Below are 54,380 nucleotides of genomic sequence, written 5' to 3'. Positions count from 1 at the left end.
CACTCTGATATGCACTGCCTTTAGTAAAGGGGTTGTTCTGTGATGATGGCCCCAAAGCCCAATATGATGACAAGTCCTAACAACTGTCTTTCTTGGGGGGGGGGGGACCTCCTGGTGAGGCCAGGTCAATAACAATCATCTAGGCAGGTGTCCAATGCTTCTTTGGTCTAATGAGGCTAAGCAGTTTCCACAGTTACACATAGTGGAAGGGCATCAAGTTTAGTCTGTTATTCAGCCTCAGACACAGGGATCTGGATTGCTGGGTCTTCCAACAACATTGTAACCCAAAGCATACATTTAGATTAGTTCAGAGGTTCTTCAAGGACACTAAAACCATGATATTGGAATCACCCACTCATAGTCCAGTCCTCAATCCCACTGAGAGTCTGTGGTTAATGTCTATGCTCAGCATCCATGTGATTTGAACCAGCTAGAACACTTTACAGTGAAAAAATGGGCCAAAATCCCTAGTGGGGCATGTGCCAACCTAGGTAGCAACTTATCAGAGCCTGTTGTCAGTTTTGGTTCATAAATAGCGCCATATTGACTATTAATGATCAGGGGGCTAATAATTTTGTCCTTGTCATTTTTGCCCTTTTTTGTTTAAACTCATCGTAACAATAGAAAAATCCAAATTCAACTCATTGAACATTATCTCCATCAGTGTATTTGTTTCCAGAATAACAGAAACGGTTAATAATGGTCATTCTTACTGAGAAATCAAGAGGAATGTCTAATTTCAGGAGGGGGGCTAATAATATCGTCCTCAACTGTACATTTCAATGTCTATTACAGCGTGCCTCAGGAGGTACGGCGCGCATTAAGGGGCTACAGACTGTTTTTTTCCCCCAGCTAAAAACACCCTTTTTTTCATTTTCTGGCCGTGCAGAAGAAGACATCGGGAAATCTTGTTGTTGTGTGACTGTTGTGAGAATCTCAAGTCCAGGGATGTATGGTAATCATGGTAACATAACCTGGCTGAGTTGGCCTACAGATAGAGGTAAGCCTGCTAATAGATAGCTTGCACATGCCATTTAGTAAAGAAATGCGGTCTCCGGACTCCGGATGATTTACCTCCTCCACAAGGTTCATTTAACCTGGTTTACTACTGAACCAGCTGCTTGGTACACCCCCCAGAGCTGTTTTAATATTATGCACTGTGTTTACATGCCACTTCATTTTTAATTTTTCTAAAAGAAATATATTCAGCATATTATATAAAATATTAGAACTATATACAATATATTGGGAATATTAGCCTACTACTCTATGTCATGCCTACTGTTTGTCGATTATATATTTTTTATATTTTATATATTTTTAGTTTCTGTAAAACCAATTAAATCTTTTGTTCTGTCTCCTAAGAACTACTCTTAATTCTCAGGTTATATCAGGTCAGAATGTAACTGTTCATGGCAGTATTCCATATTATTTTTGTTTTGTGTCTGTTTGGTTTTAGACTTCCGTGCCTTCTGTTGCATGGTTGAGCTATGTTGCCCGGCTCTTGTCCGACCTGTAGTTACGCGCAACTTCGTGAGCTGAGCTCCACTAGGTCTGAGAGACTGTAGCAGGATTCCATTTCTCCAGTGAAAAATAAGCATTTATTGCTTCGATATCAACAAATTCCTTCAAAAACGTTCTTTTGTTGACGTCTAAAGCGTCAATATACATGGGTTCTGAATGTTTGTAAACACGATGTTATGAGGAGGGGCAAGACACTGGCAGCCAACCACGTGCGCTATTTTTTTGACCGACAGCGGTTTGCAACAATCAGAGGTTGAGTTGTGCGGAGATAGTTTATATAGTTTACAGGTTATAAACAAAATTTGGAAACCATGTATTGAATATGTCCTGTGACTCCTCAATGTGAGCTGCCCTTTATATTGAAACAATAAATGCTCTGATTATTCTCCCAGACCTCCGTATGTGTTGGAGCACCATCAGAGGGCTCCAGTGCTACACACACACACAGAGGTCTGGTGGTAGGAACCAGGCTAGAGCTACTGTATGTACAGTATATGAGGAAAGCCAGTCAGACTTCAATTTAAACTTAACTCAAAGGTCTTTTAATGAAGATAGTTAAGATATGGGCATTAAAGGTGCGTCATGTAGCCTAATGTTTTTAGTAGTTCATTTCCAGAATTAAATTTTACCTTTTAAACAATACTTACCACCACCATCAAATTTTAAGTATGACTGGGAAAATTGCACTTTTCATACATGAAAAGGGGGATCTTATCCATGGTCTGCCATTTTGAATAGACATTTTTAGCTGCAAAACCTTCTGTGTTTTAGTCATACTAGTAAATACTAGTTTATTACTTGGTAAATATTCATGAAAAGGTCAAATTTGGCAATAGGCAGCACAATTTCAATGAGAAGCATAGTTGCAATAGCCTACCTCTTCTGGCCACAATCTTAGTGCACCGTTAATGTTACTTAGGGAAAATGATGTATACCTTGAAATGTTAATGTGCTACGACAGCCACTGTATGTGTGAAGTGTGCGTATGTGTGTTAAATACTGAAAAGCTGTCTGGAGAGGTTTTCCGTAGATGTCATATTTAAAGTTTGTGTGGGCACACTGGTAAATTTCACAGCAAAATGCCCTGTTTGGATAATATTTTTGGATTGTTTTTTTGTTGTTGTTTTTTTCAAGTTTGTCGGATCAAATTCTACTTTGAAGACATGTTGTCCTTTTCCCTGTCTAGTAAGCTCCTACCAGTGCCAAAAGCTGTTTCTCAATTATTGTGCCATTTGAAGCAGCGTTTCCATTTTTGTATACATAGAAAACTAGCGTGCCTTCCTTTTACATCCTACAATTGTGACTACTTTCGGAGACCACTGGATTTTTGTATATCCTTTTTTTACCCATCTGTTAGTGCCAGCCATTGTTACAGAAACTTGTGCTTGTTGGAACGATCCAGGTAATTTTCTGGTCTGGACACCTTTTGACAACATCGACATGTTTTCACCTTTCTTTTGACTGCAGTTTTAAGACGCCATTACCTCGCATTGCAGTCTTGTGAATAAAAAGTTCTCCCTGTACCGAACAGTGACACCAGAGTTTGCATGTCTGTTTCTAATGTGTCATAGATGTTTTTAGTCTTCGATCGGTATTGAAAAACTGGCAAATATGCAATGTGGAAAAAACTTCCTGTGTTGCATTATGGAGACATGTTAATCCGCTTGTAGCAGATTCAAACTTCATTATATGGAATTCTGCTGACTTACTTTACATGAAGGAATTGTTGACAGGTATATTGTCAAAAAAATATGTTAAAATATGCTGTACGACAGGTGTCACCAACATAGTGCCCGTGGGTGCCAGGTAGCCCTCTAGGAGCTTCTGAGGTGCCCACCAAGGATGTTAATAAACAGTGACGACTACCAGATTTTAGTCAGTTAATGCTTTTCTTAATTTAAATATGATATATTTATTCTTTATAACCTATAAGCAAATTATCATTCAATCATAGTGTTATTTGGGAATGATATCAAGACATCAGTAGAGGATTTTGAACAAACTTTGCCCTTGAGTAGCCCACTGTAGCCCTTGGTAGCCCTGAGACCCAAAAAGGTTGGGGATCCCTGCTGTACGATATCAGGCAACCCCGCAAACTAACTGCCAAGGTCATAATAAGGACATCCCACCATCAATCACCAATACTGGAGGGCCCTGGGGCCTGCACTCAACACCGCCCAAATGTCCCCACTCCTCCTCAAACATAGGATACTACATGTGTATATGTCTGCCCTCTTCTGTTCAAAGTTGGCTTTTTGAGATGGGCATCTTCCTTCACTTCCTCCCGCTTTCAACCCACCCATGATGCCATGTCGTCCTTGTCCAAAGTGCATACTTGTCTTTGAATCAGCATTCCTATTCCTGGACATGTGTAGAGCGGAGGCAGGGCCGGTTCTGGCTTATTTGGCGCCCTAGGCGAGTTTGAGTTCTGGCGCCCCCCCCCCCCCCCCCCTTTTTTTTTTTTTAATACCTTACAGAACACAAGAGTAATACTGGTAGTAAGCTTAACTAAATAGCATCAAGAACAATAACTGTTTTGCATCAAATGGATTTTGGACAGCCGACCAACACATCAGATTGAGTCGCATCAAAGTACCTTCACTGTGTGGTGTCTTGGATGTAATGGTGGTGGTGCCCCCAACCCCAGATGAGAGGGAGGTTATCAATGTGTTTGAATTGTAAAATGGAATTGAAATGCCAGGAGAGTGGTACAGTACATTTGCATGTCAAATGCATGTGTAGACAATAGGCCTACCAAGGAGGTCTGCATTGATAGCCTATCTACACTACCTACAGCATCACAAAGCATGGCAGCATAACAATTTTAATAAGCTACACATTTGTGCTGTCTATGATTCCAAACCAATTTCATTTCTGTAGCCTACTGGAAATAGTGGTGCATTTGTGAGTAGGAGAATGAGAAGGGGGCTATCTATGTGTTTGAACCGGAGGGACAGGGTGAGAGAAAGGGAGAAAAGCTGTCACGCTTTTGAATTTCATTATATACAAAATATAGTAAATAGCCTCACTTGTCTGCAATACTACATCACTCAGCATGAAGACATACATGGTTCTCTTACATGATTAATGTAGGCCTATATGTCATTCTGGTCTGCAAACAATGTTTTTTTTTTTTAAGCTTACAACAAGCAGGTAATTCATTCAAGTGGATGGAAGGAGATATGGCAGCTAAACTTGTTTTAAACATGGCACCAGTCTTATTTTACACTGCTGGTCAACCTAAGCAAGTATTATGATGTCAGGTGGGTGTTAGTGAGTAGGCTACTAGCTACTTTACTGGATTTCATTGCTTGGCATACTTGGCTAATGTTAGCATGCTAACTAGCGATTTCTCAGATCAAAAGCAAAGCTCTTTTTCCCTCTAATTCCAAACAGTAGCCTCATAACTATTAGGCTTTACATTACCACAAACGGTTTCTGATTAAACCACATACTTCCAAAACACCCTCTGCAACTCCTGCATCATGCAATGACTGGTTTAATGAGAACATAACAATTCTCCACCCAGCAGAGTAGCTTTGCTGTTCTCGCTTGCCCTCTGTCTCTCGAATGAGTCTCCAAATTCAAAATAGATCGAACGCTGTCACTCGTCCCGCCCCCTTTCTCAGGACTGTCTGTTTATTGGTTCACAGACTTCCCAGAGACAGTTGAAAGCGATATTACTATTGGCTGAGGGGCGCTTTGCCGTGAGGAGCGCTTTCGCCACGCTTTGTTGATTGCGACTTCATAAAAAAACCTCCATATCGCAAAATTACGCATCGGAGAGCGCCATTTCGGCGCCCCTTCTTCACATTGCGCTCTAGGCGACCGTCTAGCCGGCCTATGCTTATAACCGGCCCTGAGCGGAGGCCATCATGCAATTGCTGCTTTATCCTTTGGATTACTTATCATCTGTCTTGAGGTCACACCCTAGGCTTAGCTGTACCATCAGAGCAGTTAGTAGAGTAGAGTAACTTTATTAATCCCCAAAGGAAAATTAAGGGTATTCTTGCTGCTGCATGCTCAGGGTGGCGCACCCAGTTGCACACCATGGGCACTGAAGTGTGTGCCTGTGCCTCACCACCTCAGCGGCTCAGGCAAATTTGCACCTTGACAGCAGGTGACTCTTGTCATGGGAAGAGGATTGATTTTTCATAATATACAGTAGGTCCATGACTATGCTATTTCAGTGAAGGAGCCACGTCCATTATACTGAATATAAATGGAGACGGACGCTTTAAAAACAGCAAAAACAATACTAGGCCTACATAGTCACAGTAGTTTTGTGTTGTATAGGATGTGATTGTGGTTATGAAAACATATGGGTCTGGCTGCCAACATGAAGAGGAAGGAGAGAGAGAGAGAGAGAGAGAGAGAGAGAGAGAGAGAGAGAAGCAGGCAGGCTACTTGTTGAATGTGGATAGGCCTAGTTGCTGGTCTGTTGATAATTTATTCCACAGCCTACTATTGTTTCGATTAACAGACTCTTCTAAACTGTAGGCGTATGCAACTGACTTAAACAGCAATGCTGTAGCCTAGTAGTCAACGAGAGCATTGCGTGTAAATGCTCCTGTCAAGATTCCTTTGGGCGTAGCCGCTTTGTATTACATTACGCAAAAAGCGTCATCCCCTTTCGCAAATCAACAGCAGAAGAACAAACGGGACAGCATGGCGTTGGTGGTCTACATTCTGGTGCTATTGGGGACTCTTCAGTCAGTTTCAGTTTCAGCCGGTAAGCATTTAATAGGCTACAGCATGTTTAAAATGTTCATCTACTTCTATCCATGCGGAATTGGAGCATGAAGGCGTAGCCTAGTTTTTTAGACAACGTTGCGTATCTCCCGCGAAGTTGGAAATGGGATAGGAAAGCTTCCTCAAGACTGACTGCCTGACTTTCTCTTTCGTCTGTCTTGGACTTATATGCTAATAACTTTGTTTTGCTTATGTGTGTGTGTTCATTCGGACACGGACAAATTGTGGCAATCGGGGATTTCTGGCTCACTCGCAGGTCAATCGTGAGTCTCGCATCAGCAGCCTTGGGCAGTGGTTCCCAAACTTCAACATGGCAAGACCCCCCATAGCCTATACCGATAGTCCAACCAAGCCCCCTACTACTAGTATTAGCAGGGCCTACCTAGTAGCCTACTGCTGGTAGTAGTAGGTCTACTGTATTGTCACTGTAGCCTAATTAGGCTACAGTGAGATGTTGTTTGGAAGCAACCCATAGATGCCCCCAAAAGTAAAGAGAGTTCAATTGTAGGCTATAAGTAATAGCCTATATGAAAAATAGGCCTATAGAAAATACAGGCCTAGAGATTAGATATCAAATACAATCAAGTGATTGTATTTCAAGTGCAGGGTTCAGTACATATGCAGGATTGGCAATGGCTCATTTTGAAAAGAAAGGCCTCACTGTGACTATCCTAGTAAAAAAAAAAGGAGAAATAAAAAAAGGATGCAAGTATTCAGAGCAGGTAGGCTAGTACAGCACAGGTAGATGAACACAATAGCCCACTGGACACACACACACACACAAACAATTTCACAGGATCCTATGGCAAAGTCCCCATGCATATCACAGTTTTAGACGGTCCTCAATTATTGACGTGAGGCAGGTAACGTATAGAGTTTAAAAGTCCGATGGTGGTGGCATAGAAACTGTCCTTCAGTCTTGTTGTGCGGGTGCGCAGTGTCCTCAAGCGTCTGCCAGATGGCAGCATGGTGAAGCGCTCGTGACCAGGGTGTGAGTGATCTTTAAGGATGTTAATTGCTCTGTTTGTGCAGCATGTATGATGGATCTCCTCAAGTGTGGGTAGTTGGCTACCAATGATCCTCTGTGCCGTTTTAATGACGCGCTGTAACATCTTGTTGTTGTAAGTGCAGTTGGTGTGCAAAGATGTAATTCTGTATGTAATCACTGATACAATGGTACACCGGTAGAAATTGGTGAGTAGATCTCGTGGTAGCTGGGCCTTCTTCAGAGTTTGCAGGAAGTATAGCCTTTTCGCCCACTTTTTGGCTATTGCCGAGGTGTTGGTGGTCCATGACAGGTCCTGGCTGATGTGTATTCCAACAATAATAAATAACTATAGATTACTGTATTATAATGCAGTTCTTAACTAGTGGGAATATTGTTACGCTTACTGTCTGTTTATTTTGGTGCACATTAGTTATGTAATTTACTCAAATGTTTTATTTTGTTTTGCTATACTTATCTTGCCAACCTGCCAAGAATCCCCTAGCACCCCCTTGCTGTCCTCCAGGAGTCCCCGGCCCCCACTTTGAAGCCCACTGGCGTAGGGGTTAGATTTGGCATGTGCCATTTGGCATGCAGAAGTGGCATGCCAAAGGACAGCTATGTTTTAGGTCGGTGGACACATATTATTCACTGACAGGTTAGGGTTAGAAATTGGTTTTGGTTTAGGGACAGTTCGACATGTTTATATGTTGGTGGAAGGCACAGCGTGATACCACTGAGATAAAAGACCAGTCCGATAACTTAGCGCTACGATACTATGTGTGGGTTCGAGAGGGAGGTTTAGTAACGTTCCACGCCACACTCTGCTAATTGGCCTACGTTAGACTCAACCCCCTAAACCTCACTCCCATCCGGGTCACGGCACCAGTGTAACTGAGTGTTCCTGCGCAGTCATCCACTTGGGGCTCGAACTCACCATTTCCTAGTCAACGCATCAGTTTGGGTATGGGAGGCACAGCACGATACTGCTGAGCTAAAGGACCAGTCCAATAGCTCCGCATTACCGATACTGTATGAGGCTTCGGGAGGGAGGTTTACCAACGTTCCACGTCACACTCTGCTAGTTGGACTCCGTTACATATACCCACTCCAAAAAAACCTAGAGACTACACCACTGACATGGGGTAATGACAAGTGATTTCACCTCATGACCAGCTTGCAATCAGCAGTCATATGTTTGCAAGAAAATCAAAACTGTTTGTAATCCTGGTCGCCCCTTGTGAGTGAATCGCACAGTTGGAGCAGTGCTACGACCCGATTTGACACCACATTGCACCCATGCAAGGCACAAATTGCCAGGACAGCTCTTGAGCGCATCCCGCAGGTGTGTGGCTCCCTGGCAACCATTTTGAAAATGGCCACCGAATATGGATTTTGTAATGAGAAAATTGATTTTAAACATTTTTATTTTTCATCCTTTAACCCCTTTTGCGCAGAGCCTATGTTTGTAACCTTACTGTCACCAAAATTGTACTGGACATGTCTTAATCTGTAACTTAAGGCTCTCGGTAATGTCATAGCAATGTTGTTATGATGTAGTTGAGTATGAGCAAATAGTGAATAGGCTAAATGGCGACACTATCTGCGCAAAGAGGCTACCTACTGACATGTCCTCTGAATTAAACCGTCTTTCAAATGAAAATATTGTAGATTAGAGCGCTTATTTTGCAGTATAGTTGTAATAGTTTAACTCAGGAAGAGTTAAGAAATCAATATTTGGTGGAATAATCCTGGATTTCACTATCCATGCATCATGACATGCTCTCCACCAGTCTTTCACATTGATCTTGGATGACTTAATTGTGTCTGGTGTAATCATTCAAGTTGCTGAGATTTGTGATCATGAATGTCCATCTTCCTCTTGATCACATTCCAGGGGTCTTCAATGGGGCTCAGGCCTGGAGATTGGGCTGGGAGTTTGGGGCAGTGTCTAAACATGGGAAACAGGTGTTGGTAGTCTACGAATTCATGTTTTGAATCGATTCAACCCGTCCATCCCCTATTTAAAACAAAATAACTGCTCCCTGTTAATAGATCAGCAACATATATATATTTATATGAAGTGCCTCAATAAACCTTAATTTGCATGCAACTGTATGGCATAGGGGATGAAAAAGAATCGTCAGACCCGGTTTTTCTGAAGATTTTTTTTTTGACGTGCCAATTCGATTCACGACTTGAATTGTTTTTTGCCCAGGTAAATTCTATTGGCGCCATTGGCGCGGGACGAAACCCGTTGGTGCGTGTGATGCAAATAAAACAAAGGACTTCATAGCAGAGTCCCTCCTTTTACTCTTATGCTCTAGATGCCTGCTTTCCATTAAAGAGCACCTGCAAAGCACAAGGCAGCGCTCCCTCATCTCTCTCTCTGAATTTAGCCTACAAACAGTTACATGCATCTCTACTGTGTATGTTCAAATTAATGGGATGACAGATTACTGGGCTGGTGGACTAATGACCTGGAACCCAGACCTCCACCAATGTCCTGGGCTCACAGTCTGTAATAGCTACTTGAACTGGTCACATTTTAAAGGCCTGAAATGGTCAGGATGGCTTTAGCTTTTTGTGCTAACTGGGCCAAGGATTGGAGGCTTTTAGGACTATACCTAATGTTGGACTAATGCTAACTGACAAAAAGACAACATTGTGACATTGCTCATAGTAAAGCCGGATATGACCATATGCATATGACCTTATTCCCTATGGTTACATGGGGTGGCACAATCTTGTTTATTTTGTGTTTGAATTTCCGGTTGTGCAGCTCAGTCATTGGCAGCAACCATTAATAGCAAAGTGTGACGTTGGTTAGTTCATCTCATTGTTACCTTTTATATACAGTAATTATACCATCCCTACTATAAACATCATCAGTTGTACCACAGCAACCCCACCCCTCCAGACGGGAAACTCCAACACAAAATGACAAGTTTGAAATGGTCAGGGTGGAATAAGGCCACTAGTATCCTGATAGTGAAATCATGACCAGATGGTTGAATTCATGCTAAAATGTCACTAAAGGTAAAGCAAAGCATGTCCATTCTAGACCAAAGATGTACTGTATGAGGACAGCCACTTTCTGTCAATTCGCTTGAGAGCATAGAAATAATGACTTCATGCAATTCTTTTATTTTTAACTTTACAGGTGAGGATTGTGAGCCGTTCTATAAAAATGGCCGGTATCAGTGGAAACAAAGTTGCCCCTCTAAAGAGCATTGCTGTGGCTCCTGCGACTACCGATTCTGCTGTTCCAGCCTTTTAAATTGGCTTTCTGAACATGAACAAGAAAGGTGCGACAACAACAATAACGACTTCAATAGTGATTTCGGCCGTGACCCTGGGTATGTACACATATCATCTTCTCTCAGAGTTTCTGAAACAAATCATGAAGGAGAAAACATTCAGACTGTAAACATGATAGACTTAATAACTAATATATTTGTTGCGGTTAAACAACAACAACATTCTTACGACATTACGTAAGAATAAAATGCAATTTCGTTGTGTGTAGCGTGCAGTGAACACTTGTGTGCTGTGGAGTGCTGTGTCACAATGACAATAGGAGTTGGAGTTTCAAAAAAAAAAAAAAAAAATAGTGTGGTGGAAGGTTTCATGGCTAAATTGGACCAGCCTGGTGGCCAAACTTCATTGCACATTGCAGAATGTGAACATAGCAGGGCAAGAGCAAATTTTTGCTCAAATATTGCAAAGCACACAACAATATGGGTGACGTACGAGTTCAAAAAAGGAGAAATTGTTGGGTTGTGTGTTGCTGGTGCTCTTTTGACCAAGACAGCAAGTCTTTGTGATCAGGGGCGGATCAAGAAATGATGGCCCCCTGGGCCAGACACTGGGCCTCATTTATAAAACTTTGCGGAAGAAATGCGCCAAAAGGTGGCGCACGCACGAAACTCAGGATGTGCGTGCGCAAGAAAATATTCAGATTTATAAAGCATGGCGCACGCACGTTCCACGTCGATTTCCCTTTATAAATCCCACCTGACTCTGAAGTTGCGGCATATGTGCGCACCTGTGGACACACCCATAATTATCTATGAATATTCAGTGAAACGCCCAAAATGAATATTTATATCTGTGGACGGCGTGCGGAAAGCAGACGAGATAGCCTATTTACCACATGTGGAGCAAAACCGTTGTATTAGATAGGCCTAGAGAACGTTGGGCAATGTGGGGCGGTTAAGTTTGGGAAGTGTACAAAAAAACAAAATCCCTCGAATTGCAGCATGTGGATGGTTATGTTCGCAAAACGCTATACCAGAAATAAAAATAAATAAAATAAGGATGGCATGGACATGAACCTGCCAAGTCATGGACATGTAGTAGGCCTACTAATTGAGTTGTGAACAAGGGGAAAAATAGCTGCGTCAAGGGAACATCTCACATGGCACGTCCCCATGTGAAATTCACTGGTAGAAAATCTATTCGCCGTCTCATGGCACCTCATATGCTACGGGTTTACCGTTGGTCACTGCGCGCAGCTGTCTGCTTTCAGTTCAAAGCGACGTCCCAACTGTCGATCGACACATCCACAGACAGCATGACATCTATGGGCATTTTCTAGTCTGTATTTATTTAATGTGTGTATTATAAACGTGCATTATCAGTCTATAAGGCCAGCAGTCTTAGAAATGCACACCTCTGCTCATTTGCTGACGAACCGCATGAAAAAGAAATGGCATGCAACAACAGAAACGAAGCTGTCCATCAGTATGGCACTTGGCTGTATGCTTGTCTGTATGCCGAATGGCTGAGAAAATCAACCATTATTTTTCTATTAGTACAGCTGCACGTGGGACTCGAGCAGATGATTCTGCAACTGGCTTAAATGTTGGCGTAATTCCTTGCAGAGTCGGAACGCACACACAATTATAGCCTACAGATATACTGGAAAGGTCCGTGAGTTATTTGGGTACTTCCAAATCGAATGTACCCTAAATATAAAATTTGAAGCGTCGGTTACTTCCTTACAAAACATGCATGTGACTATGGATAGGCCAGGTAGGCCTACTAATTATTTTCCACCATTACCAAGCAAACAACAAACAATCACGTTTTTCGTTGCGAACTGGATTCATGTTAAAGTGGCTATCGTGACACGTGACCTCCGCTTTTTCTCCTACCAATTTCTGGTCGTTCTTCCAGCTACCTCCCGAGGTCTCGCTTTCCGCGTTTGGTCTTTTGTTTAGGGCGTACGCATGGGTAAAACTTTGCGTGGAGCTGCGCATGTTTACCGCCAAGTTCTTTTTCTATAAATACCAAACCTTGCGGTGAACTTGCCGTGCGCAGTCTTTTGTGCGTACGCACCCGTTATAAATAAGGCCCACTGTCTTGTCCCCTCAACCACTGTCTCCCCCGCCCCCCCCAAAACCACCTTAACCCTGCTAATCGGAAATGGTAAGAGAACTATTTGTGCTCACAGCCAGCAGGTAGTTGGACTCTACAATACACACCAGTTTCTCCATGCTATTGAGTTGCGAAGGTGGTTTTGAAGGCCAGTGTGGGTTGTGGCCGCGAGGCCAAGTTGGCCTGGCCCCTTGGGGCCTCTGGTCCTGGGCCCGGTAGGCCGGTGCATTAATTCACCCCTGTTTGTGATGTTTCAAGAGCCACGATATCCAAGGTAATGTCTGCATACCACCAAGAGGGATGAACCACACTTTAACTGTGAACACTGGATTAACTGTGGATGCAAGAGGAAGCTGTCTGAAAGGGATATTTGGGTGAGTGGCCGTGTATTTTGACCCTGTGGAGCTCCCGATGGACCGTTTTGGTGGAATCAGGAGAGTTGAGGAGCACATTTAATTCTGCCGTGGTTTGGACAGCTGTGGTTTCATGTTTTTTTAATATAGTCCAGGTTAGCACCCAAACATCCCTTTCAGACAGTTTCCTCTTGCGGCCAGCCACAGTAAATGTTCGATGTGGTTCATCCTTCTTGGTGGTATGCAGACATACTTTGGATACTGTGGCTCTTGATAAATCACAAAGACTTGGTGTCTTGGTAACACGTACACCAAGAATTTCTACTTTTTTAACTCTGATATGTTACCCATATTGTTGTCTGAATTGCAATATTTGAGAAATTGTGGTTGTACATGTTAATATTTAATTTGTTTTTCACTGTTTCTATCTTCAAGGTTGCCAACCTTCTTCAAGATTCTCATCCCACTCTTTGTCATCTTTTTTGTGGTCATCCTGATCTATCTATGCTACAAAAAGTGCAACTCTCCTACACGTGAGTCCAACTGCATGAAAACCATTACCCATTTGAATGTGGAAATAAATGCCAGATATATTATTACCGTGCTCATAGCTCATTTGCATAATATTCGCTCAAGTCCAACTACAAACTGTCGCTCAAGTTGTTCAAATCGCCTCTAATTGGCCCTGCTGTGGGGCACTGGATTGCTGCGCCGACCACGCAGGTTCGATTCTGGCCTGGGTCATTTGCCAATCTTTCCCTGTCTCTCTCTCCGCACTCATTTCCTGTCTCTCCTCCACTGTCCTGTCAAAAATAAAGGCAAAAAAGCCCTAAAAAATATTCAAAAGCAAAAAAAACGTATCTCGCCAACTCAATACAAAGTCAATTCCTACCGACACAGTAAATTCCCCAAATTACTCACAAAAACTGTGAAAATGATATTCCGATTCTTTTAGGCACTGTTAACACACATGTAGAATTATGCAGAAGTAGTTTATGATGTATCGTATCAAGAATTACATGAAAGTACATGTTTTGAACAGGTTGAAATTTGTAGTTCACGTTTTTACCGTTTATTTGTCATTTTTGACCTTTATATCCTCATTATTCTGTCAAAGTTTATTACATCAAAATAAATTGTGCTTGGTTTCTAAAAATATATTTAAGTATGTTCTGAGTCTATTTTCAAATGTTAACCTTTCCTACTAAAACGAATCATAGGAACACAAAAAAGTGGCGTCACATCTTTCACCCAAAAACGTAGTCTTGTATCATAGAAGAATGGCTGAATACCTGTTAATATACGGCATGATTGGTAGGATTGGCTTTACAACATTACTTAATCACAAACAGAACACCCAATAACCCTGTCACCATCTTAGGCCGGGGGCATGCTTGCTTCATGCCTTGAATTGTGCATGTAATCCCATGTGACTGAGTGCATACTGTTACTGCTTCGGAATGACCGGAGCACTTTGCACGATACTGGAGGTATCGTCTAAGGGGCAGATAGCCAACAGGGCTCTCATAAATGTTTCCCACCATTGTTGGACTCTACTGCAACCTCAACATGGATGTTCTCTAGGCCTACATCCCCCCTCGCGGTTTTGTCAATATTGTACCGTACACAGTCTACACACACGCCTTGTGTCAGGTGTTCTCCCATGCGCAAAACTGACATAAAATATACATGGCAAGTAGCAACGCGTCTGTGCACGACCTGTAGGCCTACCGCTGGACACGTATCCTGCAGCAAGCATGTGTTCACACCCAGCCATGATGATGGCAAACAGAAACTGCAGTGGGAGGAAAGCTCCTTTTGGTGTTATTTATTTTGTGTGTTTTTATGATGGAATGTTTCTTATTCATTCTTTAGCTCTTATGTGTTTGTCTTATCTTACTGTAATGTGTTGTGTGGATGGCCAGGTGGCATTTACTTTGGGGATTAATAAAGTCTCTCCCTCGCTTTCTCTCTGAAAATTTCTGAGATTTCTGTCAAAATTGCTCATAAAACATGGTTGGATCTTCCCAAAAATGACAAACAAGAACTAAATTAATTGTATTATTTGTCATGCCTGGTCCCTATTTCTGCAGCGGTGGTGGCTACCACAACTCACACGACAGTGGTAGCTTCTACGCAGTACCCGTCGAACCCCACCACTGTCCATCAGCACCCTGGCTTCTACCCTGGCAACCAGCAGCCAGGCTACGGAACCCCTGCACCTTACGGAGGTCAGCCAATGCCCAGTGTGGAACCGCAGGGACCAGCCAACACAGCGTTTGGGCCCCCTCCTTCCTATCAGGATGTTGGTAAGTGGGCTTCACCCTCTGGAGTCTAAGGCCTTTCAGAGACTTTGAGGCAGTTTGCAACACCTTGACATTTTCAAGTATTTCAACTAGCTGTAAACATCTATGCAAAAGTGACACACAACACATCTATTAGGATAGATATTGCAATTGCTGCCAATTTGACATAGCAATATCTCTAAAACGGGACACATTTGGACCATAAGGTCACAACATAAAGGATATGAACCAAAAAAAGGAACTAAATATGTAGTCACTGCATGTACTGCCTTTGTTCTGTAGGACAGTATGGTTACCACCTGGTTAGTCCATGAGAAGGTTCTACACTTGTGGACAATATAGATAGCTATTATAGTAATAATAATAATAATAATAATAACAATAATAATAATAATAATAATAATATTGGTAATACTTTCAAATTGTAGAGTAGAGTAAAATATAATTTATTGATCCCAGGGGGAAATTAAGGATGTCATTTTGTTGATATTAACGGGGGAAAGCAAGTTTATTTGCTGAAGGACAATCCAAAGGAGCAACTCAAGCTCTACAGGAAGTGGGATGGCATAACTGTGGTAACAATAGTGGAAGTGGAACTAGTAGTAGAACTGAATTGTGACGGGGCTTCTTGTTGTGTGCAGCTGGAGCAGGAGGATACCCTGTCAACTACGGCGGTGCCGCCTTCCCACCGGGCCAGCAGTCCTACCCGGCCTCTGCGGACCTCAACGCCCAACCTGCCTACAACCCCGATTACGCCGCCCCACCACCTGCCAAATATTAAACATGTCCATGTGCCTGAACCCCAACTTGACACACATGGATGCCGTCTTTACCGTAAATCCCTGCACCACTCCACATGAAAGTACCCCTGCGTTGTACTGTCTGGAGCGCACGGTTTACGGACATTTTCTTTCTTCCCGTTTTCCAAAATTACTTCATTCAAACCATCTGCAAATGTGCATTAACATAGTCAAGAGCTATCATGAATATGTTAAGCCTGTGCACGGAAGTGTCTGTTTACATGTAAGTATGAAACCAAAGTTTTCAAAAATCAGAGAAAGAAATTGCCATTTGTGTGTAAAAGAAAGGGACAAATGAAGGGAAAGGTATGAGTGTGGAGCTTTTCCCCACACTAGTATATTAAAAGTACAAAAAAGAATTTCAAAAATAGAAATCCTTAATGCTGATCTTTTGAAGCAGGTATTAGAGACTGGTTATTTTTTTTTGCAGCTGGTCACATTTTAAAATGCATTTCATATATTTGTGTCCTGTTTGTAAAAGGCATTTCATTTTTGTCATTTTCTGCCTGTGCAGAAGGGAAATTTTGTCATTGTGTGACTGTTGTGAGAATCATCAAGTTCAGGGATGTATACAAAGAAGATGGTTAAGTGATTAACCGGTAACCCTTCATAATAATGGCAGACTTGGTAAATAATTAACTAATGATGAACAAAACATTAATTAATGTTTTTTTATAATTAACTTTATTTTATTCATGCTTTAGTTTAGGCCCATAATAATACAAATCTACAAATAATATGTTCAAGAGTTTTACAAAGCTCTGAACCGAGTATTTTTATTAATTTATTACATATGACTCGTAAATGTTTGATAAATATAAAAAATAACATTTCCCAGTCATTAACAAACATGTGTTTATTATGTACTAATTATTATTGTATATATATGTTATTAATGCTTTATAAGCAGACATTATATAAAGTGTTACCCATAAACCTGGCTGAGTTGACCTACAGAGAGTAGCTAATAAATGGCTTGCAGATGACATTCAGTGATGAAAATGAGGAGTCCAGGCTCTTCTCCTTCATGATTTACGACTACTTCAAGGTTAACTTAACCTGGTTAACTACTGAACCAGCTTCTTGATATTCCCCCCCCCCCCCCAAAAATATATTATGCACTGTGTTTACATGCCACTTTATTTCATTTTTTTTTTAATAAAATAAATACTGTATATGCAGCATGATGTATAGAATATTAGAAATATATACCATATATTAGAAATATTAGTCTACTACGGTGTGCCTTCGATTGTCTATTGTTTTTTTGTTTTTTTTAACTCTTTAACTCATAAACTCCAGGGTCCACATAAACTCCAAACCGTTCTCACTGCACGAATAGACCAGGCGCGATGCAATTCAAGCGACAAAGTGCAGCAGCAAGCGATACGATCGATTGAAGAGACTGTGGCTCAATTCGAAACAGGGAAGGCAGCTGTCCTTCCAGTGAGCTAACTGGACATCGAGTCATGAAGTGTGGATAGAAACGAAAAACTGTTTATTTCCCCCCTCGGCAGTTGACTGCATTTGTGGGCGTAACGGGGATATTTGAGGTCAGCATCAGATGCTGACTTCGCTGCCTTGGTACCCAACATGCTGTGCGCCACCTCCCTCTCAACCGTAAACCTGAAAAACAAACATGGCTACTACCCAAGCTACTACTTTATCATACTCTTTATTCTGACACTTATGTATGTAGATATTGAAAATCGAATGGATAAATCAACATTGTAGTATCTAAATATGTTGTCGCTAGATCTATTTATAGCCTATTCTACGATTCCGCCGTCTGACGATCATTCACCATTCAAATAGCATGCGTAAGCTAAGCGCTAACGTGATGAACGTAACTCCCGCTATAGAATCGCCGTAACATCAAATGCGCAAGGCAGCGCACTCGTTAGTGCCGTTCGTAACGGCTGCCTCATCAGCTAACTTCACGTATCTATCTGATCAGTGACCTGTTTATGTAGGAGAGTCATCGAGTCACTGCCTCCCGTTTCGAATTGAGCCTGTATGTCCGTAGAGGCAGAAAGCAAAGCATTCAAGCATTCCCATTGGCTGTGGTCACTGACCTCTATACAGTCATTGGCTGTCGCGTCTTGTCGCCGAACCGCGTCATAGAAAGTTGAAAGGATTTCAACTTCAAACTGTCGCGCTCGTCGCGCAAATCGCTCTAGTCTCCAGAATCGCTTTTGTCGCGCGACTCAATACAATGTCAATTACTTCCGTCGCTCGCCTCGCTCTTGTCGCGGTAGGTGTATTTCTGCGGTAACTCTTGATCCTCAGGTTATGTCAGGTCATAATGTAAATCTGTTCATGGCTTGTTCAGAATTCCATATTAGACATTCTAAGAGTATCCAGTCTTTCTGATATTAGTTTGGTCTTGTGTCTGTTTTGGAAGCAGACCTCCATGCCTTCTCCTTGCCTTCTTGCATACTACTTTGTACATGGTTGCAGCACTGTGGACATTTCTAGTCATTGTTTTTGTGTTTACTTTATCATATATCATGTTTTTTTGTGTTGCTTTGTTTCCTATTAGTCTATCTTTTTAACTATGTAGCCTACTGGTACTTGTCACTGCACTTTATCTGCACCTAGTCCCACCCATGGCATGTTTTTTTGTTATTTTTAATACTTCTGATCATCTTTTGTCATCAATTCCTGTCCAGGGACTACAGATGAAAATTAGCCTTGTGGCAATAATCTGGTTCAATGGTATGGTGTGCGCTATCCCTGTCAAATAAAAGTTACATGAAAGTAAGATTAAATTGAGCTATGTACAGTATATGAGGAACCAGCACAAACTAAAAGGACTGACTTCATTTGGAAAACCTTTTCAAAACAGTCTTTCGATGCAAGAAGATAGTTCAGATATGGGAGTTAATGTATGTATGCTGTATACCTTGAAATGTCCATGTGCAATGACAGCCATGGTACAGCATGTATAGGTGTGTGCATGTGTGGTAACACTGAAAAGCTTTCTTGTGGTATTAAATAGAATTAACTATCATGGTGTGGATAAAACAAGGCATCGAATGCCATCTAGACCCACAGAGGTTTCCACACAGATGTCATATTTAATGTCTGGATGTGCACACTGGTAGATCAGTGATAACAGTTATTGCATTGTTTTGTATGTATATTTTTAAGTTTGTCTGGTCAAATTCCACTTTGAAGACATGTTATCCTTTTCCCTGTCTAGTATACCAGTACCCAAAGCTGTTTCTCAAATGGCCATAATTACCGGTATTGTTGAATACCATTTTTCTATACATAGAAAAGCAGAGTGCCTTTTTTACATTATCACTATTGCTTCTACTAACGGAGGCCACTGGACGTTTTTCTTTCCTTTTGTACCCATCTGTTTTTGCCAGCTATTGTTACAGAAACTTTTTCTGGTCTGGACAACTTTTGACAACATCGACATGTTTTCACTTTTCTTTTCACTACAGTTTTAAGACGCATATACCTCGCATTGCAGTCTTGTGAATAAAAAGTTCTTCCTGTTCGTCCGAACAGTGACACCAGAGTTTGTATGTCTGTTTCTAATGTGTCATAGATGTTTTTCCAAGGTCTGAAATCGATATTGAAAAATTGGCAAATATGCAACGTGGAAAAAACTTCCTGCGTTGCATTATGGAGACATGTTAATCCGTTTGTAGCAGATTCAAACTTCATTATATGGAATTCTGCTGACTTTCGTTACATGAAGGAATTGTTGACTGGTGTATAGTCACTAAAACACATTAAAATGAAATGTGAAAAGTATTACAGTTTTTCTCGATTGCCTCCACACAAGTTCTGGTACTTCACACACAATTCTCGGAACATCTCACCCATTTCCCAACTCCCCTAACCAATGTCACTGAACACTAAACACAATTCCTACTTAACACTCAAATTCCAGATTTAAAACACACTCTTTTCACACCATTACACACAATTCTCTGGATTACACTCAATTTTCATAAAGAAAAACACTGGGTTTCTCATTGAACACACTGTCATTCACAACACTACAATCAACTGCCATACTATGTTCACTTCCTCATCACATGGGCAAACTCTCTTCATACCGGTTTACAATCTGAAATCATCACCCCATAAGGACACACATTGCATGTGATATTGATGAAAAATAAGTGGATGAAAGGAGAAAACACATTTAGTTTTTGAACTAAAAAATATGTTATACAAGACATCACTTTCATGTGGTTACCGAATATTTTACAATAAATTAGTGCAATTTTTTAAATGTCAGAAAAAAAACTGCTGTTGATGCCTTCTCTGGGTGGATGCGCCATGCAAGACGGTATTTCCCTTGCTGCCTGGCCAGGGAAACGATTGCATGTGATGTGGATGAGGTCCTGTGGCCAGACCACAATAGAAGGCAGGATGAAGCAGAGTAGATCTGAGTGTGTGCTTGTTTTTACCTTCGCCAAGACAAAGTCGGCGAAGGTTATGTTTTGACCGCTGTGTATTTATTTATTTATTTATTTATTACCTTCGCCAGAAGGTTATGTTTTGACCGCTGTGTATTTATTTATTTATTTATTTATTTGTGAATATGTTTGTTTGTACTTCGTATAACTCAGTCAGAACTGAGCCGATTTTTATGAAATTTGGTGGGATGATTGGTCATGACCCAAGGAACAATCGATTAGTTTTTGGGAGTGATTGGGTCAAAGGTCAAGGTCAAGGTCACGAAAAGGTCAAAAACGTAAATTCAGCCGATTTTTATGAAATTTACTGGGATGATTGGTCATGACCCAAGGAACAATAGATTACTTTTTGGGAGTGATTGGGTCAAAGGTCAAGGTCAAGGTCACGAAAAGGTCAAAAACGTTTTTCTTTGCCAAGCACTATATGCCAGAACAACGTGTGCATGCGGAATTGAATAAGCCAAAAATGCCAAAAATGTAATATTACGATATTCCGGTCCGATTTACATGAAACTAACACCAAAATTTGGAGAATGTTATGCCCCACACTCTGAAGATGGCCAGAAAAAAATAAGTGGCGTAGGCGAAGGTTTGCGCTCTACCGAGTGCCCATTCTAGTTTGTTAATATGTTTGTTTGTTTGTTTGTTTGTTTGTACTTCGTATAACTCAGACAGAACTGAGCCGATTTTTATGAAATTTGGTGGGATGATTGGTCATGACCCAAGGAACAATCGATTAGTTTTTGGGAGTGATTGGGTCAAAGGTCAAAGGTCAAGGTCAAAATGTTTGTTTGTACTTCGTATAACTCAGACAGAACTGAGCCGATTTTTATGAAATTTAGTGGGATGATTGGTCATGACCCAAGGAACAATCGATTAGTTTTTGGGAGTGATTGGGTCAAAGGTCAAGGTCAAGGTCAAAAACGTAAATTGAGCCGATTTTTATGAAATTTAGTGGGATGATTGGTCATGACCCAAGGAACAATCGATTACTTTTTGGGAGTGATTGGGTCAAAGGTCAAAGGTCAAGGTCACGAAAAGGTCTAAAACGTAAATTGAGCCGATTTATATGAAATTTACTGGGATGATTGGTCATGACCCAAGGAACAATCGATTACTTTTTGGGAGTGATTGGGTCAAATGTCAAAGGTCACGAAAAGGTCAAAAACGTAAATTCAGCCGATTTTTATGAAATTTACTGGCATGATTGGTCATGACCCAAGGAACAATCGATTACTTTTTGGGAGTGATTGGGTCAAAGGTCAAGGTCAAGGTCACGAAAAGGTCAAAAACATTTTTCTTTGCCAAGCACTATATGCCAGAACAACGTGTGCATATTGAATTGAATAAGAGGTCAAGACTGGGCCAAATATGTAAATGAAACTATATTCCGGTCCGATTGAAATGAAACTAACACCAAAATTTGGAGAATGTTACGCCCCACACTCTGAAGATGGCCAGAAAAAAATAAGTGGTGTAGGCGAAGGTTTGCGCTCTACCGAGTGCCCATTCTAGTTTTTGTTTTTTTTTCCATAGCAATAGGCTATACAGTAATGTAATAGGTTTTTTGTACTGCCAAATAGGCAGTGGGGTTTATCTTTGTGTTGTTTTTGTGAAAAATAAATAAAAATCTTTCTGTTTCTGTTTGTGTGTTGTGGGAATGAAGTTTTTCCAACTTATGTCACAGTATCCATGCAATCCAGAACAAAAAAAGCCCAAGTTAGTGGGAGAAATTAGTTTTACCCTGTGCCCAACAGTGTTTTAATGGGTCTGCAAATATGTATTGTAGTAACTGTCTGTGTGTGTCATTTGACGACAAAATGAGGTTTTTAGAAGAGAGTACATTGTTTTGAGACAAGACGTGCATTTTTCAGAGGTAGTGAAAAGTTTGGCCTGTTGTGTGTGAGGTTTGGAGATTTGTGTATAGAGTTTTGAGAATTCGAGGACCGATTCCGAAAATTGTGTGTAGGCAATCGAGAAAAACTGTAAGATCAGATGTAAGATTTCCTGTACAATTGTTTCAGATCTTTTTGTGTCAATTTGTCACATGCCACTTTTAGTCGACATATGAATGAATGGCAGTAACAAAACATATTAGTTTTGTCTTGCGTGTGCAGTTTGGTCATTTTTAACTTGTGTAGCTCTACTGTAGGTAAGCAATGAAGTGTGCCCCTTATGCCACATATTATAACACACAACTTAATAGAAAATATAGGAAATATATTAGGCCTCTCAGTTCCAGTGGCTTTGTTACAAATTCAAAGTATAGATTCTTCTGGACTTTGCAGTGAATAACAGCCCCTTTATTTCAACAGCATGGCTTATGTTGTGTACAGTGGAATGACCGCCTCCTGAGTATTCTTTATCTATAACAGGCTAAGCCCCTAGTTATACAACAGCATATCATTACACTAGTTTTCTATCAAAGTACACTGTAATGTGCAGTGTTAATTCATTCGGGTGCACATTAAACAGATTATATTTTATTCCCATATAAGTGTTGAATTAACACTACATAATTTACTGTGCAAGATGCCGAAAAGTTAGCCTACACATGTCCGTCTTGTATCATGGATCAGTTTGCGTACTAAGTACTTCAAGATGTCACATTGTCTTGTGCTGGTAGTGATACCCTTGCTGTTATAATTAGCACCCCAACTCCAGGGAGAAAACAACTATGGGGGCTGTGGGCCTGGGCCACCAGGCCTGCAAAGCACTGGTACAGCAAAGGTAGGCCTATCCGTTTGTGGCTGTGAAAAATGGCTATTGCCTTGTGCTGCAACCCTTGCTGTTTTAATTACACAGTGATGACCCCCCCCAAACTCACTAGTTGACATCACCATTTATGCGAGACCAAGGCCTACATTTAAAGTTATGGAGTGACCACCTGATCTTACATTTCAAAAGCCAAGTCCCTGGCAACCTTGTGCTTACATGTCAGTTACCTGCCAGTTTCAGTCACAAGCAACTTCTACAATTCTTGCTTGCTTGCCGAGAAAGGTGTGTGCGTGTGTGTGTGAAAAGCAGGGTCTACATGGGCGGTCAGAGGTCTTAGTCTCGCGTCCGTTCCATTCGGCTTTGCTATGTTTGACCCCTGGGTTGGACGTCAGACTTGTAGCCCAGAGGTTGCCGGTTCGAGTCCCAACCTGGAAGGTTGGTGGGGGGTTATTAACCAGCTCTCCCCTATCCTTCTCCATGACTGAGGTATCCTGAGAAAGGTACTCCCCCACAGGCTCCCTTGGGGCGCTATTGGGGGCTGCCCCCTTGCATGGGTGAGGGCGGCATTAATGCAGTTTCGTTGTGTGCATTGTGCTGTGGAGTGCTGTGTCACAAAATGACAATGGGAGAGGAGTTGAGATTTCCGAAGTGGGATTTCACATATTGCAGTGGAGTCGGCCTACCAAATCAGGGTTCCCAAGTCTCACTCTTCCGGGATGAGGAGCGGTGCGCACCACATGTGGAAGGAACCACAGCCCTTCCTAGAAAAAGAATCTGTGGTGGAACTACAGTTGTTCCGCATTTGTCTACTTTCGTTTTGATGAAAACGAAACGCCCCCTTCAGACACCAGACAACAGCAACCTGTAAAAAAAGAGAGAGAAAGAAAATAGCGGGGCGAAGAGATTAGAATGCAAGAGTAGCCTACAGCAGAGTGTTTTCCTACTTGTTGTCACTCAGGCTTGTCACTCAGACTCCGATAACGGGCGGGCCCAGGCTGTACTCTCGGTGCTCCTGTCAAGAGATGCGCCTTGGGGCATAGCCACGAGCGTGTGACTGTGATCTTCACTAGTTGCAACACAAAAAACGTCATCTTCATTTGCAAATCAAAGTCATAAGACAGCACGACCTCGAGGCATGGCTTTGGTGGTCTACGCTCTGGTGCTTTTGGGGACTTTCCAATCAATTTCAGCCGGTAAGATTTACATAAATCTAGTATTCATACATTTTCATCTGTCCATTTGAAATTGTTGTCCGGTGATGCGTAATTTGATTTGCTCGTCGCATTTTCGGCTACTTCCGCGAATTGGGGTAGAGCTAGACCAATAGGCTAATTTACTCTCTTTCTCTCCGTGGGCTACATCAGACAAGGCTACCACAGACCGCTGAAGGCCTTTAATACATAGTGACGTTTTGTCTATGTGTTTGTGTGTGTTTGGATTCAACGCGGAAAGCACCTTTCATTGTCCGTTTGAACTTTTCAAATAACAAGGGGTGTCTAGCCATAGCACCACTAGTAGGCAATGACAATAATGTTAACAACATAGTGTGTAGGCTATATAACCTGTGAAGATTTCCATAACTATGAAGAAGTGCAGACCCGAAGTGCGACTGATGTTGGAAGAGGGTATCATAGGGTGGTACAGCTGCGATCGGACGTGGCAGTAGCCTACAAGTCACGACATGGAACAGAGAACAGGTTGTTGTAGGTCGAATGCTTCACATCTGTGGATAGGCTACTAATTCCCACGTGTTTCAGTTTATGTAGCAGTCCACCCATGTACCCACGGAACCCTGACATGTGTGCGACTAAAATCCCTGAAGGATTTCTTGTGCGCACCTTAAACTTTCTCGTGCGCACCTGACACATTTCCAGTGCGCACGAACAACATTCTTATACAGGCACGTGCACAGCATAGTTGCCCACGGTGCCCGGGCAATGGCCCTTTTGCCCACATTGGCTGATATTGCCCTTCCAAGGGAGGGGAAAATAATATGGCAATTATAATTTCATATTTCAATATCATTTGATTTCTTTATAATTCATAATTTTGATTGAAGTTTTGTACAATAAAGACTTAAGTCAGTCATACAAATTCATCAGACCCGTCGAGAATGGGCACGAGCGATGTGAGGTAGCTACGCAACTACTCCGGTGGGGAGGGAGAATGGCACGCGACAGGCGCTTGAGCGCCTATAAGAGACACGGAAGATTTTGATGCCTGGGTGTCGGCTAGAGCCCTACACACAGTCTACATATTAGGGTACAAAATATGCTCACAATCAACCTCTCTAATACAATGTTGAGTTTAGAACTTTTAGTTATCATACATCTGACAGCCAGCCAGCGCCACGTTTAGGTAGCAAAAAAACCCGACAGCCAGCTGTAGATATGCCTCGGAAAAATAGGCTAAGATTTCATGTTTCAACTGATTTGCTTTGCAATTCGTATTTTTGATTGAAGCTTCCTAAATTAAGTTAAAGTTTTCAAATTCAGATTCACCTGCACCTCGAGAGATAGGCAAAGGTAGGGGCAGCATGCGCGTTGCGGGGGCACGCGCAGCTCTACATGGGAGGGAGGGGGGAGCAACCATGCATCCGACCAGGGCAGAGACGCAAAATATGTCGAAGATGTGGGAGTAGAGCGACTGCCCTGACGGCCTGAGGTGAGCTGGAAACATAGCAGACTACACAGTATTAAACTACATGATCACAATTAAAGTCGATCTCGAGTTTAGGACGTTTAGTGATTCTAAATAATCTGACAGCCGGTGTGCCACGTTCAGATATTGGGGGAAAACGACAGTCAGCTAGCTTGCAGTCAACGTTTTACATGGCTCAGGTTGTTTTGTGGAAGGCTAACACAACTAAGAAACATGCAGATGACATGTCGTTTTATCAAGCAAGAGAGAACTTAAGGGGGTAGGCTAGCTAAAGGAAGCACATCTCTGCAGAGTTGGCTGCGAAAAAAATGAACAGGTGCAGGTGAGGCAGAGAATCTTTTTCAGGATTGTAGAGGTTTGATCTTGGTGAGACCGCTAGGAAAGTGCTACTTCTTACGCTAATATTCTCCGACCCAAAGTTACTGTTTCCACTGTCAATGTCCATGTAATTGAAATAAATCCACTCCACATGATAACTGATGTTTACTGTTCTTCTCAAGACATAGGCCTACAAAATGTGCATGAACTAACTAAAATATCTGTAATGAAAATAAAAGGTTATAAAGTCTGCGAGAAGCTCGGAGCTTCAAAGCAACAGATAAGAACTGGTCGCTCCCACGCCACGGTTCTTTGCGATCTGAAATGAAAGCCGGCTCGTCAATTCTTAAAGCGACAGTACACATTTTTAATATAGGCTACAAAAGACCCAACAAATGACCTAAACCTGTGAATTCTTATTGTTTTAGCTTTCCTATATAATATTCATCATTTTAATCATGGAATATGCCTATTAATGAAATTTCAAATTCAAATTAAATGATCTTTTTAACCATTTTAAACTATTTCTATTTATTATAACTTAAAGTCTACTTTGGCTGCTACAAGGATTATAAAGATGACAGTGGGTTAATTGATTAAGCATCCTCATATTTAGCCTATTAATTTACTCATCATTTCATTTAATTTAAGATGAGGATGACTAAGAGCCACAGACCTCTGCACATAGGGCAGGTAGGCATAAGACTGATCATCTCTGTGACTGATACAGGTTTAAAAACTATCAAGGCTTTTTCTCACAATTTCATTTAATTTAGGGACAGCAACATACCACACATGAGGAAATGTGGATCAGGAGACATTTAGGGCAGGTGGGCATAAGGCTGATCATCTCTGATATGATTAATAGGTAGGCCTACATGTTTAAAAACTAGCATGTTATATCATATGGTATGCATATTCAAGATACTATACAATAAAATAATATTAATAATTATGACAATAATATACTACTTCTACTACTACTACTAAAAATAATAATACCCATGGTGCAGTTTCCTAAAAATTCTGAAGGCCGCTCATTGTTGATGGGTTTTTTTCTGTTTGTTTTTGTTTTTTTTGGGGGGGGGGGTGCCCTTTCTTCAGGTTAGAGCAACTGCCCTTTGAGATTCCTGTGCACGTCCCTGCTCTTATATGACATAAACGTTCTCTTCATGACATCATGCCCATATGAGAAACAGTTTGAGGTGTTTTCATCATACACTGTAAGGGGTCAACTGGGCCTGAAGCATAGGCTACTCAGTAAGGTTCATAAATACACTACAAAGAGTATTCACTCGCCCATCCAAATGATCAGAATAAGGTGTCGTCTGTAGCCTACTTGGCCTTGCCAAATGTGTATAAAATGAAGCACCTAGGCATGCAGACTGTTATTAAATACGTTTGTTTGGAATGGAACTCTGAATTTCAGCGTGGAACTGTCATAGGATGCCACTAAGGCTGTAACACCTAATTTGGGTCCTTTAGTCCAGCGGTATCATGCTGTGACTCATTGACGTGGTGGCGAGTTTGCGGCCCTGAGGTGCCGGACTGCTCAGTAATACGTCGAGTAACACTGGTGCCGTGACCCGCATGGGAGTGAGGTTTAGGGGGGTGAGTATAACGTAGGCCAATCAGGGAGACAGACTGCGCAGTAATATGTCGGCTTACACAAGCATTAATGGTGGAGCCCTTCACTCTATCCCCTCTGACAGTCTGGGCCTAAAACAAAAACAATTGAAAAACAAAATTATTGTCTTAGATTTTAAAAAGTAATTATGAAACCATCCAATAATGTAAGAAAACTTCACAGCACTTTCCTTTTAATATATGTATCATGCTGATTTGATAATTAGGCAAATAGGCATACGTTGGCATTAATGTACGCAATTATATATATTAAAAGTTAAATAAATACATACATACATACATACATAGATACATACATTATATACATTACATACATACATACACACACACAAACACACACACACACACACACACACACACACACACACACACACACACACACACACACACACACACACACACATACATACATACATACATACATACATACACATGGAGGAAGTTAGTCAGGGCCTCATCTGTCTGTGAGTAGCGGTCCATTGTAATGGCCGTCTTTATTTCTGTCACCATTGCAGAGTCAGAGCCAGTGTGCTTCTTTGCCATCATAATCCTGTCCTTCAGTGGTAGAATCATTGATGGTGTGGGGGTGGGTGTCTGTTCAGAGCTCATCAAGGTAGTGAGTGACTGTCTTCAGTGGTTTGAGCACCTGAACCACATCCTCTGCCAGCTTCACGTCTGCACCAGAAAGTGTGACAATTTCTGCATCTCAAATGGTGCACTTGTGTTTGCCTGGCTCTCACCCGACCTGTGTAGTTCCGCGGAGCTTAATGAGCTCCACTACTAGGTCTGGGAGAGCACGCATTGGCTTTGCCTTTAGAAGGCATGGCTTTATCTACCATTCTGCCGTCCTCACCACCAACAAATTCCTTCTAAAACGTTTTCTGTTAAACGCCGGTGTAGTCCATTATCTGTCCTGTGACTCCTCAATGCAACCTGCCATTAATGTTGAAGCAATAAATGCTTTGTCTATTTTCTGGTTCGACAACCGTATCTCACTCATTTCGTGAAGTATTCACGAAAAAAAATTTAAACTTCGTGGTGCATTCACGTTATTGCCCGCCTTTCGTAAAGTCTTCACGAAAATAATAGATTAATTTTCACGCTGCCTATTCACTTGAATTACCCGACTGTTGCCTAGCGACCCACTAGTTTGGTGCCCTTTCGGTAGCCTACCGTCAAATGGTAATCAAACATTTCAAACGTGAAGACTTTACGAAAGGCGGGCAATAACGTGAATGCACCACGAAAATTAATATTTTATTTTCGTGAAGACTTTACGAAAGGCGTGAGATAGGGCTCGGCTCAAGATGTGGAGGATTCCTGACGTGTTCCAGACATCCGTGTGTGTAGGTAGCTCCACCAGGGGGCTCCAGAGCTACACACACACTCATCGAGGTCTGAGAACCAGGGTAGCTCTTGTGCACTTCAGTGTTCATGTTTCAGTATGGGTATGGCGTATTAATTCATGTGTGGCAGTCATGGGTGAGCGTATAGGGCGTCAGACTTGCATCCCAGAGGTTGCCGGTTCGACTCCCGACCCGCCAGGTTGGTGGGGGGAGTAATCAACCAGTGCTCTCCCCCATCCTCCTCCATGACTGAGGTACCCTGAGCATGTTACCGTCCCACCGCACTGCTCCCCATGGGGCGCCACTGAGGGCTGCCCCCTTGCACGGGTGAGGCATAAATGCAATTTTGTTGTGTGCAGTGTGCAGTGTTCACTTGTGTGCTGTGGAGTGCTGTGTCACAATGACAATGGGAGTTGGAGTTTCCCAATGGGCTTTCACTTTCACTTTCACTTTAATTGAGCACTCAAGCACAGTGCCCGAAGTGCACAAGTGCACCATCTGAGACACAGCAAATGTCAGATTTTTTTTAGGCTTCCATCTGTGAATGCGGTGAACAGCAGCTTGTTGCTCAAGGTACCGTTCCAGCATGTCATGGCTGGAGTTCCACCTTGTGGTAACCTGTGGCACAAGTGTGTGCAATGGCAACTGAAACATTTTCTGTTTGTCATTCAACACAGCAGTACTCTTATGAAAGAAAGTGACAACTTCCCTGACTCTACCAAGCAGTCGGGACACCTGGTTCACTGCCATTACTCTCTGCGCAACTAGATTTACTGTGTGGAAAAAGCATCTGATATACGGGGGGAAATACGACCACCTCAACATCATTTGCGATATTCCTTGCATTGTCAGTCGTCACTGGAATGGGAATGCCTGGCCTGGCCAGACTTTCTGCCAGATGATCACTTGTGTAGCTCTCGTACACCAGTCGTGTCTGAAGTACAGGGTTTGCCAAAGTCCTGTAAGGTAGTGTGGTAGTATTAGGTAGCTGTCCGTGGCACAAGATGTCCATCCATCTTTGGTGATGCCGATACATTCCGCACATCTGTTCTTCCTCAATCCTAATTCTGGTTTAGGAACCACATTCTGTGAAAAATTAGGTCGATTTGGCAATGCGTATCTTGGTTCAGATTCAAAAGCTTTATTGAGATTCAAAAGCTTTATTGTCGAATATGTTGCCATATTAGACATTTGTCTTTGATTGAAGGCTTGTGTGTGTGTGTGTGTGTGTGTGTGTGTGTGCGTGTGTGTATGTGCGTGTGTGTGTGTGTGTGTGTGTGTGTGTGTGTGTCAGATGNTGTGAGATGACAGATGATAGTTCAGTTCTATGGAAGAGGCACGGTGACTAGATGTGAGAATCTTGAAGATGGACACGAGATCAGGATGTTGTAGAGACGGCATTATTGAAGTAGGCGGCCTATTAAAAAAAGTCACTTAAATCCAGTGTTAGGGAAGCCAATATATGACACAGACAGCACTTGTTGCATGAGCACCACAACTCACGAACTGCACAGCTCCCTGTCCGTCTCTCGTTCACCTTGCAAAGTCCACCTCCTCTGCTATCCTCCTCAGCTGTTCACAAATCCTCCTCCCAGTCCTCTTATCTTCCTCAAATATCCATCCCGTGTTGTTGTTGTTGCAGCAGCGGCCAGCGCGAATCAAGTAGGCTAGACTAATTGGGAATAACGTGAGAACAATAGCGCAAGCAACACTATTGTGCGTTGAGGCCACGTTCTTCAGGCTATTCAAATGTGCCTGATCACACCGTCTGCCAGCACGAACAGATTCTGCATTCCGTAGAATGAATCCTTAATAATAATGTTGATAAATACAATCCAATGTCGTTTTTAATCAGGAAACTGAAAGGATTTGGAGTAGCTAAGCTGCAAAATCGAGGAGAGGAATACAACATTTCTGTTCTGGTACGGCCACCTCACCCTACTCATTCTGTTTTTATTCAGTGAGACCAAAGGGAATTTTCATGCTGAAATGACAATAAATGTCTATTCTACTTTATTCTATTCTATTATATTCTATTCTATTCTATTTTATTATATTCTATTCTATGGCGTAATGTTAGACTAGATTCAAATGTATTGACACTGTTATAAATTGGACTACAGGGCAATCATGAAATGCATTTCAGATGTGAGAATGACAATAGGCCCTATATGAGGGATTCTATAGAGGTACAGTTTGCTCATATTAAAATATTAGGCCATTTACACAGCCGGCCTACAACAACCTGGGGAAGCAGGTGTATTGAGTTGTGCCACTACACTGGTTAAAATCCCTTTTCCCGCGAAAGGTAAAGTAAAGTAATAAGTAACGAGTTACTTTTTAAATGTAGTAATTAGTAAAGTTGTTCAATTACAATTAAAAGTTAACTAATTACTTAAAAAAGTAACTTACCCAACACTGCTAATGGCTATGATGTAGCTGTTTTCTGAACTAAAGTGTAAGATTTGAAAGGACATGCCGCGATTCTGCCTTCTCGCCTTCAGGCTCGTGGGCCTGAGTATCGATTTCTCAGTTCGATACAATATCGTTACAGCCCTAGATGCCATGAGAGAGCTTCATGGAATGGGTTTTCATGGCAGAGCAGCTGCATCTAATGGTAGGCTTACACTGTGCGCAACGTTTGGCCCGATTTTCACTCGCACAACTTTTTTGGAATCGGGCAGGTTTCTTGCCCAATCGGAGGTCAATCATGAGTCTCGCATCGTGTGAAGTATGGGCAATGATAAGCAATTTCATTGGGAGGAGTTTGTATCAATTTGAATCGTGAATTCATTTTTTCTAAATGGAAAAACCGATGGGAAAAGTTTTTTGTGAGGGAGAATTACCCAGCCCTAACTGTAGCACTTGTGAATTAGCACGATAAACATAGGGTGTAACATAGTCAAATGTTCTATCTAGGAATGCATGATGTATCGGCCTCAACATCGGTATCGGTAAAAGTGGGCCGATATTAACGCCGATGTTTTTTAATATGTTATGGTTCTTAATATTATTGGTTCTGATATGTTTTTTAACATTTCAAAAGATTGGACTTGACCATGACTTTCATTGTTTGTCTTCTTAAAAAGAGTTCAAAAGTGTTTTTGCAAATAAAAGAGGACATTCAAAAATTCAGTTTGCATCATTGTCAGTCTGTATTAAATGTTATTATCTCGGGGGCGTTGTGCCGCAGTGCGCTAATCCCCCTAATCCCCCACATTTGGGCATGCATGCCCACGGGGACCCCGGTTCGAGTCCGGCCGGGGTCATTTCCCGATCCCACCCCGTCTCTCTGTCCCACTCACTTCCTGTCACCATCTCAGACTGTCCTATCAAATAAAGGCATGAAATGTTGTTATCTTTCTCTAAAAAATAAATTAAAAAAACATTTTTATCGGTTAACATCGGTTATTGGCCAAAACCGCAATATCAATGTCGGATATCGGGGAGCGTACCTATGTTCCCACGCCCCATTGGTCCCACAGCCCATTGGTCCCACGGCCCACTGGTCCCACAGCCCATTGGTCCCACAACCCATTGGTCCCACAGCCCATTGGTCCCACGTCACTAAGACTTTTTTTCATTATTTAGGCCCATTGGTCCCACAGCCCATTGGTCCCACAGTCCATTGTTCCCACATTGCTTTTGTATTTGAATTTTTAGGCCCATTGGTCCCACGGGACTCACTAGTTCGACGCCCTTTTGGTACTTACCGCTTACGTCATACGACCCTAAACCTAACCCTAACCTTAAACCTAACCCTAACCCTAACCTTAACCCTAACCCTAACACTAACCTTAAATCGCTTGTTTGAAATGTTTGATTACCATGTGAAGTACAGAGAGGGCGTCAAACTAGTGGGTCCCTTGGTCCCACAGCCCATTGAACTGTTTGTGATGTGGGACCAATGGACTGTGGGACCAACGGACCTAAAATTAAATTAAAAAATCTTAGTGATGTGGGACCAATGGGCTGTGGGACCAACGGGCTGTGGGACCATTGGGCCTAATTTTGAAAAAACGCAAAAGTCTTAGCAATGTGGGACCAATGGGCTGTGGGACCAATGGGCCGTGGGAACATTGGGCTGACCCCGGATATCGGTATCGGTCAAAATGTTCACATAGGTGCATCGCTAGTTCTATCAAACAGCTTCCTTGGCAGAGGTCTGCACTCTCTGAGTATGGAGGACTGCAGGCTCTTCTATTAGATGATTTACCTCTTAACTTTGTAGTATAGACCCAAGATGTTGAAATCATTACCAGAATACTGAATGGATACCAAAATGATGAGCACCTCCGTATAATATGGGAAAGTATGTCCGTTCTGGACCAAATATTTGTGAGCATTACCCACCTTTTGTCAATGCTGCTTGAGCGCTTAGAAATAATGATTTCTTGTACTTCTGTTCCTTAATTTTACAGGTGATGATTGTGAGGCGTACAATGCATTGGGCGGGTATCATAGTAAGCAATATTGCTATGATAAGCATTGCTGTGGTACCTGCAACATCCGAATCTGCTGTGGAGTTGCTGCAATGGAGTTGACTAAATATGAACAAAGGCAGTGTGTTGATGAACATTTCGCCTCTGGCAGGTAGGTAAATACATTTAATGGGAAGGGAAAGCGTGTTGAGGCTGGACAAATACACTGTATTACTGTACTACACTACTGTATACTATATACTATATAACACTGTTTCGACAGCCTTAAAGGTGCAGTATGTATAAGTAGTTTATTTCTAGAATTCATGCTTTACAAATGTCACCTTTTTCATGAATATTTACATGTACCACCACCATGTAATTGTAAGTTTTCATTATGACTGTGGAAATTACTCTGTATCTTTTCCATGTATTTTCCTTCTCTATTTTGAATGTCCAGAAATAGGCCTTTGTAGCTGCAAAACTTGCTCTACTTTGGTCACACTTGTGAATATTAGTTTATTACTTAGTAAAGACCAAATCTGGGAATAGGCACCACAGTTGCAATGAGCAGCATAGTTGCAATATCTACTCTGGCCACCATCCTACACAGTGCACCTTTAAAGTACTTTATTGCATAGGCTGAAACCTTCAGTGTCATGAATCATATGAAATGGTGGATATGAAAGATGTTTGATCTATGTAAATTATTTTCCCTGTTTGTACCTTCAAGGATGATTGTGATTGTTGGTACCATCATACCAGTTGTCATCTTCATCTTACTGGTCATCATTTGCTGTGTGTGCCCCTGCTGCTGCTGCTATCAAATGTGCCGCAAGCCCAGACGTGAGTCCAGTCCAACTGCATGAAAACCATTACCCGTTTCAATTACAGAGTGGGGAAAAAACAGATATTGCTAGATTTATCTTACAGCCGGGATGCATGACCTTGTCAAAACGAACAGCTGAGGGGGTGTTGTGGTACACTGTGCTAATGCATCCCCTACCATGTATGGACAAATTGTGCATGGAGACCCAGGTTCGAATCTGGCCTGCGTCATCATGCTTCTCCATCTTTCCCACTGCCATTCATTTCCTGCACAAAGGCACAAAGTCTAAAGACCAAGAAGAACAGTCAAGCATACTTTTAATTTCAAGGCAATGTTATACTAGCCTGGACTTATAACCATCATACTAATTTCAGTCATACAGGGTCTGGATTGGACAAATTCATTAAAGAGTAACTTCTGTACTAGATGCATAATGTGGAAGTCTCTAGACTGGTTAGACAATGTTGTTAAAGACACGAAACACCCAATAGGTATGGAACCATCATATCCTGTTCACACCTTGACATAAAGATAAATATGCAACACAAAACTATATGCATTGTATCATTTTTCATGCCTGCTCTCTTTATTCTTCTTGTTCAGCGGTGGTGGCTGCCACCACTCACACGACAGTGGTCAACACCCAGTACCTGCAGAACCCCGCCCCTACCCAGCAGCATCCAGGCTACTATCCTGTTAACCAGCAGCAGCAAGCCTATAACCCTGGCAACCAGCAGCAGCCAGGCTATTACCCTAGCAACCAGCAGCCAGGCTACGGAACCCCTGCACCGTATGGAGGTCAGCCAATGGCCAGTGCAGCACCGCAGGGACCACCCAACATGGCGTTTGGGGCCCCCCCTTCCTATCAGGATGTTGGTAAGTGGCCTTATGCAAGCAATGTTCCAATCCAGTGAGATGAAGCAGGACATGGGACTTCTCCTACCTGATTGATTCCAGCTGCCATCTCAAAACGTTCCAGGCAGTTGAAGTGGGAGTTCTACAACCATAGCAACCGCTGCGATTTAACTTACTTTTGCGAGGTGTTTTGAAACAAGCTGAGAGCTCAAGTAATGATTATTTCTACCGTACATTCACGTTGACCAAACTTCACGCCATAACATGAAGATGTTGAGTTTAATTTGCTATTTAGCTGATAGTCGAGTACATCTATGGCCAAAACCCACCCAACCCCCAAAAAATTGATACATAAGGTTTTTCAACTGATTTCAATACATCAAGGTCTCCTTACTAACATACTAAAAATCTAGGAAAATCTAATTGGAAAAGTGTCATTTTCAAGATGGAAGTTTTTAAAATAAAGGTTATTACATGATAATTACATTATTAGCTAACTTCAAAAGAGCTATTTCTTTTATATTGGTAACCAAGAAATGTTGTGTATGTCCATATCGAGGGCTTAGAGCCAGAGGGGCGTAACTCATTTTTGTCAAAAATGCCACTTACCCTCTGGCTCTAAGCCCTCGATATGTTTTTGTCAGCAATACATATTTGTAAAAATTGCCAGATACTTACTTCCTTGTATTGTTCAATTTCCCTATGTCATGCTATTTGCACTATTGGCATGAGTTAACACAATAGCCTGTTTTCAGGATCTGTTTGGTTGTAGTGCTGTTAGGGTGGATAAAGACGCTACTGCCATGGTAATACCCATGAACTGTTTGTCAGGGCACATCATCAGTGATGAATCATGGTGTCACTGGGTGTTTTGGGTCTTTCAACAGCTGAACTGAACAGACAGGAGCCACTACTTTTGCAAGTAGAGGGCAAGGTGAAACGGTTGGTACTGGAGGAAGGCAATGTCCTGGAAGGAACATAGGGCTTTAGCATAGCTTTCAGGTATGCCAGAGCGGGGCCTGTGGTAGCTTTGTAAGCAAGGGCCAGGACCTTGTATTCAATTTGGGCATGAACAAGAGGAGTGACATTCAGTGACATTTGCAAAGGTCTTATTGCACAAGCTGGGAGACCAGTCAGGAGGGAGTTGCAGTTGTTGAGGTCAGATGGACAGTACCAGAAGTTGAGTCATTTAGGTCAGGTACAGTTAGTGAGAAGCGACATGACTGGGAAACAGACGCTATTCGGTCATAAAATGATAGATGGTCATCAATAATGAATTATGACACCTAGGTTTCTTGTGGCCTTATTGTATGGCAACAGTAGCAGAGTTCATATTGAGTTTGATATCATGGGTGCCTGAATCTTTGGCTGGGCAGTGCAGTGCAGTTTTAGCGAGGCTCAACTGAAGGTGGCATTCCTTCATACTTGTGGATAGTTCAGAGGCCAGCAGAAATGTGTGCGTAGACCGTGGAGTCATCTGGCACAAATTACAGATATGACTGTGCTTCATCAGTTTAACAGTATATGAGAAGCTGTGAGAACATATAACATGACCCAGTGACATGGTTTACATGGGAAATATAGCCCCAGCACCAACCCTTAGGACACCCTTGGGCCTGTGGAGAGGCTATGAGTTGAGGACAGCGGACCTTGCCATGATGCATGCTAAGAATGATATTACCATACTCAAAGAATGTCCGGAAGAACTTGAGAAACATAAAACAAATTATTTAAATCTAAGAGAGGTATTAAATAACCATGTTTTGGAAAAAAATGCTAGCTGACGTATCTGCAGAAAGATTTTTAGGTTTACTACAAAACAAAAAGAGATGTCCATAATCTCTTCTGAAGATATCTTTTGGCTCACTAGAAACAAAATAAAAGAATCATTTTTAGCCTGGCGTTTTCAGATTTTGAGTTTTTGCATTTTGAAATTTAGTGCATACCGGTATTTAATTAGATATAGTCTAATTTATTACCATATTAAAACATAAAATTTCAGAAAACTTGCAATACATTTTTTTCTCAAAAATATGTGAGTAATCACTGGGTAAAGTTTCATGGTGATATCGGCAAGCTAACATTTTTGGCCTATTCATCTGGATTGCCTCTCGACCCTTATAATAAGCCTATGGCAGCCATGTTGAAAATAACTAATTTCCCAAAGTCAGAATTTACTAGATTTTTAGTATGTCATATAGCAGGTCCAATAGTTATAGAATCCATGAAAAAACCTTTTGTATCAATTTTTTATGGGTTAAACCCTAAATGTACTCGCCTATGAAGTAAAGCTTATTTTATATACAGTGTTCTAAATTAACCTTTTTCGTCACCAGCCAAAATGGCTAGTTGATGTTAATTTTACTAGTCAAAACACACACTCACCAATGGGTCAAAGTGGCTTTTCTACCAGCCAAATTGAAATTTTACCAGATTTTGGCCAGTTGGTTGATGTTAATTTAGAGCCCCGCTTATATATATCGACGTTTTAAAAAATGTCTTCAGGTGCACAATCATTTTTCTCTGATTTGTTGCTGTGCAGTAGAGCGAGTTCCCCCAGTTTGCTCGTAGATGGATGTCCCATGTCCCACTAGTTAATAATGTAGAACAATAATAATCTGGAATAAATCTTATATGTACGACATTAATGCATTAAATTGTGTCTTTGCCCAAGGAAAATCCAAAGCAGCTTCACAATCTCCAACAGACCTCCAGTTGCTTACAACTCCTTTCAATAGCATTAGCGGTGTTGTGAAGGTAGAAATAACGATAGTAGAACTGAATTGTGATGGGGCTTCTTGTTGTGTGCAGCTGGAGCAGGAGGATACCCTGTCAACTACAGCGGTGCCGCCTTCCCACCGGGCCAGCAGTCCTACCCGGCCTCTGCGGACCTCAACGCCCAACCTGCCTACAACCCCGATTACGCCGCCCCACCACCTGCCAAATATTAAACATGTCCATGTGCCTGAACCCCAACTTGACACACATGGATGCCGTCTTTACCGTAAATCCCTGCACCACTCCACATGAAAGTACCCCTGAATTGTACTGTCTGGAGCGCACGGTTTACGGACATTTTCTTTCTTCCCGTTTTCCAAAATGACTTCATTTAAGATTGCGGTCAGCAGCCTTTCAGTCTGGTGATGTTGCAGAATATAAAAGTACAAGGTATGAGCTCAGGAAAATCATCAAGTCGACTAAGAGGCAGTACAGGGAAAAAGTAGAACATTACTACAGGGACTCAGATAGCAGGGATATGTGGAAGGGATTAAGGATAATCACTGACAACAAAGACAGAAACACCTGTTCAGATCAAGGCTCTGCCAATCTTGCTGAGGAGCTGAACTCCTTCTATGCCCGGTTTGAATCCAACATAAAGCCTGAAGTTCTGCTAGAGAGTGACTGCTGCCCCATCCAGCTATCTGTGACAGACGTTTACACATCGTTCAAGAAAGTGAATGTTCACAAGGCTCCTGGACCTGACAACATCCCAGGTCGTGTGCTTAAAGCCTGCGCATCTGAATTAGCTGATGTCTTTACAGATATTTTTAACCTCTCACTACAGCAGTCTGTTGTCCCTGCATGCTTCAAGAGGACTACCATCATCCCAGTCCCTAAAAAAATCTACATTGAGTTGTCTGAATGATTACCGACCAGTAGCTATTACATCTGTAGCCATGAAGTGCTTTGAGAGGCTTATCAAGATGCATATCACATCATCTATTCCTGCTGCACTTGACCCATTTCAGTTCGCCTATAGGTCAAACAGATCAACTGATGACGCCATTGCCCTTGCACTAAACACCACTCTTACTCATCTTGATCACAGTAACACCTATGTGAGGTTGCTCTTCATCGACTAAAGCTCTGCCTTCAACACAATTATTCCATCCAAACTAGTGTTAAAGTTGCAATCTCTAAACCTTAATCCCTCACTCTGCAGCTGGATTCTAAACTTTCTAAATTCTAATTCTAAAGCAGTGCGACTGGGCAAGTTCACCTCCTCCACACTCTGCCTCAGCACCGGTGCGCCCCAGGGATGTGTGCTCAGCCCCCTACTCTATTCCCTTTTCACACATGACTGCACAGCCATCCACAATTCCAATACCATCTTTAAGTTTGCTGACGATACTACGATAATTGGCTGCATCACAAATGGAGATGAGTCGGCCTACAGGGCTGAGGTGGCGGCATTGTCAACCTGGTGTGTGGATAACAATCTACTCCTGAATGTCAGCAAAACAAAGGAGTTGATTGTGGATTTCCGGAGGATACAACACCAGCCACACCAGCCAATTTACATCGCTGATACTGCAGTGGAGAGGGTTAAGAGCTATACATTCCTAGGAGTCAACATCAAGGAGGATCTCAGCTGGTCTCATCACATCAATTGCATCACTAAGACGGCTAGACAGCGACTGTTTTTTCTGAGACGGCTGCACAGATATGGAATGGAGAGTAGGATACTGGCCAACTTCTATCGCTGTACAATAGAAAGCATTTTAACTGGTAATTTCACAGCCTGGTATGGTAACACCACTGCCCAAGATAGGAGAGACCTCCAACGAGTCATCAAATCTGCTCAAAGGACAATCCAATCAGATCTACCCAACATCCAGGATCTTTACAACCAGCGGTGTCTGAGGAGGGCCAAACGAATCATAGCTGATCCATACCACCCCAGTTACACACACTTCACCCTTCTACCATCTGCCCGGAGATACAGGTGCTTACGTGCTCACACCAGCCGACTCAGGGACAGCTTCTTCCCTCAATGTATCAGACTGTTGAATACAAAATCACCAACATAGGAGGAAATCCACTCATCACATCACCCCTTTCTCCAACCTGCCATTTCTTCAACTTTTTAAATATATTTTTTTCTTTTTTAACATTCTTTTTTAACCTTTTTTTTGGGACTCCCAGAGCAGGGAAGCGTTTCATTGTATATATATGTTTCATATATATACACATGACAAATAAAATATCTTGTATCTTGTATCTTGTATCTTCAAACCATCGGCAAATGTGCATTAACATAGTCAAGAGCTATCATGAATATGTTAAGCCTGTGCACGGAAGTGTCTGTTTACATGTAAGTATGAAACCAAAGTTTTCAAAAATCAGAGAAAAAAATGGCCATTTGTGTGTAAAAGAAAGGGACACATGAAGGGTAAGGTATGAGTGTGGAGCTTTTCCTCACACTAGTATATTAAAAATACAAAAAAGAATTTAAAAAATAGAAATCCTTAATGCTGATCTTTTGAAGCAGGTATTAGAGACTGGTTATTTTTTGCAGCTGGTCACCTTTTAAAACGCATTTCATATATTTTTGCCCTGTTCGTAAAAGGCATTTCATTTTTGTCATTTTCTGCCTGTGCAGAAGGGAAATTTTGTCATTGTGTGACTGTTGTGAGAATCATCAAGTTCAGGGATGTATACAAAGAAGATGGTTAAGTGATTAACCGGTAACCCTTCATAATAATGGCAGACTTGGTAAATAATTAACTAATGATGAACAAAACATTAATTAATGTTTTTTTTTATAATTAACTATATTTTATTCATGCTTTAGTTTAGGCCCATAATAATACAAATCTACAAATAATATGTTCAAGAGTTTACAAACCTTTGAACAGAGTATTTTTATTCATTTATTGCACATGATTTGTAAATGTTTGATAAATATAAAAAATAACATTTCCCAGTCATTAACAAATATGTGTTTATTATTTACTAATTATTATTGTATATATATGTTATTAATGCTTTATAAGCAGACATTATATAAATTGTTACCCATAAACCTGTCTGAGTTGACCTACAGAGAGTAGCTAATAAATGGCTTGCAGATGGCATTCAGTGATGAAAATGAGGAGTCCAGGCTCTTCTCCTTCATGATTTACGACTACTTCAAGGTTAACTTAACCTGGTTAACTACTGAACCAGCTTCTTGATATTACCTACACCCCCCCCCCGAGCTGTTTTAATATATTAGGCACTGTGTTTACATGCCACTTTATTTCATTTTTTAAAATAAAATAAATATATGCAGCATGATGTATAAAATATTAGAAATATATACAATATATTAGAAATATTAGTCTACTACTGTGTGCCTTCGATTGTCTATTGTTTTTTTTTTTTTTTTTTTAACTCTTTAAGTCATAAACTCCAGGGTCCACATAAACTCCAAACTGTTCTAACCGCGCGAATAGACCAGGCGCGATGCAATTCAAGCGACAGAGTGCAGCAGCAAGCGATACGAGCGATTTAAGAGACTAGAGTATGTCCGTACAGGCAGAAGGCAAAGCATTCAAGCATTCCCATTGGCTGTGGTCACTGACGTGTCGCGTTTTGTCGCCGAACCGCGTCATAGAAAGTTAAAAGGATTTCAACTTCAAACTGTCGCGCTCATCGCGCAAATCGCTCTAGTGTCCAGAATCGCTTTTGTCGCGCGACTCAATACAATGTCAATTACTTCCGTCGCTCGCCTCGCTCTTGTCGCAGTAGGTGTATTTCTACGGTAACTGTTGATCCTCAGGTTATGTCAGGTCATAATGTAAATCTGTTCATGGCTTGTTCAGAATTCCATATTAGACATTCTAAGAGTATCCAGTCTTTCTGATATTAGTTTGGTCTTGTGTCTGTTTTGGAAGCAGACCCCCATGCCTTCTCCTTGCCTTCTTGCATATTACTTTGTACATGGTTGCAGCACTGTGGACATTTCTAGTCATTGTTTTTGTGTTTACTTTATCATATATCATGGGTCATTTTGTGTTGCTTTGTTTCCTATTACTGTAGTCTATCTTTTTAACTATGTAGCCTACTGGTACTTGTCACTGCACTTTATCTGCACCTAGTCCCACCCATGGCATGTTTTTATTTGTTATTTTTAATACTTCTGATCATCTTTTGTCATCAATTCCTGTCCAGGGACTACAGATGAAAATTAGCCTTGTGGCTATAATCTGGTTCAATGGTATGGTGTGCACTATCCCTGTCAAATAAAAGTTACATGAAAGTAAGATTAAATTGAGCTATGTACAGTATATGAGGAACCAGCACAAACTAAAAGGACTGACTTCATTTGGAAAACCTTTTCAAAACAGTCTTTCGATGCAAGAAGATAGTTCAGATATGGGAGTTAATGTATGTATCCATGTGCAATGACAGCCATGGTACAGCATGTATAAGTGTGTGCATGTGTGGTAATACTGAAGCTTTCTTGTGGTATTAAATATAATTAACTATCATGGTGTGGATAAAACAAGGCATCAAATGCCATCTAGACCCACAGAGGTTTCCACACAGATGTCATATTTAATGTCTGTATGTGCACACTGGTAGATCAGTGATAACAGTTATTGCATTGTTTTTTATGTATATTTTTAAGTTTGTCTGGTCAAATTCCACTTTGAAGACATGTTATCCTCTTCCCTGTCTAGTATACCAGTGCCCAAAGCTGTTTCTCAAATGGCCATAATTACCGGTATTGTTGAATACCATTTTTCTATACATGGAAAAGCAGAGTGCCTTTTTTACATATTGCTTCTACTAACGGAGGCCACTGGATGTTTTTCTTTCCGTTTGTACCCATCTGTTTTTGCCAGCTATTGTTACAGAAACTTTTTCTGGTCTGGACAACTTTTGACAACATCGACATGTTTTCACTTTTCTTTTCACTACAGTTTTAAGACGCATATACCTCGCATTGCAGTCTTGTGAATAAAAAGTTCTTCCTGTTCGTCCGAACAGTGACACCAGAGTTTGTATGTCTGTTTCTAATGTGTCATAGATGTTTTTCCAAGGTCTGAAATCGATATTGAAAAATTGGCAAATATGCAACGTGGAAAAAACTTCCTGCGTTGCATTATGGAGACATGTTAATCCGTTTGTAGCAGATTCAAACTTCATTATATGGAATTCTGCTGACTTTCGTTACATGAAGGAATTGTTGACTGGTGTATAGTCACTAAAACACATTAAAATGAAATGTGAAAAGTATTAAGATCAGATGTAAGATGTCCTGTACAATTGTTTCAGATCTTTTTGTGTCAATTTGTCACATGCCACTTTTAGTCGACATATGAATGAATGGCAGTAACAAAACATATTAGTTTTGTCTTGCGTGTGCAGTTTGGTCATTTTTAACTTGTGTAGCTCTACTGTAGGTAAGCAATGAAGTGTGCCCCTTATGCCACATATTATAACACACAACTTAATAGAAAATATAGGAAATATATTAGGCCTCTCAGTTCCAGTGGCTTTGTTACAAATTCAAAGTATAGATTCTTCTGGACTTTGCAGTGAATAACAGCCCCTTTATTTCAACAGCATGGCTTATGTTGTGTACAGTGGAATGACCGCCTCCTGAGTATTCTTTATCTATAACAGGCTAAGCCCCTAGTTATACAACAGCATATCATTACACTAGTTTTCTATCAAAGTACACTGTAATGTGCAGTGTTAATTCATTCGGGTGCACATTAAACAGATTATATTTTATTCCCATATAAGTGTTGAATTAACACTACATAATTTACTGTGCAAGATGCCGAAAAGTTAGCCTACACATGTCCGTCTTGTATCATGGATCAGTTTGCGTACTAAGTACTTCAAGATGTCACATTGTCTTGTGCTGGTAGTGATACACTTGGTGTTATAATTAGCACCCCGACCCCAGTGAGAAAACAACCATGGGGGCTGTGGGCCTCGGCCACCAGGCCTGCAAAGCACTGGTACAGCAAAGGTAGGCCTATCCGTTTGTGGCTGTGAAAAATGGCTATTGCCTTGTGCTGCAACCCTTGCTGTTTTAATTACACAGTGATGACCCCCCCCCCAAACTCACTAGTTGACATCACCATTTATGCGAGACCAAGGCCTACATTTAAAGTTACCAGCGTGACCACCTGATCTTACATTTCAAAAGCCAAGTCCCATGGCAACCTTTTGTGCTTACATCAGTGGTGTAGTCTACGTAGAACGCGGGTATAAGGAGTACACCCACTTCTACATTTCAGGGATTTCAGTATACCCACTTAAAATTGATTGATCCATTATTTTGAATAACATAAATATATATACAGTATACCCACTTCACAAAATGCTCAAATATACAGTATACCCACCATAAAAGTAGTAGACTACACCACTGGCTTACATGTCAGTTACCTGCCAGTTTCAGTCACAAGCAACTTCTACAATTCTTGCTTGCTTGCCGAGAAAGGTGTGTGCGTGTGTGTGTGAAAAGCAGGGTCTACATGGGCGGTCAGAGGTCTTAGTCTCGCGTCCGTTCCATTCGGCTTTGGTATGTTTGACCCCTGGGTTGGACGTCAGACTTGTAGCCCAGAGGTTGCCCGTTCGAGTCCCAACCTGGAAGGTTGGTGGGGGGTTATTAACCAGCTCTCCCCTATCCTTCTCCATGACAGAGGTACCCTGAGAAAGGTACTCCCCCACACGGCTCCCTTGGGGCGCTATTGGGGGCTGCCCCCTTGCATGGGTGAGGCATTAATGCAGTTTCGTTGTGTGCATTGTGCTGTGGAGGGCTGTGTCACAAAATGACAATGGGAGAGGAGTTGAGATTTCCAAAGTGAGATTTCACACATTGGAGTGGAGTCGGCCTACCAAAGGGTTCATCAGGGTTCCCAAGTCTCACTCTTCCGGGATGAGGAGCAGTGCGCACCACATGTGGAACCACAGCCCTTCCTAGAAAAATAATCTGTGGTGGAACTACAGTTGTTCCGCATTTGTCTACTTTCGTTTTGATGAAAACGAAACACCCCCTTCAGACACCAGACAACAGCAACCTGTAAAACAAGAGAGAGAAAGAAAATAACGGGGCGAAGAGATTAGAATGCAAGAGTAGCCTATACAGCAGAGTGTTTTCCTACTTGTTGTCACTCAGGCTTGTCACTCAGACTCCGTTAATAGGCGGGCCCAGGCTGTACTCTCGGTGCTCCTGTCAAGAGATGCGCCTTGGGGCATAGCCACGAGCGTGTGACTGTGATCTTCACTAGTTGCAACACAAAAAACGTCATCTTCATTTGCAAATCAAAGTCATAAGACAGCACGACCTCGAGGCATGGCGTTGGTGGTCTACGTTCTGGTGCTTTTGGGGACTTTCCAATCAATTTCAGCCGGTAAGATTTACATAAAACTGGTATTCATACATTTTTATCTGTCAATTTGAAATTGTTGTCCGGTGATGCGTAATTTGATTTGGTTAAGACAACGTCGCCTTTTCGGCTACTTCCGCGAATTGGGGTAGAGCTAGAGCAATAAGCTAATTTACTCTCTTTTTCTCTCCGTGGGCTACATCAGACAAGGCTGTCACAGATCGCTGAAGGCCTTTAATACATAGTGACGTTTTGTCTATGTGTTTGTGTGTGTTTGGATTCAACGCGGAAAGCACCTTTCATTGTCCCTTTGAACTTTTGAAATAACAAGGGATGTCTAGCCATAGCACCACTAGTAGGCATGAAAATAATGTAAACAACATAGTGTGGAGGCTATATAACCTGTGAAGATTTCCATAACTATGAATAAGGGCAGACCCGAAGTGCGACTGAGGTTGGAAGAGGGTATCATAGTGTGGTACAGCTGCGATCGGACGTGGCAGTAGCCTAAAAGTCACGACATGGAACAGAGAACAGGTTGTTGTAGGTCGAATGCTTCACATCTGTGGATAGGCTACTAATTCCCACGTGTTTCAGTTTATGTATCAGTCCACCCATGTACCCACGGAGCCCTGACATGTGTGCGACTAAAATCCCTGAAGGATTTCTTGTGCGCACCTTAAACTTTCTCGTGCGCACCTGACACATTTCCAGTGAGCACGAACAACATTCTTATGACAGAAACGTTCTCTTCATGACATCATGCCCATATGAGAAACAGTTAGAGGTGTTTTCATCATACACATTGTAAGGGGTCAACTGGGCCTGAAGCATAGGCTACTCAGTAAGGTTCATCAATACACTACAAAGAGTATTCACTCGCCCATCCAAATGATCAGAATAAGGTGTCGTCTGTAGCCTACTTGGCCTGGCCAAATGTGTATAAAATGAAGCACCTAGGCATGCTGTTATTAGAAACGTTTGTTTAGAATGGAACTACAGCGTGGAACTGTCATAGGATGCCACTACTGTAACACCTAATTTGGGTCCGTTAGTCCAGCGGTATCATGCTGTGACTCATTGACGTGGTGGCGAGTTTGCGGCCCTGATGTGCCGGACTGCTCAGTACAAGATACAAGATACAAGATATTTTATTTGTCATGTGTATATATATGAAACATATATATACAATGAAAAGCTTCCCTGCTCTGGGAGTCCCAAAAAAGGTTAAAAAGAATGTTAAAAAAGAATGTTAAAAAATAAAAAAAATATTTAAAAAGTTGAAAAAATGGCGGGTTGGAGAGAGGGGAGATGTGATGAGTGGATTTCTTCCTATGTTGGTGATTTTGTATTCAACAGTCTGATACATTGAGGGAAGAAGCTGTCCCTGAGTCGGCTGGTGTGAGCACGTAAGCACCTGTATCTCCGGGCAGATGGTAGAAGGGTGAAGTGTGTGTAGCTGGGGTGGTATGGATCAGCTATGATTCGTTTGGCCCTCCTCAGACACCGCTGGTTGTAAAGATCCTGGATGTTAGGTAGATCTGATTGGATTGTCCTTTGAGCAGATTTGATGACTCGTTGGAGGTCTCTCCTATCTTGGGCAGTGGTGTGAAATTACCAGTTAAAATGCTTTCTATTGTACAGCGATAGAAGTTGGCCAGTATCCTACTCTCCATTCCATATCTGTGCAGCCGTCTCAGAAAAACAGTCGCTGTCTAGCCGTCTTAGTGATGCAATTGATGTGATGAGACCAGCTGAGATCCTCCTTGATGTTGACTCCTAGGAATTTATAGCTCTTAACCCTCTCCACTGCAGTATCAGCGATGTAGATTGGCTGGTGTGGCTGGTGTTGTGTCCTCCGGAAATCCACAATCAACTCCTTTGTTTTGCTGACATTCAGGAGTAGATTGTTATCCACACACCAGGTTGACAATGCCGCCACCTCAGCCCTGTAGGCCGACTCATCTCCATTTGTGATGCAGCCAATTACCGTAGTGTCGTCGGCAAACTTAATGATGGTATTGGAATTGTGAGTGGCTGTGCAGTCATGTGTGAAAAGGGAATAGAGTAGGGGGCTGAGCACACATCCCTGGGGCGCGCCGGTGCTGAGGCAGAGTGTGGAGGAGGTGAACTTGCCCAGTCGCACTGCTTGAGGCCTATCGGTGAGAAAGTTTAGAATCCAGCTGCAGAGTGAGGGATTAAGGTTTAGAGATTGCAACTTTAACACTAGTTTGGATGGAATAATTGTGTTGAAGTAATAAGTAATACATCGAGTAACACTGGTGCCGTGACCCGCATGGGAGTGAGGTTTAGGGGGTGAGTATAACGTAGGCCAATCAGCAGAGTGTGCCGTGAAATGTTTGTAAACCTCCATCCCGAATCCCTAGAGCCGATTCTAGGGTCAGATGGGGCCCCTAGCGAAAATACAAAATAATGAACATTTGAACCAAAATCGCCACTACTGTGGTAATGTGTGGGCTGTTATCCACTATCTATGGGCTTGGGGGCCCCAAGCGGCTGCCTGCCTTGCCTAGTGGAAAGATGCGCCTCTGCGAATCCCCATACAGTATTGGTAGAGCTGGGCTATTGGACTGGTCCTTTAGTTCAGCGATATCGCGCTGTGACTCCCATTGACGTGGTGGCGAGTTTGCGGCCCCAAGGGGGACAGACTGCGCAGTAATACGTCGGCTTACACAAGCATTGCTGGTGGAGCCCTTCACTCTCTCCCCTCTGACAGTCTGGGCCTAAAACAAAAACAATTGAAAAACATAATTATTGTCTTAGATTTTAAAAAGTAATTATGAAACCATCCAATAATGCAAGAAAACTTCACAGCACTTTCCTTTTAATATATGTATCATGCTGATTTGATAATTAGGCAAATAGGCATACGTTGGCATTAATGTACACAATTATATATATTAAAAGTTAAATACATACATACATACATACATACATACATACATACATACATACCTGAGCAGTCTGTGAAAACTGTTGAAGATTGATGTTATGGTGGTCTTATCCAGGAAAGGTAGGGATGTGAAGCGGTCAAGTGCAGTGCTCACATGGAGGAAGTTAGTCAGGGCCTCATCTGTCTGTGTGTAGCGGTCCATTGTAATGGCCGTCTTCATTTCTGTCACCATTGCAGAGTCAGAGCCAGTGTGCTTCTTTGCCATCATAATCATAATCATATCATAATCATAATGTCCTTCAGTGGTAGAATCATTGATGGTGTGGGTGGGCGTCTGTTCAGAGCTCATCAAGGTAGTGAGTGACTGTCTTCAGTGGTTTGAGCACCTGAACCACATCCTCTGCCAGCTGCACGTCTGCACCAGAAAGAGTGACAATTTCTGCATCTCAAATGGTGCACTTGTGTTTGCCTGGCTCTCACCCGACCTGTGTAGTTCCATGCAGCTTCATGAGCTCCACTACGTCTGGGAGAGCACACATTGGCTTTGCCTTCAGAAGGCATGGCTTTATCTACCATTCTGCCCTTCCTCGCCACCAACACATTCCTTCTAAAATGTCTCTATAGAGTCAATAAAGTGTATAATCTGTCCTGTGACTCCTCAATGCAACCTGCCATTGATGTTGAAGCAATAAACGCTCCGTCTATTTTCTGGCTGGAGACGTGGAGGATTCCTGCCGTGTTCCAGACCTCCGTGTGTGTAGGTAGCTCCACCAGGTGGCTCCAGTGCTGCACACACACACACACACACACACACACACACACACACACACACACACACACACACACACACACACACAGGTCTGAGAACCAGGCTAGCACTTCTTCACTTCAACCTTGTGGGGACAGTTTGGAGTGGGCCCCTTCCTCTTCCAATATGGCCGTGCACAAAGCATAAAGCGAAGTCCAGAAAAACACGGATGACATAGTCTGGTATGGATAAACTTGACTGGCCTACACTGGCTACGGAAACAGACTTTCAGGCTCCGGAAGTTTGAAAATGTTTTCATACTTCAAATGAACATACTTGATTGACCACCATACCTTGGATGAAGGATTGATTTCTGTCTGTCAATTGTGTTCCCTTACGAAAATCGACCATGGTTTTACTGTAGTAACATGATTCCTCTTTTTACTCTGAACCAACCAGCTTCCTGAGGAAGCTACGATCATTCAATGTGTGCAACACACTTCTCACTATGTTATATCAGTCTGTAGTTGCCAGTGTACTTTTCTATGCAGTGGTCTGCTGGGGTGGAAGCATAAGGAGGAGGGATGTTGGGCAACTTGACAGACTGGTGAGGAAAGCTGGCTCCGTTGTGGGAGAAGAGCTGGAGAACTTCCCTTTAGTGTCAGATAGAAGATATTATTTGAGCAAACTGCTCACCATCTTGGACAATAAGGAGCACCCACTCAACAACACCATCATCCAACAGAAGAGTGTGTTCAGCTGGAGGCTGAGAGCACTGAAATTCAGGACTGACAGACTGGGGAAATAATTTGTCCCAAGAGCCATACAACTCTATAATGTGTCCATTAAGGACAAAGAGAAACTCCTTGACTTTTCTGCATAAACACCTTATTTATTTTGTATCTATTTTTAATTTTTTATTTTATTTTTACTTCTCTTTTTAATCTACACAGCAACCCGTAAAAAGAATTTCCCCTTGGGGATAAATAAAGTTGAATCTATCTATCTATGTATCTAACCATATTATTAATATGTTTTATCCATGTTCTTTTTTGGTAACCATGAAAACCATGGTTCCCAACTAAACATGGATCATGGTTATTCATGGTTTTCATGTTTTTGTCAGCATGGTTTGTGATTATGGTTTAACCGCAGAACCCCATGGTAAAAAAGACATGAAAACAAGATTCTTGATCTTGATTGATGGTGGGGGCGTAGGTGTTGATATTGTATTGACTCTGGACCTCAGTCATGTCTGTCAGGCCCTGATCCACGTAGCCGAACCGCACACACACACACACACACACACACACACACACACACACACACACACACACACACACACACACACACACACACACACACACACACACACACACACGCACACACACACACACACACTCCATATAGTAAGGCAAAGCACTCTATTCTGGACCAAAATATTTGTGAGCACTATTCACATGCTGTCAGTGCTGCTTTAGTGAATTACAAATAATTATTTCTTGTCACTCTGTTCTTTTAACTTCACAGGTGATGATTGTGAGGCGTACTATAAAAATGGCGCGTATCAGCGGAAAGAAACTTGCTTCTATCCTGACCATTGCTGTGGTACCTGTACCAACCGATACTGCTGCTCCAGCTACGTCAGTGCGTTCACTAAAAATAAACAAAAGCAGTGCAATAGAGGCTTGAACATTGATGAACATTTCACCTTCACCTCCAACTCTGCAAGGTAAGAAAATGGATTTAATCTGAAGGGAAACTGTACTCAGCTTGGAAAAATAATGTACTACTGTATACTACAATACAATTCAATACAATATCTTTTATTTGTTAGCTGGAAAGAAAGAAAAGGAGTGAGGTTATAGAGTAGCGAAAGGGAGAAAGAAAAAAAAAGCCAGTGGTGAGGCGAGGTCAGAGTGCTTCTTGAGAGAGGAGAGGACAGATTTCATAACCTCCACCTGCGCACAGGTGAATTAACCTAATCAGCTCTGCCCATGCACTGGCATGCCATGGCCTGAGGGGAGAACACTGGGAAAATTGCATACATGCAATTCATGCATACATGAAAAGATGGATGTTCTTCATGTCCACCATTTTGAATTTGCAGAAATAGACATTTTAGCTGCAAAACTTGGTCGTACTAGTAAATATTAGTTTTTACTATTTAGTAAATATTCATGAAAAGAGGACATTTGGCAATAAGCAGCACCGTTTCAATGAGTAGCATAGTTGCTTTACCTACTCTGGCCACCATCCTACATAGTGCACCTTTAAAGTACTTTGTTGTATAGACTGAAATCTTCAATGTCATGAATCATATGGAATGGTGGATATGTTTCTTCTACTGTGTGAAATATCGAAATGTATTTTCCTCGTTTTTACCTTCAAGCAAGACTGTGATTATTAGTGTCATCATCCCAGCTGTCATCATCTTCATCTTACTGGTCATCATTTGCTGTGTGTGCCCCTGCTGCTGCTGCTATCAAATGTGCCGCAAGCCCAGACGTGAGTCCAGTCCAACTGCATGAAAACCATTACCCGTTTCAATTACAGAGTCAGCAAAAATACCAAATACATTGTATATTGCTAGATTGACTTTACTATCAGGATACATGATCCTCTCAAAAAGAACAGCTAAGAGGGTGCTGTGGTACACTGTGCTAATGCGATTGCTAATGCAATTTCAAGCCAATGTTATACTAGCCTGGTCTTGTTACCCTCATGCTAATTTCAGTCATACAGGGGGTCTGGATTGGACAAATTCATTAAAGAGTAACTGCTGTACTAGATGCATATGGAAGTACAGTATCTAGACTGGTTAGACAATGTTGTTAAAGACACGAAACACCCAATAGGTATGGAACCATCATATCCTGTTCACACCTTGACATAAAGATAAATATGCAACACAAAACTATATGCATTGTATTTTTTTTCATGCCTGCTCTCTTTATTCTTCTTGTTCAGCGGTGGTGGCTGCCACCACTCACACGACAGTGGTCAACACCCAGTACCTGCAGAACCCCGCCCCTACCCAGCAGCACCCAGGCTACTATCCTGTTAACCAGCAGCAGCCAGCCTATAACCCTGGCAACCAGCAGCACCCAGGCTACTACCCTGGCAACCAGCAGCCAGGCTATGGAACCCCTGCACCGTATGGAGGTCAGCCAATGGCCAGTGCAGCACCGCAGGGACCAGCCAACATGGCGTTTGGGGCCCCCCCTTCCTATCAGGATGTTGGTAAGTGGTAAATTGTGTCTTTGCCAAAGGAAAATCCAAAGGATCTCCACAAGCTCCACAAACCTCCAGTTGCATACAACTCCTTTGGATAGCATTAGCGGTGTTGTGATGGTAGAAATGACGATAGTAGAACTGAATTGTGACGGGGCTTCTTATTGTGTACAGCTGGACCAGGAGGATACCCTGTCAACTACAGCGGTGCCGCCTTCACGCCGGGCCAGCAGTCCTACCCAATGCAACCCACAGGGCATGCTGGGTACCAGAACCAGCCCATGCCACCAGCCAATGTGGACCCCAACGCCCAACCTGCCTACAACCCAGACTACGTCGCCCCACCACCTGCCAAATACTAAACATAACCTGCGGGCACCTGCTTACACCTGAAACCAAATTTGACACACATGGAGGAAGTCTTTAAATCCCTGCACCACTCCACACATACTGTCTGTAGCGCACTGTTTACACATAGCCTTGTATTTTGAAAAACGGACAGTTTCCTTCCCTCCTTTTTCCAATATGACGCCATCTGTAAATAGGCCTATCTATGCATAAATAGATTAGTCGATAGCCATCAAAATATGTTAAGCCTTGTGTTGCAGTGTCCATTTGCATGCACAAATGAAATTTGTTGATTTCAACAATCTTCACTTTTGTCAGTTTTTGAAAGAAAAAAAACGTGTTCAAAATAGTCATTTGTGTGTAAATAATCATGTCGATTGGATATATTTTGACAAAGTTTGATCATGCCGCATTAGTAGGGGAGGTTAGATAGTGAGATGAACACATACTCAAATCTCATTCTACCAACCTACTCTGAAGACATGAAGAGCTTGGGACTCTTTGCTTTGTGTTGAGGCAGAGGTAGGCAAACTCAGGTCCGGGGGTCACAGTAAGCCACTTCATCTGGCCCACTTGGCTCATTCCAAAGGACCATACTCGTAACCTAAAATTCTTAAAAAAGCAAAGGGCGTTGCAGGTGTGAGATTAATCAAGGTCACATCCAAAGTACCATACTCACACCTAAAATTCTTAAAAAAAACAAAGGGTGTTGTAGGTGTGAGATGTGTCAAGGTCACATCTAAATATTGCAATGTGCAGGAGTGAAATAGCTAACAAGTTATGTCAGTGTACATGACATTATTTCTCATTATTGGCACATGCATGTTGCCTGCGACATCTGGCCCTACGATACATATGCTACACCCAATGTGTTTGGATTTGTATCAGAGCTTTAAAATGTTGTGTTTTGTGATATACCCGTATTAAACATATAGCACTGCTAACATGGTTAACACAGTATAATGAACTTTCTCAAAATATATGCCAATTGACATGTCATGCTCGCAGGTGGTTGTATTTATTCCCAAACATTAAAAAACCCACCCTAAAATGCTCCAGATATTCCCTTTAATGCTGAACTTTTGATGCTGGTAGGCCTATTGGAGACCGGTTATTTTTTGCAGCTGGACACTTTGTTTTCTGGTCGTGCAGAATAAGTCATAAAAGCGGAATCTTGTCATTCTGTGACTGATGTGAGAATCAAGTCAAGAGCTAGTGTAAATATTATGCACTGTTTACAAGCCACTTCGTTTTTAATTTGATAAAAGTTAAAGTTCATAAAAGTTGTATGCAGAAGAATAATATATAAAATATTAGAAATATACTATATATTAGAAATATTAGCCTACTTCTGTATGTCGTGCCTATTGTTTGTCGATTTTCTTTTGTTTTTTAATCTCTGTAAAACCAAAGAAATGTTTTGTTCTATCTCCTAAGAGCTATCCTACTCTTAATGCTCAGGTTATATCAGGTCAGAATGTAACTGTTCATGGCAGTATTCCATATTATTTTTGTTTTGTGTCTGAATGCAGGCTTCCATGCCTTCTTGGCTTCTTTCAGATGATAAGCATGTATATGTATATGTATATATGAGGAAAGCCAACTATTTCTTTGGAAAAAAAGATATGGGAGTTAATGTTACTTAATAAGAAGATTATACATGCTGTATACCTTGA

At 41.9% G+C, this 54,380-nt stretch overlaps 3 protein-coding genes across 3 annotated transcripts; all 3 read left to right on the top strand.

The window, feature by feature from the left end:
- Positions 1-6,042: 6,042 nt before the first annotated feature.
- LOC134462841 (protein shisa-5-like) lies at positions 6,043-19,634 on the top strand. Its single transcript, XM_063216065.1, has 5 exons — positions 6,043-6,256; positions 10,425-10,620; positions 13,432-13,529; positions 15,090-15,305; positions 15,944-19,634. Exons 1-5 carry the CDS (start codon positions 6,193-6,195, stop codon positions 16,081-16,083), a joined length of 714 nt encoding a protein of 237 aa, XP_063072135.1. The 5' UTR covers positions 6,043-6,192; the 3' UTR covers positions 16,084-19,634.
- A 4,325-nt stretch (positions 19,635-23,959) lies between these two features.
- Positions 23,960-43,110, top strand: LOC134462840 (protein shisa-5-like). Its single transcript, XM_063216064.1, has 5 exons — positions 23,960-24,458; positions 33,659-33,830; positions 34,392-34,504; positions 35,091-35,363; positions 38,154-43,110. Exons 1-5 carry the CDS (start codon positions 24,401-24,403, stop codon positions 38,291-38,293), a joined length of 756 nt encoding a protein of 251 aa, XP_063072134.1. The 5' UTR covers positions 23,960-24,400; the 3' UTR covers positions 38,294-43,110.
- Positions 43,111-44,547: 1,437 nt separating this feature from the next.
- LOC134462839 (protein shisa-5-like) lies at positions 44,548-53,147 on the top strand. Its single transcript, XM_063216063.1, has 5 exons — positions 44,548-45,484; positions 50,653-50,854; positions 51,515-51,630; positions 52,093-52,365; positions 52,531-53,147. The coding sequence occupies exons 1-5, from the start codon at positions 45,427-45,429 to the stop codon at positions 52,716-52,718; spliced, it is 837 nt and encodes a 278-aa protein (XP_063072133.1). The 5' UTR covers positions 44,548-45,426; the 3' UTR covers positions 52,719-53,147.
- Positions 53,148-54,380: the final 1,233 nt, after the last annotated feature.

The sequence above is a fragment of the Engraulis encrasicolus genome, chromosome 14 (assembly GCF_034702125.1).
Source record: "Engraulis encrasicolus isolate BLACKSEA-1 chromosome 14, IST_EnEncr_1.0, whole genome shotgun sequence".
NCBI lineage: Eukaryota > Metazoa > Chordata > Actinopteri > Clupeiformes > Engraulidae > Engraulis > Engraulis encrasicolus.
Note: the sequence above shows the minus strand (reverse complement) of the source record. Positions and strands in the feature narration are given on the sequence as shown.

What these genes read in the sequence shown, in the direction of transcription:
- LOC134462840 (XM_063216064.1), top strand. Translation starts at nt 24,401, where the DNA reads ATGGCTTTGGTGGTCTACGCTCTGGTGCTTTTGGGGACTTTCCAATCA. An exon ending in GAACATTTCGCCTCTGGCAG is followed by an intron (nt 33,831 to 34,391) that starts GTAGGTAAATAC and finishes TGTACCTTCAAG; the next exon opens with GATGATTGTGATTGTTGGTA. An exon ending in AATGTGCCGCAAGCCCAGAC is followed by an intron (nt 34,505 to 35,090) that starts GTGAGTCCAGTC and finishes CTTCTTGTTCAG; the next exon opens with CGGTGGTGGCTGCCACCACT.
- LOC134462841 (XM_063216065.1), top strand. Translation starts at nt 6,193, where the DNA reads ATGGCGTTGGTGGTCTACATTCTGGTGCTATTGGGGACTCTTCAGTCA. An exon ending in GTCAGTTTCAGTTTCAGCCG is followed by an intron (nt 6,257 to 10,424) that starts GTAAGCATTTAA and finishes TTAACTTTACAG; the next exon opens with GTGAGGATTGTGAGCCGTTC. An exon ending in AAAGTGCAACTCTCCTACAC is followed by an intron (nt 13,530 to 15,089) that starts GTGAGTCCAACT and finishes CTATTTCTGCAG; the next exon opens with CGGTGGTGGCTACCACAACT.
- LOC134462839 (XM_063216063.1), top strand. Translation starts at nt 45,427, where the DNA reads ATGGCGTTGGTGGTCTACGTTCTGGTGCTTTTGGGGACTTTCCAATCA. An exon ending in TTTCCAATCAATTTCAGCCG is followed by an intron (nt 45,485 to 50,652) that starts GTAAGATTTACA and finishes TTAACTTCACAG; the next exon opens with GTGATGATTGTGAGGCGTAC. An exon ending in AATGTGCCGCAAGCCCAGAC is followed by an intron (nt 51,631 to 52,092) that starts GTGAGTCCAGTC and finishes CTTCTTGTTCAG; the next exon opens with CGGTGGTGGCTGCCACCACT.